Source organism: Terrapene carolina, unplaced genomic scaffold (assembly GCF_002925995.2).
Source record: "Terrapene carolina triunguis isolate 2854851 unplaced genomic scaffold, T_m_triunguis-2.0 Scaffold69, whole genome shotgun sequence".
Lineage (NCBI taxonomy): Eukaryota > Metazoa > Chordata > Testudines > Emydidae > Terrapene > Terrapene triunguis.
Genome location: NW_020664420.1, coordinates 3,219,239 through 3,291,327, shown reverse-complemented (window position 1 = coordinate 3,291,327; position 72,089 = coordinate 3,219,239). Strand labels below are relative to the sequence as shown.

Sequence of the window (72,089 nt, the reverse complement as noted above, 5' to 3'; positions counted from 1 at the left end):
CAGCTACATGCTGGAGCCCAGTGCAAATCACTTAAAAACACAGGCAGGCTGTCTACTCAGTCTGACCCTTCCAAGGGTTGAGAACAATAGGGCAATGGCACACTGCTTATCTTGAAGAAGAGCCAGGCTTGCTGTGAAGGAAATTAAAGAAAAACACAGCAAGGGATGGAGAAAAGAAGCGGGATACCGTATGAGAGTCGAAATCATATTGTACATGTATACGCCTCTCCAGTCCTGAAGAACTTCATAAACTTCACAACCCATCTATGCTAGAAGTTGATGTAAATCATACCATTTGGATATAGGATATTCCCTAGAATTCAAGCGTTTTTGGTTCTAGTGTTTGGACCCTTGTCTAATGTGTACAGGAAAAACTCCTCCCTCCATTGAAATGCAGCCTCCTCTGGGTTGGAACGCAGCAGCTGTTTTATGGCACACAGCAGCATCATACAACAGTTTAGGAGAGCAAATGGAAATAATAGGGTAGATTCTCAGCTATAGTAAATCAGCATAGTCAATAGAGCTATGTGCATTTATAACAGCTGAGAAACTGGCCTAACGTCTCCAGTGAAACAGCCCTAAGATGCTGTGCTAATTTTCAGCCTACTCATAATTAAACAAAGTCACGCCAGTAGGACTGGAGCACATAACACTGTCGGATCATTTCCTCTCATCATTTACACTGGTGCAAACACACATTGGGCCAAAGTGTACCTCCAGTTATCCCTCTGTAATTCCATTCACTTGAAGGCACTGTAACTGAATCATAGAATCATAGAATATCAGGGTTGGAAGGGACCTCAGGAGGTCATCTAGACCAACCCCCTGCTCAAAGCAGGACCTAATCCCCAACTAAATCAACTGATGACCCTTAGGCTGCACTGACTGGGAAATACTAAATGCCACTGGGAAGGATATCAGTTCTGTTGTTCCCAAACTAGTCTTTTTTTTCCTTACTCCATAGACTATGTTTTACTATGTGAGGTGGTGGACTTAGATATAGTTGGGAAGCACTAAAAAAGGGCGTTATACACCAGCTAGGATGCCAGGGGCATATGTGGCATTGTTAGGGCAGAGTAAGGAGGTGTAATTAGAAGAAATTAAATGCAACACTGTTGCCTAAGGCAGTGTTTCTCAACCTTTTCCGGTATGAGACCCCTTATTTGAAGCCAAAATTTTTCACGACCCCCTGGCATTTACTATAAATATAAGAGTACGAAATCTGTCAGTTTGACCTCACATGCTTTGAAGGGTTTGGCAGCCCCAAGTGTTTCAGAAATGTTATTTTCTTTGCTTTAGAATTGTAATAAAATTGTCAACACCCAGTGACCTCCCCCCACCTCCTGATTCCTTCCACAACGTGGTACGGGGTTTGCAAAGTGAGGGAAGTATTGGACCCTAATTTTTTATTTCTTAATTTTGAAAAAAAAAATCATGTTGAGGTCTTTTTTAATTGAATCCCTTACTCCCCTCACCCCCACTCCTCATTCCTCCCTAATATGGATCTTTTAAATTCCTCCCTGCTTTTTGTAAAGAGTCTGACACATCAGTTTTGGGCTACAGCAGGCAGTTCACATGGTTTGCTGAGGAATGAGTGAAAAATTAAAATGTAAAAAAAAAAATATGGAAGTTTCACAAACTCTTCAGCAGAGTATTGGGTGCCCTAATATCCAGAGGCAAAGTTATTGGGGGACGTTTTAGAATTACTTTTGTAACGTGGACTTTTAGTCACATCGGTAGCCATTGAACTAGGTTCAGCAAATTTCTAATCAGCCTACCATTAGCCAATGATGTAGTGCCAGCACAGCCAGAAAATGAATATATACATTTTTCTTTGTTTTCTTTTCTTTTCCTGTTGAAAAAAGAAAAGACAAGATTTTATAAACCAGCTGGGCTAGCTGTTGTGGTGAGAATTAGCCAAAGGAAGAAACCATTTGAAGGTTTTAGAATGGGGTGGAGGAGGCTAACATTTCATATTATGAAAGCTTTTCATGTGATCCTGCCTATTGCTGTTACACCTCCTTTTATTGTGGGATGAATTCATTAAAGCATCCTCACTTTTCTTTTTAATGGGTGGTCTTTACAGGGCCGCCCAGAGGGGGGGGGAAAGTGGGGCAATTTGCCCCAGGCCCCCACGAGAGTTTTTTGGGGCCCCTGGAGTGGGGTCCTTCACTCGCTCCGGGGGCCTCGGAAAACTCTCATGGGGCCCGGGCCCCCGGAACTTTTTCCGCTCCGGGTCTTCGGCGGCAATTCGGCGGCGGGGGGTCCTTCCGCTCCGGGACCCGCCACCGAAGTGCCCTGAAGACCCGCGGGGGGAGGTCCTTCCGCCCCGGGACCCGCCACCGAAGTGCCGGGTCTTCGGCAGCAATTTGGCGGCGGGGGCCTCCCGCCGCCGAAGACCCCAGGCCCCCTGAATCCTCTGGGCAGCCCTCGGTCTTTAAATAATGGGCTGGGTCCTCATGTGGTGCAAACTGGTGTAGCTCATTGACATCAATAAAGCTATGATGAATTATACCAGCGGAGGGTCTGGCTCAATATTTTTCTGACAGGGCCTGAAACGGAAAGATTCTGAAAAAAAGGTGGCCTGCTCCCAGGAAGCACTGAGAATCCACATCTCTGAGTGGCATCAAAAGGACCTGCAGCTGCTCAGCATCTCCTAGAAGCAGGCCCCATCTTCTGAGGATCTTGCAAATGTTTCAAATTCTGATCTGTTCTGCATGCAGCACAATAAGGGCATGCACAGGTCTGCACCTGAGTTACAAAAGACAATCGGGGATGTCCGTTTTGTAGAACAAATAATTTTCACTGTGATTCATCCGTAACTGGTACCTTGCAAATGTGCCATTGGATCATATGTTTTTTGTTAGTGGGATGAAGTTGGAGGCTCTTCCAAACATCTCATTCTCTACAGACTCCCAAATTATGGACACACCCATCCTCAACATCTCTGGGCCTCCATTCATTTCAGGACTTAGTTTAAACTTGCCCTCCTGACTCTTATAACCTTCCATTGACTTGCTCCCTAGCTTGTGGAACCTATCGCTTGCTCTCTGCCTCTCTCTAATCCCTTCTCCCCCATGTCCTATCACACTGACCCCTTCTTTGCCCTTTCATACAATCTCCCCAATTTTGTTTCAACAGCTTTTTTTCTTTGCAGCTTTCCTTTCCCAGCATCGAGATATTTTGGCAAGGAATTCATGAGAGACCCCCTCCCACAAGGTGCTGACCAGGGCCGGCTCTACTGTTTTTGCTGCCCCAAGCAGCGCGTCGAATTGCCACCGCGGACGGCGGGGACAGACCCTGTGCCTTTAGGGTGGCACGCACGTTTCCGCGGCGGCGGCAATTCGGCGGCAGCTTCTGTCTTCAGCCGGAAGACAGAAGCCGCCGAATTGTCGCCACGGGCAGCTGAACATAGAAGCTGCCGCCGAATTGCCGCCACCGCGAAAACGCGCGTGCCACCCTAACGGCACACGGACTGCCCCCGCCGTCCGCGGCGGCAATTCAGTGCGCTGCTTGGGGGGGCAAAAACACACGGACTGCCGCCCCTTGCAGATTGCCACCCCAAGCACCTGCTTGGAATGCTGGTGCCCGGAGCCGGCCCTGGTGCTGACCATTCTGGCCCCAACCCAACAAAGCATTGAAGCATGTGCTTAACTAACCATGAGCTTAAAGTCAAGCATATGCTTACGTGCTTTGCTGGATAAGTGCCTAGATGCCATTGACAGACAGATGGACATGTTTTCAAGCCTGAATTAGCCTTCCCATACCTTTCCATGTCATGAATCCCTTCATCTTTTCAAATCGCAGCTGGAAACTCACGTATATTTTTTCCCCTTGCCTCATCGTCTTCATTCCTTGTTCTCCCTCTGCTATTATTCATTATTTAACTTCCGTAGCTGGGTCATACACAATACGTTATCCAAAGTGAAGTTATATTGTGCTGGAATGCTCCTTCACATTCCGGGCCTGCTGTCAACGGTGGAATCTACTGCTATCGCCTGTAACTGGGCAAGTAATATTAGCAAATAAATATCTCCAGATTACTGAGATTCCTCCTCTCGCTTATATCAATTTTGCTGCAGGATAACTCCACTGACTTCAGCAAAGTTACTTCTGATTTTTATCAGTGTATGTGCGAGGCAGCTTATGCCCAGTATGCACTGTAATCATAACCCCAAATTAGCTTGTGCACCCTAGAAAAGATTAATAGACACTATCTTTGTAACAGCATGATGTACATACACTTAACTATGTGCCCACAGTTCAGTCAAACTTTATATGTTCATATGCTCCATTATGAAAAGTGTAAACAACATACTGTATATAGTCTATCTTTTTGACTTAGATATTGTGGTTTATGCAAGTCAATATCACTATTAGTATCTTTACTACTTTATATCTTATGATAATTATGGCTGGCGAATCAACAATTTTTGATTTGATCGTCTTTGAAAAGAATGTTATTTAATATCATAACACTTTTGTAGTCAAACGTTAGTTTTTTCCAGTAATTGTACAGTACTCCGTGCCACAAAATATATTTTCGTTAGATGGTTTCCCACAAGCACGCCATTTTTAATCAGCGATCTATGCACCTGGCTCACATATGCCAGCAAAATTCCCACAAATGTTCTATTTCAATAGATACAGCAAACGGCAAGAGGTTAAGACACAGAGAAAAAGAATCAGCTATGGTGTACATATCTGATTTCAAACTATTGTATAAATTATAAATAAGTCCAGGCAGTTTGTTTATTTCCATGTAGATCCTATTTTTTCCCCTTTTATTCATAATCTCTAGGCATACTTATGAAAGAGAAAAATATTTGCGTTGATATAATGGCCCAGGCTCTGCTCTCATTACGCTGGTGTAAATCTGGAGTAATGCCAAAGGCTTTGAGGGAGTTACCCCAGATTGACACAGATGTAATTATGAGCGTTGGTTGCTCCTTCGAAAGTCCTAAAGGAATGGGTTCAAGGAAAACACGATCAAGTTTCTAACTTTTGCCTTGAGAAGGCATACAGATTAAGCAAGTGGGCTTTGTGAGGCTCATTAGACCCAATCCAATGCCCAGTGAAGATTAGAAGTCAGGACTAAACTTCCTTCACTCCCATCTCTGTGACCATAAGCACTTTAGTTAAATTCTTTGTGTCTCAGATTAGTCATCTGCAAAAGAGACCTAGTACAATTTACCTATCTCACAGTTATGTTGCAAGGCTTACTTGGTTAGTAGAGATGAGCAAGAAAAACAACCAATCATTTATTTGATTTATGCCGTCTCTACTTCTGTTTGTGAAATATCAGCAGAACAAGTCAAACTGGATTATTTCTGATCTATTCATTATACAAATGTATTCATCACATTTTGTTTCACTTTGTGGACTGATTGTGAATTGCGCTCTGAAAGTATTTAATGCCTGACATTCAAAATTTGAGCTGTGCTTTCCTATTTTGATCAGTCCATTATGCCACATTTTATTGCTTCTGCTCCCTGATTGGATGAGAATGGATAGCACTTCCTGTGCTAGTACTTTTTACTTGCAATGGGAATTTGGCCAGAAAGACTCACAAGGAGAAAAAGAAAAGAGACCACGGAAGGAGCTATAGTAACACACTGGGCTGAAGGCAGTGCAACCTAGCGGTTGGTACAGAAGTCTGGTCTAGTGGTTGGAGAAGAATCAGAAGGCAGAACCCAAGGTGGTCCGGAGACAAACCAATGATCAGAGCCAAGAGTCAGGAACCAGGAGTTCATAGGCAGGTGAGGCAAGGACTAGGGCTGGAGCAGGAGCAGACCTCGGTTGGAGCAAGAACAGGTACAGAAAGCAAGTCTCGTGCAGCTGCAGGCATTCAGCCACTGTGCTGCTGTTGATACTAGGCTTAAATGGAGATCTGTCCCTTCTGTCCAATCAGGGAGCACAGTCAGTTGGTGAGGGTCTATTGGGCCCAGCTGAGCTCATTGGGTTACTAGTCAACCATGTCTGGAGTCAGCTGAGATCCTGACAGTACTCCCCCTGCCCCCAAAGGGCTCCTCCTAGGCGCTCTTGACACTGGCATGTCAGGGTACCTTTGGTGAAAATCACAAATGAGATCAGGAGTGTGAACATTTTCCTCTGGTTCCCAGTATTGTTCTTCTGGCCTGTACCCCTTCCCAGGCTATCAGATACTGGAACTTCCCCCACACCCCTCAGGAGTTGAAGACTTGATAGACTTTGTATTCCTCCTGCCCATAGACAATTCCTGGGGGTGGCAGAGGGTTTACCATGTTGTTGATGAACAGCTTGAAGAGAGAAACCAGGGTAGAGGTTGTTGATGAACAGTTTGAGGCGAGAAGCATGGAAGATGGGGTGAATCTGGAGGGATTCTAGGAGCTGAAGCTTGAAGGTCACTGGGAGTACGTCCACATAGAGATAAAAATCCCTCAGCTGGCTCAGGTCAGCTAACTTGGGCTCATGGGGCTCTAAGGCTGAAAAATCACTTTGTAGACATTCAGGCTTGGGCTGTAGGGTCCCAGAGCTCGGACTCCGTCCCGAGGCCAAATGTCTACACAGAGATATTTACCCCGGCAGCCCAAGCCTTGCAAGCCCAAGTCAGCTGACCTAGGGCATCCACAACCATGCTGCAGGTCTTTTATTCCTGTGTCAATGTACCCTGGGGTTGTTTGCTCGATGATCTGAAAAGGAGCTAGGTATTGGTGGTCAAGTTTAGCTGAAGTATAGTCTGTTCTCAGGTCCTGAGTTGAAACCCAAACCTTATCTCTTACTGCCAGGTTAGGGGTGGCTGTCACTTTTAGTCCACATAATGCTTATACGTTTCTTTGACAGCAAGGAAGTGTTCCTTGAGTTCCTGGTGTGTTTTCTGGAGGTGGAGGCCCACATCTATGGTTGCTGGGATGGCAGAGCCTTCAGACAGGTCTGGATGGAATCGGGGATGAAAACTAAATCTGAAAAGAATGGGGTCTATTGGGTTGAAGCCTGTTGTTGTACACGAACTCAGCCAAGCACAGCAGTGGGAGCCAATCATCCCAATTGAAATTCAGAAAATGCCAGAGATACTGCTCTAGCATTTGATTGACTCTTTCAGTTTGGCCATCAGTCTGGGGAATATAGCCTGTCGAGGTGAGGGGCTTGGTGCCAGGAAGGCAACTAAATTCCTTCTAGAATAAAGCAACAAATTGAAGACCTCAATCCAAAATGATGCATGTTGGCATGCTGTGGTATCCAAAGTCATTCTGCAGGAAAGCTTGCCCAGTTTCATGGGCAGATGACATGGTATGGCAGGGAATAATATGGGCCATCTTGGTCAAGATGCACTACAGTCAGGATAACAGAGTGCCCTTGGGAACATGGTAACTCCAATATAAATTCCATTGAGAGGGTGGACCAATGACCCAGATGTGTGTGGACGTGTGTTGGGGGCGGGGAGGGACTAAAGTCAGCCAGTGTTTCTAAGTGGGATGTTAAGGATGGCAGAATGCCGGAGTTGAAGAGGGAGGGATTAATGCTCTTGTTAGAGGTTCCAAGATTCTGGTGGAGAGGCAGCAGCACAATTCGTTGTAGTGCTAGATTGAGTCTTTTATATCTGTAGATGACTTGATTGAAGTTCAAACTAGGAAAGAACATTTGTCACAGCAAGTGAAGGGGAGGGAGGGTAATAACATGCCAACATTTTCAAGCCTGGGCGCTTAGTGTCAGATTCCTAAATCCATATCAAGCTCTCAGTCCTGCAAAAATGTACTCATATGCTTAGCCTTCTGCACTGATTTACAGGGACGGATAGCTGGAGAGGCTGTGTCTGATTATTAAAGATCAAATAAAAGACACCTTACACCAAATCTTATTCCACCACGGTGCATGTATGTTCACTTTTTAAGGTACATATGGAGCATGTATGCCATGCATTCCCGTGAAAGAAAAACTCCCATTGATTTCACTGGAAGCAGTCTCGGGACTAAAAACGTGTTGCTGAAAGTTAAAACCTGGACTTGTTGAGCTGAGAATGCAGAAGACATCATTCAATTCTTTATGAATGCCATTGCAAGTTCAGGGCTGCCCAGAGGATTCAGGGGACCTGGGGCAAAGCGGGGGAGCTGTGGCACTTGTACTCACCCGGCGGCAGTCCGGGTCTTCGGTGGCATTTCGGCGGCGGGGGGAGTCCTTCAGTCACTCCGGGTCTTCGGCGGCATTTCGGTGGCGGGGGGGCCCTTCAGTCGCTCCGCGTCTTCGGCAGCACTGAAGGGCCTGCCGCCGCCGAGATGCCGAAGACCTGGACCGCCGCCGGGCCAGGGCTTGCGGGGCCCCTGTGGGGCCCGGGGCCCAGTGCAAATTGCCCCACTTGCCCCCCTCCCTCCCTCCCGGGGCGGCCCTGTGCAAGTAATTAATAATACAGCTATATTCATAGTATTCCATACACTACATATTCACAGAAAAATGCTACCTACTTGGGAAGGTTTTAATGGTGACCGTACTATAGCTACTAACACAACTTCAGACCCACCCCTGAACCTTAGGGACTGCACTTGAAGTAAGGAATTTTGAGGTTCTGAAACATTTGGATAACTTTTTTTTTCTATTTTCTCCTGAATCGGTGCTTCTGGGATACAACCAGACATGGGAACCCAATTGTTCTCATTGTATTTCCAGCACGGGCTAGGATCTCATCCAGTGCCCACAGGAGAGTCAGTGTAAGTCATTCAGTTGGCTTCAGCGGGCATTGGATTGGGCTCTAGGGCCCCAGTTCAGCAATGTACTTAAGTCTGCACCTAACTTTGAGCACATGAGAAGCTCCATTGACTTCAGTGGGAATACTTACGTGCTTACAGTTAGGGACATGCTTAAATAACATTGTGAACCAGGGATTCAGAGCAGAAGTGCTGGCAATAATCTATTTTCAAGAGCTCCCCAAGCCCAATTTGACAAGCTCCAGTAGTTCTGCTAGTTCAGGGATTGGCTAGCCTTTAGGTGCCTAATTCTCACCTCGCAATGTAGTAGTACTTCCCATGGAACTCGGTGGAAATTACTCCAGCTTACTGGAGAGTCAGGCCCTAGGGTGCTAATTCAAAACCCAATCTCTGAGCTCTTCAAGTTTCCCTAATATTTCTCATTTGGGCTTTCTTTTGAATCAGTTTGCCATCTTTCCCTCCAAGGGACAGTCACACAGAACACTGTGGAAGAGCTGCATAGGTTGGGAATTGATATTGACAATCTGCCTGGATAATTACTGTAGATCCAAAAGAGCAACTAGTGTTCAGTTTCTCAACCCTGCCAAATATATCGTGGATTTGCCTTAAAAAAAAAATCTTAATTGCTCATCAGCCAGGCACAGTGCTACGTTCCTGCTGTTTTTGTGAGCTACCAGCCCCCGGAGGAGGTAAAAACATCCCTCTGATGAAAGCTCACCTTTCATTAGTTAAATTCTACTGGCTTGTTTAAAAATAGTGTAATGCCTGGGGCAGAAACACAATGGGATGGGACTGAGCAGCAAAGATCAATACAGGTCCCAAGGTTTGAGGGGGTGTTATATAAAACAGAGATGAAAGAAGAAATGCTGCAAACTACCCTTGACAGAGGAAGGCTGGTCTATATCTATGGAGAGGGCACCAGCCCGAGTGTTCAGTTTCCTGCTCCGCCACAGCCTTTTTGTGTGACTTTGGGTATGTCACTCAGCCTCCCTGAGTCTCAGCTCCCCCTCTGTAAAATAAGGATAACAGCACTGCCCAACCTCATGGTTGTGTTGTGAGGATAAATACAGTAAAGATTCTGAGATGCTCAGGTAGTATGACAATGGGGGTCATATAAGTACCTTAGATCAACAGATAGCGAGAAGCTGCAACTGATATGCATGTTAAAAGAACAAGTTAAAAATCACTTTAAAAAGTTAGATGCCTGCAAGTCACCAGGGCCTGATGAAATGCATCCTAGAATACTCAAGGAGCTAATAGAGGAGGTATCTGTGCCTCTAGCTATTATCTTTGGAAAATCATGGGAGACGGGAGAGATTCCAGAAGACTGGAAAAGGGCAAATATAGTGCCCATCTATAAAAAGGGAAATAAAAACAACCCAGGAAACTACAGACCAGTTAGTTTAACTTCTGTGCCAGGGAAGATAATGGAGCAAGTAATTAAGGAAATCATCTGCAAACACTTGGAAGGTGGTAAGGTGATAGGGAACAGCCAGCATGGATTTGTAAAGAACAAATCATGTCAAACCAATCTGATAGCTTTCTTTGATAGGATAACGAGCCTTGTGGATAAGGGTGAAGCTGTGGATGTGGTATACCTGGACTTTAGTAAGGCATTTGATACGGTCTCGCATGATATTCTTATCGATAAACTAGGCAAATACAATTTAGATGGGGCTACTATAAGGTGGGTGCATAACTGGCTGGATAACCGTACTCAGAGAGTTGTTATTAATGGTTCCCAATCCTGCTGGAAAGGCATAACGAGTGGGGTACCGCAGGGGTCTGTTTTGGGACCGGCTCTGTTCAATATCTTCATCAACGACTTAGATATTGGCATAGAAAGTACGCTTATTAAGTTTGCGGATGATACCAAACTGGGAGGGATTGCAACTGCTTTGGAGGACAGGGTCATAATTCAAAATGATTTGAACAAATTGGAGAAATGGTCTGAGTTAAACAGGATGACGTTTAACAAAGACAAATGCAAAGTGCTCCACTTAGGAAGAAAAAATCAGTTTCACACATACAGAATGGGAAGAGACTGTCTAGGAAGGAGTACGGCAGAAAGGGATCTAGGGGTTATAGTGGACCACAAGCTAAATATGAGTCAACAGTGTGATGCTGTTGCAAAAAAAGCAAACATGATTCTGGGATGTATTAACAGGTGTGTTGTGAGCAAGACACGAGAAGTCATTCTTCCGCTCTACTCTGCTCTGGTTAGGCCTCAGCTAGAGTATTGTGTCCAGTTCTGGGCACCGCATTTCAAAAAAGATGTGGAGAAATTGGAAAGGGTCCAGAGAAGAGCAACAAGAATGATTAAAGGTCTTGAGAACATGACCTATGAAGGAAGGCTGAAAGAATTGGGTTTGTTTAGTTTGAAAAAGAGAAGACTGAGAGGGGACATGATAGCAGTTTTTAGGTATTTAAAAGGGTGTCATAAGGAGGAGGGAGAAAACTTGTTCACCTTAGCCTCTAAGGATAGAACAAGAAGCAATGGGTTTAAACTGCAGCAAGGGAGGTCTAGGTTGGACATTAGGAAAAAGTTCCTAACTGTCAGGGTGGTTAAACACTGGAATAGATTGCCTAGGGAGGTTGTGGAATCTCCATCTCTGGAGATATTTAAGAGTAGGTTAGATAAGTGTCTATCAGGGATGGTCTAGACAGTATTTGGTCCTGCCATGCGGGCAGGGGACTGGACTCGATGACCTCTCGAGGTCCCTTCCAGTCCTAGAATCTATGAATCTATGTATTAAATAAATAAAGATATCCTATCTCCTAGAGCTGGAAGGGACCTTGAAAGGTCATCAAGTCCAGCCCCCTGCCTTCACTAGCAGGACCAAGCACTGATTTTACCCCAGATCCCTAAGTGGCCCCCTCAAGGATTGAACTCACAACCCTGGGTTTAGCAGGTCAATGCTCAAACCACTGAGCTAGCCCTCCCCCCCACAGGGGTATTCATAGGGCTCAGTGGCAGATTTGCCACAAGCCTTAGGGACAGAAAGTAGTTGCATTGTCCCAGGATCATAGAAGGGACCTTATTTCAAGTATCTGAGTCACAAGCTGGTTTTTGGTTCCCTCCTCTTTGAACTGGCTCTGTATCCAGTGCAGATTATTTTCCAGGGTGTTCTGGCTCAGCTGTTCTAATCGGCATGGTTGGAGGTAGAACCCAGCTCTGCCCACTCCCCTTCCCCATATGCAACAGGAGTAGAGTTCCTACAGACACTGCTGTTTTCCCTGCACTGCTATCTGTGATGCTGATAGCCAGTCCAAGGCAGGGCTTCATGCCTCCCTATTCCTCTAAATGGGAGCCCTTTGTTATTAAACTATAACAATTTATCTTTCAATAATGCTTTCCATCCATTGATTATCATAACTCCCCTCTATTAGCAGGCAAATATTATTATCCCTATTTTTACAGGTGAGAAAACTGAAACATTGACAGGGTAAATGGGTTGTCCAAGATCACACACAGAGTCAGAATCAGTGCTGGGAACATCATCCAAGATTCCTGAGTCCCAGTTCCCCAGGCTAGCCACTTAGACACCTGACCTTCATAAAAAGAGTATGAAAATAATTGTGTCCATACAACATTACATCTGTGACTGTCAATGGGCAAAGATCAAAAATTTGAAAGGCTTCCTGCAACAGCCAGTCTGTAACTTGATTCTTTGTGTGTCTGGAGCCTTCTACATTAGTGTATATTGCATCAACACTTAGGCTTTAATGAATACATGACATGGGGCCAAATTAATGTTTCTGTGGGATTCATAACTTTGAGTTTCCTGACTTTGGTATATTTAAATCTCAGCCATAATGTTTTATGAACATGGTGCTTTGCATTTATTCTTTTGGTCTCTTTAAATAAGAAGGAGAAAGTGCTTGCTTGATTGAATGGCTGAGGTAAGATTCAAATCCATAGAAATAAGCCAAAATATCTACATGTTTTCACATGAACATGGGGTGAAAGATGGGCAGAAAATGCTTTCCCTGTTCCATAAAAATTTTCAAGATTTCAAAAAAATTTCCCACCCAAACTGGGATGAAAACTCAAAGTGTCACATTTTTCCATCAACTGCCACTCCAAAATATGTTTTTGCATACGGTCAATTGAAACATTTTATTTAGATTTCAACCTTTTTCATTCATTGATTTTTAGTAGAAATTAACTAACATTTGAAATAAAAAGTTGTTTTGAACAGAAAAATGAAACATTTTGTCATTCAAAAATTGAAACAGGACATTTGGATTTTTTTTTGTTTTAATTTCCCCCCCCCAGTTGGGAGATTTGTTGAGGAAGATCTTTCCCGGTGGAGGGTTTGACAAATTGGTGTGTTCCGATAAGAAAACATTCCATCAGAAAATTCCCGACCAGCTCTCTATGGGGTCACACATTCAGCTTATCTAATGGAATGGGTAAAAAGTGAGGGCCCATTTCTACAATCCCGATGTGGCCAAACCCCTTTACCCCATCTTTCAGCGTGCAGACTTCCAGGCTCACATGCAAACTCTTGTGAGTGCATGTTGTACTCTGCACCTGGTAACTCTGTGAAATGGGCAGAGATTTTCATAAACAAGACTTTGATATTTCTAAGCAACATTTCTTCCTACCACCAAAAGGATTTCTTTTCAATAAAGACTAAGGGCATGATGTAAAGCTCATTGAAGTTAATGAGAGTCTTTGCCAAGGTGCTACTCAGCACAAGGTAAGGGATCAGAATCTGGTCCTTATCTTGTAAGCTCTTTATTATGTATTTAGTTGTATTGCCATCTCACCTAAAGGTCAAAGTCATAGAGCAGGACTCAATTGTACTAGGTACTGTACAAATGCAGAACAAAAAGATGGTCCCTGCCCCAAGGAGCTTGCAATGTGTTCCAGGCAGGGAATCTATCTTTATTTTTGTGTACAGCACTATGCTTATTTATGGAGGAGATAGATAAATAACAAACTGTTGTAATGTTCAGAAGCACCTTTCATTTGTGGATCTCAAAGCAGGTCACAAACTTTAATTTAATTGAATTTAATATCACCCCTCTGAAGCAAGGGAGCAGTGTTCTCAATGATGCCCAGTGGCTAGGTCCTTGGATTATGTGTGAAACCTGGTTTCTATTCCTGGCTTTGCTGGTAGCTTGTCGTGTGATGTTGGGCAAATCCTTTCACCGTCCTGTGACTCAGTTTACCCATTGGTATAAATATAGATTACTGGGTGTGCAAAATATAGAAATGCATGTGGAAAACTGATATATGTGTATGCCAATAAGTATGTCCTTATGCAAGTATGTTCAAGCCAGCATGGTCTAGGTTCAGATTAGGGAAGCAAGAACTGTGAGATCCATTCTTAGGCCTTGTCTACACTGCCACTTTACAGCACTGAAACTTTCTCACTCAGGGGCGTGAAAAAACATCTCTATGAGCAATGCAAGTGTCCGCGCTGTAAAGTGGCAGCTCTCTCCCAGTGCTGGTGCTGCAACTACACAGCCACGTTAAAGTGCTGTTGCGGCAGGGTTTTAACGTTGGTAGTGAAGACATACCCTCAGTTCTACCACTTTCTCAGTGACTCTGACACGATGTGGCTGCACTCTCTGGTGATAGGCTAGCTTGTCGGAAGTAACTCACAGTTGAATCATGCAGGTTAACTCAATAATGTGGACACAGCCATTGTGCGGTATTGGGAAATTTCCAATCTCTCTGCTTCCGATTTCTGATCTGTAAAAATGGGCATAGTAATTAATTATTATTATTATTTGTATTGTCATAGCACCTAGGATCCTCAGTCCTGGATCAGAAACCCATTGCGCTAGGTGTTGTACTAACACAGAACAAAAAGACGGTCCCTGCCTGAAAGAGCGTACAGTACTTACTTGCTTACTTCACAGGGGTTTTGTAAAGATTGAGGATTCATTAACGTCAAATGCTGCAAAATATGTTCATGGAACTAGGTAGTTTTGCATGTAACATATGTTCAAAATGTGCCCTTGCATATCCAAATCTGTGTTGTATCATAATATTTAGCATTTCTTTAGTGACTTACATTTCCAGAGTCACAATAGATACCGTATATACTCGATCATAAGCCGGTTCGTTTATAAGCCGACCCCCCCCAAGATGGATAAGTAAAAATGGAAAGTGTTTATGACCCGTTCATAAACCAACCCTATAATTCAGGGGTCAGCAAACTTTGGCTCCCGGGCCATCAGGATAAGCTGCTGGTGGGCCGAGATGGTTTGTTTACCTCGAGCGTCCACAGGCACGGAGGTAAACCTAAGTAAACAAAGTGTCCCGGCGCACCAGCTGCTTACCCTGACAGTAACTTGTGGGGGAATTTTTTTGGGGGGGGAGAAGCTGGAAGTGAGGGGAGTAACCCCTGTGACCACCCCCCACATGACCCCAGCCCTAGCCCGGGACCCCTCACACTCTCTCCATCCCATCCCTTCCCACCTTATCTGGGGAGGATGTCTCTGGTCTGGCTGGAGCTGCTCTGGCAGGCTGGGTGGCGTGGCCGCATCCTGCTCCAGCAAGCCAGACCGGGCGGCACGGCCGCAGCATGGGGGGCGCGGCCGAGCAGCAGGGCTGCAGCCTGCTAGCCCCGGGAGCTGCAGCTGCTTCAGAGGCTGGGGGAAGAGCAGCGTGGCCAGAAGCGGAGAGACTTTGGCCCCGCCTCTTCCCTTCTGGCTTTGCTGCCTCTCCTTGCTCCCTCCGTTGGAGGGAGGGGCTGTGTCTCACCTCTCCCTCTCTAGACCCGTTCAGAAGCCGACCCCGTTCTCTGGTGCTTCCCTTTTTTACTAAAAAAATTCAGCTTATGAACGAGTATAAACGGCATATGGAGTGAGGACTAAAACTCATCTTCCTCAGACAGTTAGTCCCAGTAACTTCAATAAAACTAGAGGCAAAAGTGATACTAATAAGCTTTAACCTTTAGGGTGAAGTTCACCCCTGTGCACAATGCCTATGAGCCACTTAAATCCCTCTTAAATTCTATTTTGTGAGCTTAAGTGGGATTTAAAGGATTTATGGTGCTCCCCTCTAAGGCAGTGAATTTTACCCTTACTTTATATCTACATCTTTAAAAATCCAAAGTGCTATGGAGTTGCTAAATCTTAATGTTCACATATGCAAATTCATATTTTGCACACTCAAATGCATAGTCCACTTTCAAAATTACCTGAGTGAATTCTCATATTTTCCAGGTGTCCAATTTTGAATATTTACCCCATAACTCTTTTTTTAAATTTTCTTCTTTTTTTAAAAAATAAAAAGGAACCTACGTTTTACTTCAATTTACATATTTAAATATGCAGCATTTCTGCCTGATCTCCAAAAAGAAAAAGTCACTAAATTCCTGGCAGGATTATTTCCTTTTTTTTTTTTTTTTTGGCTCGGGACTGTGATTTGAATAACAACTGGGGAGAGAAAGCAGAAGTTCTGTAGTGCTTTTCATAAACGAAATTAGCAAGTTTCTACAATTTAAAGGTTCTATTTGTAATTCTAAAAACCTTTTTACATTCCCCTTGCTTAGCTTGGGGCATGAATATAAGGGCTAGATGTTTGCTTTGCTTCTTGCTAATGGATAAAAGATAACTAAATGCTGAATTTACAAAATACTTGCCTGTTGTGAGTTTCATGCACAAGCACCGTATTAATAACATCTCTGGATCTTAACTGAATAATATCTGTGAAGCCACTTTGCCCTATATAGGAAAAATCTATATTGTTTAATTCTACAACCTCTCAAATTATATCCACAAGTATTCAGCATTAAAACCTGCTTGAAATTTGAATTGCAAATGCGGAATTTTCCATCCAGTGTTCTAGTCTGTCACACAGTCAAAAACAGACAAACAAAGAGAAGTCACAAGTATAAATAGACAGAAACCTTTTGCAGTGGCCCTTGGTGATGCCAAATCTATGGGTCCTGAGCTACAGGCCTCGTGAGGAAAGGAGTATTGTCTAGCGGCTAGAGCTGGGAATGTAAGTCAGGACTCCTGGATTGTTTTCTGAGTTGCACCGCTAATGTGCTGTGTGAACTTACGTGGTTCAATCTCTCTGGGCCTCTGCTTCGCTATCTTTAAAATGGGAGCAATATTAGTTATGGTGTCTATCACTCAGGAATGTGTAGACCATAATTAATGTTTGTAGGGATTTTTGCTTTGAGATTTTGGGGCCATCACATAGTCAGCAAGAGATTTGGAATTCCTCCTCCCCATACGTTCACACTCTCCAGCCACTTGCAAACAAGAGCAGGTATTATGAAGTGCAAAATATTATTATAAGGTCGGTACTGGAATAGTGTGCAGGATGGATGACTGGAAACAAAAGAGCATCTGAATTTCTAGTGCCATGGACATAATTGCAGTTTTACAAGAAGAAAAACAGAAAGAAGCAGCAAACAGTTGTTACCGGAGCACCTGCTGCCTTCTTGTACTTCTGGTTGACATTGCCTTGGGGTGGGGTTGGCATAATATAGAATGTTAGTAGATGCAGGATACAGAACCTCCGGGGTTAACATTGTATACCCCATTAATCATCCAAAAGGCTAGCATCTCATACAATACATCTCCACTTTAGAAAATCTAGTGGAATTACCATGGCATCAACCCATGAGATTATACTGACATTTGCATTTCAACAAATAATAAAATCTATAATCTTTATGCAGCCAGTGCCGCTCTCCATATGTTACCTATTCTTTTATTAGTTCTTTGTCTTTTTTTTTTAATTTGACACACAGAAAATAAGAAATCTAATTCCCATTGCAAATCAATCTAACAAACAACAACAGTAATGATAAAAGGACTTCAGGTTTGATCAAGGATCACAATCCAGTTATTTTACTCTCCCCTGTTTCTAACACTCTTGTGTTTCTACTTTCTATGCTGTATCTGCCTTTGAATCTACTGAGGTTGACTGAACCCTTTGTTTCATTCCAAGCTTCTTGCTCTTGGTGGGAGTGGACACAGCTCAGAAGGGTTTTATGGCCAAAGAACCCAGAGCTCCTGTTAACTTCAAGAGTTTCAACATCTTTGAAAAACCACCCCTTTAGCTTTAGAGCAGAGATGAGCTTTAAACCACAAAATTTGGAGCTGAATGCAGATTTCAACCACTTCAAATATCATGTTCTTTTAAAGATCTGGGTTTTAAGTTCAGCTCTATATGGTCCCAATTTGTCACCTTTATTCCCAATGAATAATACCTTAACTGTCAATTATCACATTGATCTTACCCTTACTTGCAGGATAAAATACTACTTATTGGGAGCAGAATTGGGCCCATCTAAAACAAGTTACAACTGGAGCGATTTAATCCAGGGATCTGGTCCGGTTCCACCTCTCTTTTAGGGTAGTAATAAGTGGAAACCGGACTCTAGCCACGCAGAGCAGGAAGCAGAAGGGGGGGGTGAGGGTGGAGGGGGGGCAGGGCCACGCCTGGTCGGCACAGCCTCCCCCAGCATATGATACCCGCTGCCCATGGAGATTGGCTTATGCCCTGAAGCATGTGGTTTAATATCCCTTCCACAAAATTTTTGTTGTCATTAGGGCTGTCGATTAATCGCAGTTAACTCAGGTGATTAACTCAAAAAACATGAATCATGATTAATTGCACTGTTAAACAATAGAATACCAATTGAAATGTATTAAATATTTTGGATGTTTTTTCTACATTTTCAAATATATCGATTTCTATTACAACACAGAATACAAAGTGTACAGTGCTTACTTTAAATTAATTTTGATTTCAAATATTTGCATTGTAAAAACGATAAACAAAAGAAATGGTATTTCTCAATTCACCTCATACAAGTTCTGTAGTGCAATCTCTTTATCGTGAAAGTGTAACTTACAGATGAAGATTTTTTGTTGTTACATAACTGCACTCAAAAACAAAACAATGTAAAACTTCAGAGTCTACAAGTCCACTCAGTCCTACTTTTTGTTCAGCAAATCGCTAATACAAAAACATTTGTTTACATTTACGGGAGATACTGCTGCCTGCTTCTTATTTACAATGTCACCTGAAAGTGAGAACAGGTGTCCGCATGGCATTTTTGTAGCTGGCATTGCAAGTTATTTACGAGCCAGAAATGTTAAACATTCGTATGCACCTTCATGCTTCGGCCACCATTCCAGAGGACATGCTTCCATGCTGATGATGCTTGTTAAAAAAATAATGTGTTAATTAAATTTGTGACTGAACTCCCTGGGGAAGAATTGTATGTCTCCTGTTCTGTTTTACCCACATTCTGCCATATATTTCATGTTATAGCAGTCTCGTGTGATGACCCAGCACAATTTCATTTTAAGAACACTTTCAGAGCAGATGTGACAAAACGCAAAGAAGGTACCAATGTGAGATTTCTAAAAATAGCTACAGCACTCGACCCAAGGTTTAAGAATCTGAAGTGCCTTCCAAAATCTGAGAGGGATGAGTTGTGGAGTATGCTTTCAGAAATCTTAAAAGAGCAACACTCGGATGCGGAAACTACAGAACCCAAACCATCAAAAAAGAAAATCAACCTTCTGCTGGTGGCATCTGACTCAAGTGATGAAAATGAATATGCAACGGTCTGCTCTGCTTTGGATCGTTATCAAGCAGAATCCGTCATGGTTGAAGCATGAAGGGGTATATGAATTTTTAGCACATCTGGCATGTAAATATCTTGCGGCGCTGGCTACAACCGTGCCATGCGAACGCCTGTTCTCACTTTCAGGTGACATTGTAAACAAGACGCGGGCAGAATTATCTCCTGCAAATTGCAGCTAAACTTGTCTGAGTAATTGGCTGACATAGGACTGAGTGGACTTGTAGGCGCTAAAGCAGGGGTGGGCAAACTTTTTGGCCAGAGGGTCGCATCAGGTTTTGGAAATTGTATGGAGGCCTGGTTAGGGGAGGGGGTCGTGGTCCTGCCCCCACCCCCTATCCGCCCCCAAACCCAGGACTCCTTTCCTATCCAATCCCCCCTGTTCCCTGATGCTCCCCCCGGGATCCCTGCACCATCCAACCCCCCCCCGCTCCCTGTCCCCTGACCGACCCCGGAACCCCTGCCCCTGACTGCCCCCCACCTCTCCAACCCCTCCTCTCATTCCTGACTGCTCCCCTGGGACCCCTGCCCCATCCAACCATCCCTTGGATGGATAGCTCAGTGGTTTGAGCATTGGCCTATTCAACCCAGGGTTGTGAGTTCAATCCTTGAGGGGGCCATTTAGGGATCTGGGGCAAAAGTCTGTCTGGGGATTGGTCCTGCTTTGAGCAGGGGGTTGGACTAGATACCTCCTGAGGTTCCTTCCAATCCTGATATTCTATGATTCTCCCTGTCCCCTGACTGCCCCGGGAATCCCTGCTCCTGACTGCCCCCTGCTGCCCCATCCAATCCCTCCTCTCATTCCTGACTGCCCCCCCTGGGATCCCTGCCCCCATTCAACTCCCCTGTTCCCCGCCCTCTGACCGCCCCAACCCCTGACCACACCCCCAAACTCCCCTGCCCTCTATTCAACCCTCCTTGCCCCCTTACCTCGCTGCCTGGAGCACCGGTGGCTGGCGGCGCTGCAGCTGCACTGCCCGGCTGGAGCCAGCCACGCTGTCGCCACTGCGCAGCACAGAGCACCTGGTCAGGCCGGACTCTGCAGCTGCGCTGCCCCAGAAGCTCGTAGCCCCACCGCCCAGAGCATTGCGCTGGCGGCAGAGCGAGCTGAGGCTGCGGGGGAGGAGGGACAGCAGGGGAGGGGCCGGGGGCTAGCCTCCCCAGCCGGGAGGTCAGGGGCTGGGCAGGAGGGTCCCGTGGGCCGGATGTGGTCCGTGGGCCGTAGTTTGCCCACCTCTGCTCTAAAGATTTACATTGTTTTATTTTTGAATGCAGGGTTTTTTTGTAGATAATTCTACATTTGTAAATTCAACTTTCATGATAAAGAGATCGCACTACAGGACTTGTATTACGTGAATTGAAAAATACTATTTCTTTTGTTTTTTACAGTGCAAATATTTAAAATCAAAAATAAATATAAAGTGAGCACTGTACACGTTTTCTGTGTTGTAATTGAAATCAATATATTTGAAAATGTAAAAAAATCCCAAAAAAATTAAATAAATGGTATTCTATTACTATTTAACAGCGCAATTCATTGCGTGATTAATTGTGATTAATTTTTTTAATCGCGCGATTAATGGCAATTAATTTTTTTAATCGCTTCACAGTCCTAGTTATCATTAATTATAACTCTGGATATCCTTGATATCTATATAAATATCACATCCCCCTTTGATGCTCTAAGTTAACCAGAAGTTATTGGATTGATGCAGGAATCAATGAGTGAAATTCTAAGGCCACTGTTATTCAGGAGGTCAGACTAGATGATCATAATGGTCCCTTCTGGATTTATAATATCTATGAAAACCTCAGGAAGAGATGACAGAGTCAGAGATGGAAAAGTGACTTGTAACAAATAAATAATCCCACCAGAGGAGAGTGATGAAATGAAGGGGGGTGGGGGAGTAAAAAGAAATCACAAAAAATACTCAGTTGCCTTCTGAAGGAAAATCAGAATTCCAGACACACTCTCTTCCTGATCTCATCAAGAAGAACAGCTGGAAGTGGGATGCAGCGACCCGGCAGATGCTGATGCTGGGAAACTTTGCTTATGCAACTTGGCTAAACTGTTGAACAGCTGAGAGCTCAATGGTGATTTAATGCAGTAATGATTTTCATCTAGGCCAGACACCACAGTAGAATGATTCCACTCTCAGTTCCACAAATTGGGAATAAGTCCATTGAAGTTTATAAAGTGACACCACAGTACAAACGGGGTAAGACAGAATCAGCACCAATGTTTTCTATATACTGTGGACTTTATGTCCACTTCTGGATACAAAGGACCAAATGTATCCTCGCGTTCTTCTCCACTCCACTGATCTGATACCAGGGGAAGAATCTGAACCCAAATCTGTGAAAATACCCCACTCCATCTATCTTTATCATCACAATTCAACTTATTAAGGTATGGTTAAGAGCACTTCTGTGCAATTGATAGGAAGAGGTTCCCTATTTATTCTCTCAGTCACAGGGATTACATTTACTTGGTTTACAAATCAAATGATGAGGAGAGATGAAAAAGACTGGGACTTTTCAGTTTGGAAAAGAGACAACTAAGATATGATAGAGGTCTATAAAATCATGACTGGTGTGGAGAAAGTAAATAAGGAAGTGTTGTTTACTCCTTCTCATAACACAAGAACTAGGGGTCAGCAAATGAAATTAATTAACAGCAGGTTTAAAACCAACAAAAAGAAGTATTTCTTCACACAATGCACAGTCAACCTGTGGAACTCCTTGCCAGAGGATGTTGTGAAGGCCAAGACTATAACAGGGTTCCAAAAAGGGCTAGATAAGTTCATGGAGGATAGGTCCATCAATGGCTATTAGCCAGGATAGGCAGGGATGGTGTCCCTAGCCTCGGTTGGGATCACTTGATGCTTACCTCTTCTGTTCATTCCCTCTGAAGCACCTGGCACTGGCCGCTGTCAGAAGACAGGATACTGGGCTAGATGGTCCTTTGGTCTGACCCAGTATGGCTGTTCTTATGTTCTAACTGCCTACTCTTCTGTCTCAACACAACATCTGAATAAAGATTTCCTCATCAGACCTGACAGGTTTGTTCATACACCAGGTGGAATAGGAACACAGGAACTGCCATACCAGATCAGAGTTGGGTCCCATCTAAACTTGTATCCTGTCTCTGACAATAGCCAGTATCACATGCTTCAGATGAAGGTGCAATAACTCCTCTGTAGACAGAGATGGCATATGCTGCCCTTCATGAAGGTCTCGTCCTAATCCTTAATAGAGATTGGTTTAAACCTTGATGCATGAGGCATCTACACTGAAGCATGAGAAATGTATTTTGCACTCCCAAAGCTGTACTGATTACACTGCTAATTGTAGTAAAAATAGCAACTTCCACTTCTTCTGGACTTTTCACACCAATGCACCTGAACAGCTTACGCAGAAGAATCAGTCCCCAAAACATAGAGGATGGCTCCTTTGCTGCAGGATGCTTTGTACCAGATACACGGGTACATCCAGCTTGATATGTGCCACCGTGTTGAAGAAAAACAGTCATAAATCAAGTGGTTAAACTGGATTTATGTGTCCTTGGTGTGATCAACACAAAGCAGCAGGAGCATATTATCGTAATTTATTTGTATAATGCTAGGACTTAGGGCCCCAGTCATAGAGCAGAACGCTACTGTGGTAAGCACCATACACACAGAGAACAAAAAGATACTCGTGCTCTAGGCATCTGGATGACTATCTTCTATCTTAACCCCAGAGCACTCCACAACCCGGGGAAAGATAGGCACTCCTCCACCTAGCCTGTGTGCTCAGAGATTGCCTAGCTCCCCACAGACCAGCCTGGGGGTGGGGAGGAGGCTTTCCCTTATTACCTTTAGCCCAGTGATTCAGCTATTTAACTGGGATGTGGGAGAGCCCCCAGTTCAAGTCTAGTCTCTGCCTATTAGAAAGAAGAGATTTGAACAGGGATCTGGCAAATATCCTACGACTGGGCTATGGGCTATTCTAATGTGGGGCTCCCTCAGTCACTCCTATTGAAGTTGGTCCACTTTAGTTAAATAAAATATTAATTGAGCCAGAGAAAGAGTGAGAATGACTCTATAACCGAGTGGTTAGAACCCATCTGACAGATCCCTCTTCTACTTCCTTCTCCTCATGGAGCAGAGGGAGGACTTTGCATTGCTAGCAGAGGGTATGTCTACACTACAGGATTAATCCGAATTTAGATAATTCGAATTTGGGAAACAGGTTGTATAAATTCGATTGTGCGCGGCCACACTAAGCACCTTAATTCGGTTTTTAACCACATTAATTCGGTGGTGTGAGGCCACACTACCCCATTAACTTAAACACAGTAATTTGGTGGTGTGCGGCCACACTAACCTTAATTCGAATTAACAAAATCGATTTAGGCGCTACTCCGCTCGTCGAGGTGGAGTACAGAAATCGATTTTAAGTGCCCTTTAATTCGAATTAACTGGCTCTGTAGTGTGGACGGGTGAAGGGTTAATTCGGATTAACGCAGCTAAATCCGAATTAAAGTCCTAGTGTAGACCAGGCCAGAGATGGATGCTTCCCTGCAGCCCAGACATAAGCTCCTAACTCTGTGAAGGGGAGCAAAGCTTAAGATACACCCTCTTTCATCAGCATCTCCTATTGACTTGTGTAGGCAGCTCCCTGCCTAGGGGAAGATAGGTGCCTCACTCAAGCTTTGTGGCTCACAGTGTTGTTCCTGTGATGGTCTAGGTGCCATAAGGCTCAGTGTCACAACACCTAAGTGCCTATGTGGAAGTGGGGCCTAAGTGACTAACTCAAAGTCACACAGAAAGTCAGTGGTAAAGCATAGATGTGAAGCAGGTCTTCCAGAGCTGCAGGTGAGCCCTCTAATCAGTGAGCTACCCTGAAGGATGATGCCACTTATTCTTTTATTACAAATCTCATGAGATTTCATGTTTTCCTGACAGCCCCAGCTCTTGGAGTGATGTGAATAAGGGCTTGACCCTGCACCCATAGAGGTCAGTGGCAAAGCTTCCATTGACTTCAGTGACACAGGAGCTAAGTGAGAATAGCTTTCATTGAACATAAATAAATCAGTAACACTAAAAAAGGAAGTTTCTAGCCTTTATGGGTACAGAGAAAAGCTGCAAAATGCCAGTCCTAAGGGCTCAAACCCCAGACGGCAAATACAAGAAGTTTTGTTTAAAGTTTCATGATTTTTGAGGGTTTGTCTCGTGATTTTTTACGCTTCGCACTGTTAATGCTGCATTCTTCCTCTTGGGCTCTGGAATTGGAAAACTATAGAAAAAAGGATTTTACATACTGAAAGCAGGAGGAGATGTTTCTGTACCTGTGGCAGGAGCAGGAAGAAGAAATACATTAATAATAATAATAATAATTAGTAAAGAGTATGTCACGTATGCCAGTGCACTCAGGGTGCTGTACAACAGAATGAAAATAAATACACATATCCAAGCTAATCTGGAATGTGACTCTGTCTTTAATTTACTCAGTTAAATTACCTCAGCAAAAACAACCTAAAATGTTGCTTCTCCTAGCACTGAAGCTTTTACAGACCATGAGAATGTTTTCAGAACTTTTTATATTTGGAACCATTTATTCTCATTTGTTCAAGCCTGGAGGGCAGAGGTGGACTTCTGCTGGTGTGGCTCATTCACTGCAGCCCCTGCACCAGCACGTGGGGGCCTCATGAACCAGGGGAACTTCCGCCGGCCAGCTGCCGCAAAGACTCTGCCTGATGTTTCCTGGCCCCCTTTGAGGAGGGGTTCAGAGCCATCAGGGAGGTTCTGATTAAACAGGAATAGTGGCATATCAGGCATCACAAGGATTCTGAAGACTCTCCGTTAGTGAGTGGTATTGAGACCTCCTGAGGAGCACTGTGAAGGATCTGATTGCTTGGGCTCTGAATATTTTTCCATTTGAAAAGGGTTAGCTGCTGTTAAGTGGAGATGTAGCTTTATTTCAGCCCTTTGAAACCTTTATTTCCTGTCCTTGTTGTTCCCTGGATTTGTGTCAAGGGCAAATTTATACTCGCTCTCAAGAGGCTTGAAGAAATACCAAGTAGGTACCATTGCATTGCCTAGCATAATGGGTCTCCAATTCCTAGCTAGGGACTCTAGGTGCTACCACAATACAAACAATAAATAGCAGAGTGGACTATTTTATTGATTAGCACATAGACATTCGGCCCCACTGGATATGTGTATTTATTTTCACCAGTGCTTTAATAGATGTCTCCTTTTTTCTTTTAAATTCCAAGCTATCATTAACATTTAATGATTCCATTAGAAAGTCACAGGCAATAAGAGCCCATCTGTGCCATGTGAGTGTTTAAGGAGGAAATAAAAGAATAAAGTGGACAGGCGGAGTAGGAAGCAGGAAGCAGCACCAGATACTCAGTGGGCAGGGAGTTCAACAGAGGGCAACTCCACGCACTGAACAGATAAATGGAAGGACAGCTGAAATTCAGTGTCAGTCAGTGAAGTGGGAAGCAAAAGTAGGTTGGTATCCCACCTTTAAGAAAGAGGCCTTCTTTCATAGAGAATAAGTTTTAATGAGCTACGTTCTGGCCTATTTTGAGGGTTAAACCCATTGGGTCTTCCACATTCTGGTACCGCAGACCAGACTTTCTCTCACACACATACTCTGCTCTGATCTGTAGCAACCTGCATGGAATTGGAGGGAGGAGCACTGTTTGTAGGAGGGAAGATTGTGGAGGATGACCTCCAGGAAGTTAGTCTGTGTGCATAGTAAAGATGGCCGACACAGTACTACTGTGGGGGAGATCCAGAGGTACACTGTTCTCCTTTGAAATGGGAGGTGCTTGAATTTAGAGCCCCTGGTACAAGCTGTATGTGCTTTCTGTTTTACGTGAAATGTCTTCAGCAGCTATGGAGTGAGAGCCTTTTCATGGAAAAAGCTTAGGCTGGCTAAATACAGGTGTTTGGTGGCTGCAGTCCCTCACTTGTGCAGTATTAGAACTGGATAATGACTTGAGCCCTGGCTTTACTTTCCAGGCCATTCCTAACATCTGGGGAATGGCAGGCATGATGTCTCATGCGTGGCAACACTGTACATATGTTCCGTGTTTACAGACACGCACCAAATTTGCTACCATTTGATTGCACTTTTCATTCTTGGAAATTGGCAGAAACTTAAGTATAAGACACTGCCGATTTATCCCCTTTTTACTTTCAGTAGGGGTGACACTGTCACCTTGCCACTTGGCTGTCCTGCTGCTCTGGCGTGAATGTTTCTAATGTAGTGTGATGGTTGCGGGGTCTAGAATTCTGCGAGCAGCTGCTGAGCACTGGCTGGAGACCAAGGCAGAATACCAAGAAGAGCCGGAGGTTGGGATGCATTAAAGTAACAGATGATTCCAAGGGAGATAGTTCAGTTACACATTGGGTTGAACTTTGGAGCCTCTGCTGATGAGCCCTAGAATGGGAATCCGAATGGGAAGTAGGCTGGGTGAATAATTCACAACTGAGAACTTCTTAGATGGATTCAGCCTCTTTTTCTGATGCTAGCATATTGATAATTACCTATATCTGTTCACTACTCAGATCTTTGTCAATATTTTAATCAATGATTGATCACAAATATTCAAAATTGAGTGTTGCTGAATTTTATTGTGAAATTTGTGATAACTGGTGTTTTTCCCGAAGCCCCATTTTTTGGAGTCATGTGATACTATGAGAATCTTAGCTTACACGGGCGGGTGGGGGGAGTGTAAATTTGCCTCTCATGATTGTGGAGAAAAGTTTTAATATGTGACCCTAAATTTATGGAAACTAGGAGGTGAATAAAATGAATCCAACATTTATTATAAAAAAAAATCTCATAATTTCTAAGCCGATCTCATTATTTTTGAGGCTTGACTCATGATTTTCAAATGCTGCAGGTTAGCAAATTGAAAATTTGAGTTATATGTTATAGTTTATGTTTTGTGATTGGATGCACTCCCATCACTTCCAGCATGAATTGAAGCAACAAACCTTTGTTTGCATATAGTGCTTTATCTGTTCAAAGCACTATACGCTAGAGCTGGGCATGGGAAATTCTGATATTTAAACATTTGTTTTCACCCTGAATCAGGATAAAAAAGTCAAATGTTCATTTTTTTCATGAAACAGGAAGTTATGAAAAATTTCAGTCCTGAAATGTATAAACATTTTGTTTGGACATTTTCAGTCAAAATGTAACACTTCAACATTCCTGAACTGAAATGTCTAGTTTTGGTTTCCCTGTATATAATATATTTATTTGTATTTTTCTATGGCTCGGAGAAAGAAAAATGTCTGTAACGTGGCTGTTGTTGTCCTGTAAAAACGTCTGTAACGTGGCTGTTGTTGTCCTGTGCTTAGATTCTTCTCTAGCACTCTAGAATACCTCCTTAAGGAATGTGTACTGGGAATTAATAGCATTACTATTTAGTTGGCTTGCTGTTGTTTTCCTACCTTTACATTTTGGGCTATTTCTAGACTATCCTGCAGCATTCTAACCCTGATTCTAGTGACATTGATTTGTCTTTGAGGAAACGCAGCCCCTATGATAATCCAGTCTCTGTGAGTGGGAAAGAAGGCGATAAAACGTGCAAAAGGGTACATATGCAATCTACAACTGGCTTAATCCAGTGTCTTGTTGCTCCCTGAGGGTCTCACTGCAGGTGCTATTGTGAAGGGAAATGATAGAGGGAGGAGGAAAGAAAGGGTGTGAGAGTGGCTTTCAGCTAATTAATTCAGGACCGGATTGGCAAAAAAGTTTTTACTCTGCTGAAAATAAATTAAAAAAAGAAAAGCAAAGGAAGTCTCAGCAGCAGCTATGCCAGAGAGTTTCCACTTTGAAGCAAAAATCATTTAACCCTACACCAGTTAGGATGACGGAATGCATCTCCTCCTGTGTCCATCCCATAGAAACTGTAGTTTGAAATTAGGCAGGCAGAATGCAATTACCAGAGATGGAAATTTAGCCAAAATACAATATTAATACCCCTGCTCTCCAAAGAAAGGGGAAGAGGGGCTTTTAAACTACAACAAATAGTGATGTTATTATCACCAAGATGCCTCAAGTATGACTAGGCCCCCATTGTGAAAGGCAGTGTATATAGGCAGCAAGAGACAGCCCCCGCCCAGAGAGATTATTGCCTAAATAGACGAGACAAAGGAACATATTATTATTCTCATTTTCTTGATGGGGAACCAAGGGGTTGAAAGATTAAATGACTTTCCCAAGGTAATACAGGGAGTCTGTGGCAGAAACAGGAATTGAGTCCAGGTCTCCTGAGTTCCATTCCAGGGTCTGAATCACAAGCTTAATGTGATTTGATTTGTTTCCCTTCTAAAACCAAGTATAAAATACTTTAAAATATCGTTCCATCACTGTACAATCTATCTGTTATTGTTACAGCACGGAACTGCAATTAGAGATTAATTTTAGCTCCATATTTAAGAGACTCTTGTTTGACTTTCAAGTTCGTATTCTACTCAACAAGTTCCACACCTAAATTATTTCTGCATTTGGCTGTTTGGAGGGAAAAAAAAGGCCTTAGGCTATTCCAGCTCAGAGCTCATTTCCCTGTTCTACCCTACAGATGATTTTTTTCTTGTTCCTTTTCTTTTCTGCACAGGGGTCTTCTGCTAGGTTGGGTTTATGGCCTGAAGAAATGTCAAAGTGTGTGCATATGGAAATATGGATGCTGAGCTAGAAGATAGTAAAAAATAGAAATAAAACCCTCATTCTATTCCTCATAACGTTTTGCTAAATTCAGATAAGAATTGAGTAGCTGAATAAGAACTTGACACCTCATGGGACTTCTTTCATGTTTTTTCCTTGCCTTATATATTCCTCCCATTATCAAGTACAGACTTTGGGAATCCTGGGTTCTTTTTTCAATTTTTCTACTCACTGGCTGTGTGAACTTGGGCAAGTCACTCTTTGAACCTCAGTTTACTCATCTGTAAACAAGGGTTTACTTTTATTTCATAATTCATGTTCAGATGGTCATTTCAGAGCTTTAGTGTCAAAGTTCATAGACAGGTAAGTACTGATAACTGAAATCTGAATACATTCAAAAGCTAAAACTAATTGTAATGCTTTGATATCACATCACAGCAAAACATATGTAACAAAAGCAACAATTTAACAGACTAGCTAGTGTCATTAGTGAGAAATGCTCTTTCCTTATCCCTAATTTTAAGGTGGGTACAAGCAGAAGTATTTACAGTGTGTGATGTAAAGCGAACTCATGGAGTGTCATTGCTTTGGCTGAAGGAGAAGGGCTACAGTGCACTTCGTGTCAGAGGACATAGATTGCTAGATGATGTCTGTGATATTGTTCATACTATAATGACCTGGATGCCCTCACAGTACATCTGGTTTTAATCAAGGCAATATGGTCTGTGTTTCAGAACTGAATGACTATCATCATCAGGCGCCAATTTGTCTTTGGGTCTTGACAGTAAGAGCTTTAAAAAAAAAGCAAGCTTTTTTTTTGTTTTAAACAGGAGAGACTCTGAAAAGACATTTGTTCATTTAGCATCATGGTGGCATGTAGAGGTGCCCCAGGTGATGGCCATACAAAAACTAAGAGGCAGTCCCTGTCCCAAAGAGTTTGCGATCTAAACACACACAATGGAAGAATTATTTTGCCCATTTTATAGATGATGAATTGCGGTAAAGAGAGATGAAAAGGGTCAGATTTTCAAAAGTGTTCAGTACCTACCTTGCGAGCGGATTTTCAGAAGAGCTCAGCTCCCATTTAGGAACCAGAATATGCTGCCAGATTTTCAAAAGAGCTCCGTATACTGAGCACTTCTGAGAAGCTAGCCCTTCTGTCGCTTCTTAGACCGGAGCTAAGCTCTTTTGAAAACCTGACCTATTGACCGCTGAGAAATTTTGAAAATCTGGCCCTACGTGACTTGCCCCAAGTCACTCAGGAAGCCAGTGGTAGAGCCAGAAATTGAACCGGGATCTCCTGAGTTCTTGTTCAGTGCTGATATCCCAAAAATAATCCTCCTTTTAAACCTGAAACCCAAGAGAGTGTTTCCCCCGGTACCCATGTTTTTTCCATCATGTTTATTTAGGGCCAGATCCCAAGACGTACTGAACATCTTCATATGCCATTGTCTTCAGTGCTCATACCGACCTATGATTTATTTATTTATTTGAAATCTCAAGTGCTATCTTAAATGGTGTCATCTGCATTTGATTAATATATTGCCTTGCAATAAATGTACATGATTCTTTAAATTCCGTAATACGCAACATGCAAATCACTGGTTTTTCCTTACACAGTCCTTCACTGAATTGAATTATAAAACACCGTTGACGTTCCTTATAGAGGTTTGCTTTACTTCTCGCTACATATTTTCTCATTACATTTCCCTATGATTTATTTATGACAGTGCTATGCATATAAAATCTGTGCTCTGACGTTCACATTGCAATGACAGAGCTAGTAGTCCTGGAAAAGTTTATAGGGATGATGATTCACAAGTGATTCACTCCTGGCGGTGCCCTTCTCGCCCATGAAGGAAGTCCTTGATACCCTGCACGTGCTCAGGGTGGAACTGGCCTCTTAAATCTCTTCATTGTGATTTCGTTCTGGCTGTTTGACCACAGGATCTGTGTGAATGGCTGTGCAAATGAATGCAAATCCTCATTGGTGAAATACACTCCCTCCACTAATAATTTACTGTTATTATTGATAAATGCATTCAACCGAACACCTCAACACCTGTTGGAAGTTCGCTTGCCCTCTGCTCTAACTAAACACAGGGAGGCAGGGTACAGATGGAGTATAACTCGTGAGATCAGATGCTGTTTAGGATCAAAGCATGCCAATAGTACACTAAATACATTGTTGCTGCCTAGTGGTTAGAACTGGGAAGCCAATGCCAGCACTCCTGTTCCTGGCTCTGAAGCTACATGACTCTATTTTTTGGCAGTTTACTTACCCTCTCTATAGTTAACCTCTCTATGTCTTAGTTTATGTTCCTGTAAAGCAGGTATAACACTGACCTGCATCACAGGGATGTTGAAGAGCATGAGAATTTCCTGTTGGTGATGGATTAGAACAAGTTTCCATGGTGATTCTTCTGGGTCCATGAGCTGCCTTCAATACTGCCTGAGGTGTTGCAGACCTTTGCAAGGTCTTCTTTAATGGCTCTGTTCTTTTTTCACTCACTGAACTATTGCAAGGCTCTTCCTTGTCAAACCTCCTGTTTATCACGTATGAAATGTTGTTGGGGGAGCTACCAAGGTTGAGCTGGCTGTGATGTCTCCAATGTGAGTCAGCTTTTCCTTGCTATTTCATAGGACTTAGCCAATGCAGTCAGTTGGCTTGTCCAGCTGAATACTGTCTTGCTTGGCCTTGGAGGAAGGCACTAAGAATAATAAATCTATCCTATATGCCCCACTGACTGTCGCATCTGAACCCATCACAATGTTTATTGTAATCACCCTCACAATATCTCTCCTAGGAAGAGAAATACTATTTTCCCCATTTTACAGATGGGGAGCGGAGAGGCTAAGAGACTTTCTCAAGGTCACACAGATAGTCTGTAGCAAAGCAAAGCCTTGAACCTATGTCTCGTAAGCCTTAGCAAGGGCCCTAACCCATCCTCCCTTTCAGCTTTAGTAGAGATGTTGTAGTCAGTACCTGCTTCCTCAGTTGTGGGACTATGCTCAGCCTTTGTGACTCAGTTGTGTAACCTGGGAGATCCTATTGGATTCCCGGCTGCTTGTGGAGAGCAGTAGTGGCCAAGATTGCTGTTGATCATTTACAGATCAGGAGATTGTGACATCCCCTTTCAGGTGTGGGAGCTTGCCACAGTTATCCAGGCCTTTGTCACCTCATTATTTGATCACCGCAAAATGTGCTCTGTGTTGAGCTACACCATTAGCCCATTACCATGTAAGATGCTGCAGAATGTGGCTGTCTGGTTTTAAGACAAATTTGACAGAGTGAATATATTATGCCTATGCTACATCATCTGCCCTGGCTTCTTATTTATTTCCAGTTGCCATGTAAGGTTTAACCTCAAATGCCTTATGGGTTTGGATTCTGGTTAACTTAGAAACTGCCTCTCTCCCTGCATGGTACCACAGTATTTGAGATTATCCAAAGTGCATATTTGAATTGTACCTCATTCTTTCTAGAACTAGAAGCAGGCTATCCCAACACCTTCAGCATGATCCTTCCTGAACTTTAGAGCGGGGCTCAAAAACTGAACACAGGCCCAGCTCCAAATTTCACACGTGGCTCTAGGAAAGGCTGCACTATCCTATCTCCTCTCCCTGATCAGAACACCCCTAACTTCTGGGGTCTTCCAAATTCAAATCTTGAGATGGATCTAAGTTCTGCAGTTCATCTCCCATCTCTGCTCAGAACAGAAACGGGTGAAAGGTTCTTCTGGGAAATGTCACATGAAGAGGCTCTTTGCTGTTTTATCTTAATCAATGTTGTCTCCCTTTTCCATCTCACGTCCCTGTTCTGGGCAATGCAATGGCAATTTTCACACTGGAAACGTGCAAAATTTCAAATTCCAATTTTCAAACTGTCACCCTCACCTTTTGAGCTCATATTTTTGCTCAGGTGTCTATCTTTGCTCAGCAATAGATTATTTTATTATTATTGGTGCACCTAGGAGCCCCGGTCAATGGACCAGGACCCCCCTATGCTATGTGCTGTACTAACATTGAATGAAAAAGATGCTTCCTGCCCCACAGAGCTTACACTCTAAAGCAATGTCTATACTAGCGAGCTTGCAGAGGCACAGCTGTACTGGTGCAGCTGTGCCACTGTAAGATCTCCTGTGTAGCTGCTCTGGGCCGGCGGGAGAGAGCTCTCCTGTCGGTATCATTAAACCACCCCCAACGAGCGATGGTAAGTATGTCGGTGGGAGAGTGTCTCCTGCGTTGTCCACACCGGCGCTTCTGTCTGTGTCACTTATGTCGCTCAAAGGGGTGTATTTTTCACACCCCTGAGTGGCCTATGTCATACCTACAAAAGTGCTAGTGTAGAAAGAGCCTAAATATAAGACAAGAGACAACAGACGGATGAAGACTGACAGGGGCAGGGTGGCCACTCGCACATTCCTGGAATATCAAACAGTTCGGTACTTCCGGGAACGGTGCAACTCCACCCCTGCTGGCGTGACCCTGGCCCCGCACACACGGTGTGCGCAAGGTCATGCTGCACATGTAGCACCATTTTGAAGAGCATTCCACCCCGCCCTTACCAGCATGACCTCACACATATGGCACATGCCAGGCCACGCTGGCAGGGGTGGAGCGGTGTGCTCTCCATTGTTTTGTCCCCCCCGTCTGATACTCTGGACAAACCCACGTCTGGTTTTCTCTCAGTACTGGATGGGGGACAAAAACAAGACTCTCTGGTTTAAAACCGGACAAGTAGCCTGCCTAGATGGCAGAGACAATGAGACAATATTGGTCAGCATGACAGGCAGTAGTGTCTGCACACCAGCAGCCTGACTGTTTGATTGCATTGGGTGAAAGGGCTTATTTCCAAAGAAAACATTCACAGATTTGTCTGGTGAAATAGGTCCATTTTCAAATTGCAGTGAAATGAGTGAGAAAAAGCTTATTGTCACCTGGCATTACAAATATACACATGCTTCTGCTCGGAACACTTTCACAATCATTAATGGTTCTGCTCAGAACACTTTCCCAATTTACTAATAGATATAGTAATCTGCCCTATAATAAATGCACTGGATCCAGATAATCCCTGATGGAACTTTCTTGACTTTGCTGGAAGTTACAACAGAGGTGATCTTGTCTGGCTGATTATAATGCAAACATAGCCTTGAAAAACCAAGTTTATAATACAAACACTCTTGGGAGCTTGGTTTGGTACACATCCACTTATAATATTTGATTAGGCTTTACTTCAAAAGTGGATTTACTACGATGTCATCTTCGCAATCTAGAACTGTTTCAAGGTCCAGCAGTTTTGCTTCATCATGTAGAGATGCAGTCACCAGGAGGTGAATAAATTCAAATAGGGAAAGCAATGATGAACCATGCTTGTAATGTAAGAGATTGGACAAAGTGCCAAGGAGGATGGGTGGGTTTGTGGGAGAGAGATATTTGTTCAGCTTTTTTTAAAAAAGCATAATAACCATAGAAAGAAAATACCTAGAAGGCCATTGCATCCATCTCTGTCTGACCAACACATGATTGCTCCCTGGACTATAATCTCAAGGGCCTTGACCTACCCTATTTTAAATAGGTCAAACAATGGTCCTTCCACTACTTTTCTTGGGACATGTGTACCAGAGTCTGATAGAGTTCCTTGCTGAGACTTCCCCCCCTGACATTTAGCCTAAATTTCTCTCATAACTCCTAGTTACCCCAAATTAATTCCTTTCTTTCCTTCAAATACCCATAAAAGGTTGTTCTATCCTGTGATAGGACTCATAGAATAAATACTTAAATACCATGATGATGAGTTCTGTGATATCTACATAGACAGACAGGTGAAATCAGATGTTTTCTTTGTATTCTTTAAATCAATATTTAAAATTTTCTAACGTCTTTTGGGGCCATTAGTTAAACGAAAGAAGAAGTTACCATGGCATAAGGGTGCAAGGTATTTACACCTTATTTTCTGTCTGAATTTGTCCAGATTCAATTACCAGTCATTGGATGATGTTATACCTTTCTCTGCTAGATTGAAGAGCCTATTATTAAATATTTGTTCACCACGACCATACTTAAAGATTGGAATCAAGTCACCCATTAACCTTCTCTTTGTTAAGTTACATAGATTGAGATTTTTGTGTCTTTCACTAGAAGGCATGTTTTCTAATCTTCTAATCATTCTTGTGGCTCTTCTCTGAACCCTTTCCAATTTATCAACATCCTTCTTGAATTCTGGGCACCAGAACTGGACATAATATTCCAATAGCGGTCAGACCAGTGTCAAATAGAGAGGTAAAATAACCTTTCTACTCCTACTCAAGATAGATTCCCCTGTTTATGCATCCCAGGGTGGCATTAGCTCTTTTGGCCACTATGTCGCACTGGGAGCTCATGTTCAGATGATTATCCCCCAAGATCCCAGAGTCTATTACAAAGGCAGCCCAAACTCAATTGAGGGTAACAGCAGGAAATATTAAATGGGAAGCTGGATTGGGAGACAGCATGGAAGCTAGAATACAACTAATAAAAGCCTGTGGTATCAGTATTTGCACGTGTACCAGTGCTAGCAGTTACCATAGCTTGGGTTAATCTGCTCTCTTTTTGGTTCTTGCATCTTTTTTTATCTGAAGCATAAAGCTGCAGCCTGTTTCCGGGTATCTTCTACAGTGGCTGGCTCCAAGATTTTAAACTGACCAGTAATGTGTATTTTCACTGGCTCCCCATTATGCTGTGATTCATCCCAAGGGTAGGGATGAGCCGGACGGTAGTGTGGAGTGGGCTGGCGGAGAGGCTGGAGAGAAGATGAGCTGGCCAAAGCATTTAAATATTGAAAAAGTCAAATTAATGCCATTACAGCCACTTTCGGAGGAGGCCATAAAATCCTGCCACCTCGTTCTTATGACAAAAATAGTAACGAGGAAAGAAAATGTCCGATTAATCTAGTCCCATGACAAAGATTGTCACAAATAGGGGAAATGGACAGGCAGGGAAATTAACCCATAGTCTCATTATACTCTTCAGTGGTCCTTCTCAGATGATACCCGTGTCTATCTGTAGATTATTTTGTACATTTCCAAGTTCTAATCTACAGCTATATTCATTATGAAATTTCTAGCATCGTCTTTGCAAGTTGAATTTTGAATGACCCTTCTATCGGATTAAGTGTGTGTATTCAGCATCAAGGTGTTTTATCTATATATTCTAATGACTAGAACATTCTCGCACACACACACACACACACACACCATAGAAGAATTTTATAAAGCAAGGCTATAGAACCGGGTAGCATATTGAAAGAGGAATGATATGGTAGATAGTCCTTATTCAATGAGGAGTGAATCTAGGTCTAGCTACCAGATGGCATAGCTGAACACAGAAAATCCATATGTGTGAAGGCAGCTAGGGACTACCGTTGACATACTTGCTTTTCCAGCCAACTGCCTCAGCAGATGCAGAGTTTTACACGTTAACATTACAATATGGCACTAAAACCCAGGAGAAGAGTTATATGCAGGAACCAAAGGCGATTTAAAGTGACAGTACCAAATCCTAGTCTCATCCGGTCAGGTTTGTCGTGCTAAAGGAATGAAAGAGAAGGCTCATTTCTTTCACTCAGGAGTGGTCATTAATTTCTAACCCTCTTCTCAGGAGAGCAAGTTGGTCAAAAATTATACTTTTCGTTTTATAGCGATGATGTAAAATCTTCACCCGTGATTTAGGAGCAGGGCCAGCTCCAGGGTTTTGGCCGCCCCAAGCAGCCAAAAAAAAAAAAAAAAAAACACGACCCCCAACCGTGATCTGCGGCGGCAATTCGGTCCTTCGCTCCAAGCGGGAGTGAGGGACCATCCGCCGAATTGCCGCTGAATAGCTGGACCTGCCGCCCCTCTCCGGAGTGGCCACCCCAAGCACCTGCTTGCCAAGCTGGTGCCTAGAGCCGGCCCTGTTTAGGAGCCTCAGCCCCAATTGCAAAAAAAGACTTAAGCGCTTAAGTGCCTAAATCTCATCAACAGCCAATGAAATTTAGACTCTTATGGCTTAATCCTCAAAGATATTTCAGTGCCTAATTGCCATTGAAATCAATAGGAGTTAGGTGCATAAATACCTTTAAGGACCTAAGCCCAATTGTCTAAGTTACTTCTGAAAATGAGACTTAGGTGTTGTGATGCTGAATGGAGCAATGGCCTAAATAGATTTAAAAATCTGGGTTTAAGTCCCTTTGGAAAATGTGACAGGCTCCTAAGTCACTTAGGCAGTAATGAGAGTGTTACCTGACTTTTTAGGATATATTAATTTTAAAAAGTGGCACCCAGTGAGCTAAGCTCAGAAGTCTAAAAGGTCTACTTACCTCCCTCTGTACTTACATAATTGCGAGGAAGGACAGTCTTGTTTTTAAATTCCACAGTGAACTTTGAGCTACTCCCGCTTTGGAATGGGAGTGGATTAAAGTGCACTTGGGAACTTTTAGTATGTGGCAGCAGGGTCCTCACGGACACTTAGTGCACGGAAGGCTAATGTGGGATAGATTTATACCCCAGCTTCCGGCCAATTCACAGATTCATGAATTCCAAGGCCAGAAGGGACCATTGTGATCATCTAGTCTCCCCTCCTGTATAACACAGGACATAGCACTTCCCAAAAATAGTTCAGAAAAAAACATCCAATCTTGATTTAAAAATGGTCAGTGATGGAGAATCCACTGTGACCCTTGGCAAGTTGTTCAAATTGTTAATTCCTCTCAGTGTTAAAAATGCACACCTTATTCCAATCTGAATTTGTCTACCTTAAATTCCAGTCTTGGATCAAGTTGTACATTTCTCTGCTAGATTGAAGAGCCAATTATTAGGTATTTGTTCCCCACGTACATATGTATAGGTTGTAATCAAGTCACCCATTAACCTTCTCTTTGTTAAATAGATTGAACTCTTTGAGTCTATCAATATAAGGCATGTGTTTTAATTCTTTAATCATTCTCATGGCTCTTGTCTGGACTCTCTCCAATTTATCAACCTCTTTCAGGCACCAGAACTGGATACAGTATTCTAGCAACAGTCACACCACTGCCAAATATAGATGTAAAATAACTTTTCTTCTCCTTCTTGAGATTCCCCTGTATATGCATCCAAGGATTGCATTAGCTCTTTTGGACACAACATTACGTTGGGAGCTCACGATCAGCTGATTATCCACCACAATCCACAAATCTTTCTGAGTCACAGCTTCCCAGGGAACAGCCCCTCATCCTGTAAATGTGGTCTACGTTCTTTTTTCCGTAGATATATACATTTACATTTCGACCCATTTAAACACATATTGTTTGCTTGCACCCAGTTTAGCAAGCCATCCAGATTGCTCTGAATCAGCGACTTGTCCTTTTCATTATTTACCACTTCCCCAACTGTTTGTCTTGGCAACCTCTACATGTTCAGAACCTAGAACAATGGAACTAAAATGTTTGTTGGAGCATCTAGGTTCTAGTTCAAGCCCAATCATAATAAGTAACAATAATGTAACAAAGGAAAAGGCATTTATTAGTGTGAATAAATTCTGACATCCTCTTGAGAATTAAAAATGGCGCCTGCTTCAGGGTGTCTTCATCTTGGTTAAAACGTCCATGCAAGTCATCAGCTGTCGAGAAAATTGGCAGAAGCGACTGTAAAGCAGTTTACACCCTGCTTCATTTTTCACCCTTTTTAAAAATCGTCTCACTGTATTTTCTCTCTCCCCCTTCTTTGCCCCGTTTTAACTTCTTCCCCAAGAACATTTGAGGTCGAGTCATAGTTTTGACCCCACAGCATTAGAGTGGGTGTGAAATTAGAAAAAACAACCTCATCCATTCATACTTAGGAACCTTTGAGCTGCCGGGCAAAGCAGAAGGGATATGACTTTAGCTTAAGCAGCAAAAGAACTTGCTGTTGACAGCCATTCTGTAGACATGTTGGTTTTAATATAGTGGGATGAGAAAAAAATGCAAACAAACCTAGGGGCCTTTCTAAAAAAGAAGAAAAACGCAGAACCCCAGAGCCATGTGTTTAGTGATGGAAACAAATGCAACAGACCACTGTGAGGGATGGAGTATCACTTTCCTCCCAATATACTGTAAAACAGTGGTTCTCAAACTAGGGCCTCCGCTTGTTCAGGGAAAGCCCCTGGCGGGCCGAGCCGGTTTGTTTACCTGCCATGTCCACAGGCTCGCATGGCATTGGGGAGCACAGGCCACTGTCTGCACAGAGGTGGAAGATCACTCTGCAGCTCCCCATGCCCCCCAGACACGAACTCAGCGGTGAGGCTGTACCCAACCCTGACAGCGCAAGGACTGGGCCTACCCCAGAAACAGCCCAGTCAGAACTAGCAGCTGAGCTTGGCGCAGGGCAGGAACCACCAGCAGGGTATTTCCCAGTCCCGCCACTCTACCCCACAGTGATTTACTTCTCTACCAGCTGCTCTGGCCACCTGAAACATACTGCTTGGAGGGTCACATGACTGCTAGTCTGTCTTCCCTTTGCTTCCCCATCAGAAAGTCCTTTTTCTGCAGGGAAGCAAAGAAATCTGCTGAGGACATAAATTCTGCACATGCACAGCGGCTCAGAATTGCCCCCAGAAGTAAAATCAGCACCTTCTGCGGCAAGATGTACTCTTCCAGGAGTGATGGTGGTTTGCTTGATGTTGGGTTTTTGGTTTGGTAAAGCAGGGATCGTGAGTTCAAATGTCGCTGGAGCCTTACCAAAAGGGTAGGTTTCCAGACTCATTCACCTTGTCTGGCAGTGGGAGGGAGCTTCCCTTCTAGCGGCTGTGCCGTGGCAAAGGAATAAAAGCCAGCTGCCAAGAGCTACCAGATAGGAGAGCAGTATCTTACCAGAAGTGGGGATCAAACTCACAGACATATGTCTATTGGAACTGAAATCTAATGCCTTAACAACTCGGCCATTCTGGTAAGTGCCCCGAGCTTGGCCCAGTAGAAGAAAAACTTCTTGGGACATCGTCAACCAGCCCACTGCTTTAAGTGCAGGATGATGGCAGGCGTAGCATCCCTTACATAGGCTTGGGCAGAGCACCTAAGCTGCCTGGCTCCATAGCTCAGGGGTTAGAGCGCTGGTCTTGTAAACCAAGGTTCGTGAGTTCAAATCTCACTGAGGCCTTGGTGGCCCTATTGTCCCCCCAGTAGTGAGGTGATCACCTTTTTGAAGCTATTTATTAATTTTGGGCTTGGGCGCAGCAGAGCAGGACAGCAGAAGGTTTTGATAAAGAGAAGCAGCAGCCTTATTTTTCAAACCAGTTGGTCAATAGGTAGCAGCAGCCTACCAGAAGTGGGATTCAAACCCACATAAGCTCACACCTATTGGAGCATGAGTCTAATATCTTAACCACTCAGTCATCCTCATGAATAGACGAAAGGAGTGCAACTGCTACACCCAAAAAGTCTTGGTCATGCTATGGTGGAATTTGGGAAAAATCTCCAAATCCAAAGCAAAAGACGTAGAGTGCCGCTGGTCCCGGGGGGCAGTGCTCCTGCTCCTGCTGCTCAGAACAGCATTCCAGACTTGGGGGACGGCCTATACCCCAGTGGTTGGGAGGATGGGGTCCCAGGACCCCTAGGCGCAAGGGCCACAAATTAGCTTCCAGAGGCTCACTACGGAGCCTCCCTTAGTCTCCTACAGCTTGAATATTAAGCCTTCTGCCACGGCTTCTGTTGGCAGGGGGCAGCATCCCCACTGGCATCTGCTTTGGGGGACAGCCTGTCTGGAATTGATTGCAGTCACCAGGTCAGCCCACTGTGGGGTGGTACCATAGGTGGTAGCGAGGCGGCTGCTCTGCACAAAACCCTGATCCAGAACCAGGTCGCCTACAAAGGCTTTAGAGCCAACTTCCACAGGGACAGGAGGTGCACTCCCGGTGCGTAGTGGCTCCCTCACGACCATGCTCTGCTCCCAACATGAAGGGCTCTCCACACACGCTTGGCCCTGTGTGTGGCGGTGCAGCACGCTGCCTTGCTCCATGGCAGTGGTCTTGGAAGGTGGGGGCCCCGAGACAGGGGGCTGAGGCAAATCATAATTCTGATTGTCTTCTGTGCCTAAAAATTCTGCACACAATATTTTAAAATTCTGCAAAATTCTGCAAATGTTATATACCAAATAAATGTGGAGGCTTCAGCATGGCATTGAGGAGCACAGCTTTCCGCTTGCACGGAGGTGGGAAATCACTTTGCAGCTCCCCCCCCCCACCCCCGGACACATACTCAGCAGTGAGGCTGCACCCAAAACTTATAGAGCAAGGACTGGGCCTGCCCCAGAAAAACCCCAGGGCCCTGCCTATCCATGCCAGGTGCATCAGGTGTGGGGACACAGGCTCAGCAAGTCAGTATCCAAATGTGCAGCGAACCAGGTGTGGGTGGAGAGGGTTCTGTGTGGGGCAATCTGGGTGCGGGCGGCTCAGTGGGGGACCCGTGTGCGAGCAGTGGGAGGGGGAGCTGGATGCCCAGAGGCTTGCTGGGGGGTTCTGGGTGCAGGCAATGGGCAAGGGAGAACCAAGTGAAGGTGCTTGGGGCTTATAGGGAGGGGGGGTCTGGATGTGAGGGAGGATAGATCTTGGCAAGGGGGTCTGGGTGTGGGGGACTTTGTGGGGGGGTCCAGATGCTGGGGGAGTGGGGCTTAGTTTGTCGGGATCCAGGTGCTCCTGGTGGTAACACAAACACCTGAGTCATTTTCCTGTTGGTTTATAGTAAGGCATTCTTTTTTTATCTTGACATTGCTGGGTTATTTTTTGATATTAAACTTATAACAACTTAAGACTGGGGGAGAGAGCTCTCTACATGATTTGGGTTCTGGCTACTTCAGTAACTCTTTGCATGCTGGATGGAATGTAGCTCAGCTTCCAACGTCTGTATTGACTCCACCTGGCAACTTTCTGGCTGTTGAAACCTGATCAAGAGGGAGTTGGAAGGCCATAGGTGGAAAAAGCCAGCCAAAGCAAGAGTGGACAGGAGTTGCGTAGGGTGTGGAAACACGTTGGATCACAGTGAAGGAAGACAATACAGCCCCAGTCTATGGTCTCTTTCTGTATCCCCTTTGTAATGGGAATCCCCTTGTTATTATTCAAGGAGGTGAATCAATATTCAGGAATGCTGCAATCTCTACCTATATTCCCGATATTGAAGATGGCATTGAATGGGATATGAGTAGATGGACTTGGGAAGGAAAGGACTAGATTGTGCTGGTGTAAAAGGAGATTCTCTTTGTGGATATTGCTCCAATTTATTTTTACATGTTTTTATGTAGGCTGTAAGATGCTCTGAATAGTAGAGTAGCAGGGGAATGAGGTGCAGTGAAAGAGGGTCAGCAGTTTACTGCCCTAAGCTGGGACTTGCAAGGCCCAGGTTCAAACTCCTGCTCTGCTGAAGACTTTGGTGGGCAAGTCACTCAGGTGCTCTGTTCTTCATCTGTGAAATGGGGATAACTACCCTTCCTTGCTCCAGGGGAGTTGGGAGGCTAAATCTGTTAAAGAGTCTGAGGTACTCAGATACTACAATGATGGAAGTCACATAAGTGTCTAAGATGGATAGTGATACATTGCATTGGTAATGAATCATTGACTTCTTCATGTGCATTCTGCCCATAAATCCCCTGCCAGCACTGCTTCCAACTGCATGAAATTCTGAGCAGCTTCAACACAGGTATATCCTTTTAAAACAACTTGGTTTTGAGTGATTAATCTTGTTCCTTTCTTTCCACCCAAATAGAGAGTTTCTGCTCTCAGTTACAATGGCCCAGGGATCCGAATTTCAATAGAAATCTTTACTCCATGTTGCTAGCGCCAGTACAAAATGGTAGCATGAGAAAGGATGGGGGTTCAGCTCGCTGACTTTTGCACCTGTCCTTGGCCACACTGAATTCTCTTTTCCAGTATTCATTTGGTTTAGGGAGGCATCTTTAGAAAAATGGAAAATAAAATGCTCAAACTACAAAATGAAAATTCAGTTATTTGTGCATTCAGTCATTCTTTCAAGTAAGAGGAAAATGGATCGATATGGTGTGCTGCACTATGCCCTATTAAGCACTTTTCCTCCATACTGTGTCTCATAATGATTTCTGTTTCCCAAAGAGATGCCAGAGAGTTCCGTACTTACTGTTGAGAAAACATAGGAAGCAAGAACATGCACAACGGGTCAGATTTGGCAAATCTTTATTGACATGAATAGCTCTTATCCCATGACTAGCTTTTTTTAACCTAATGGGATTACTCAAGAGAGTAAGGTCTACACTGTATACAGGATCAGCCGCTACTGTGTTTTCATAGATTCATTCATCTTTGTGGATATGAAGGCCAAAAGGGACCATTAAAACATCTTGTCTGACCACCTGCGGAACACGGGACATAAAATGTCACCCAGTGATTCCTGCACCGGTGCTAGACTCAAAGTTGGTAAGCTTATGTTCAAGTCTGTGCACTTCCAAACTGACCACAGGCAAGTCATTTGGCCTCAGTTCCCCATCTATAAAATGGGGATAGAATCACTGCCCTACCTCAGAGGGGTATTGTGGGTTAAATAAATGAAAGATTGTGAGGGGCTCAGATACTCTGCTGGAGGGGCAAATGAGCACCTTAGATAGCATGGGGTGGAACTACAGCATATCTTTTTGAAAGCCATCCCATCTTGATGTAAAAATTTCATGGGATAGAGAATCCATCAATGCCTTGGTAAACTGTTTTGGTGGTTAATTACTTGTAATGGTTAATGTTACATCCTCCTCACATGGCTTTAACTGACATACTTGCATTCTTTCATTTATTCTTCTCCAAAGCTGAGTCTGTTTTATTTGTGTGCTTTGCCCTGGCTAAATTCACTTCTCTGCCTAACCTGTGAACTGGATTTCATTCTCTATGCACAAAATGATGTTATCAATACTGTATCAAGTGACCTGCCCCAAGGTGGAATTCATTGTTGCTGTGTTCTTCACATTGTTGATGTGTTCACTAAATTTGTATTTAAAAAAAAAATGAACAGTTGCTTGCTTTTTTAACAATAGAATGTTTTTTCATTAGAAAATACAGTCCCCCAAATCTATGCGCATGAGTCTGTAGACATATGCAAACTGACAGCTCTCATACATATTAGCTACTACAGCTGGTCAAATACTATTCGGTGAATATGTCATTCAGTTAATTTCATAATGTCTCTTTGAAAAATTGTCTGGATATGGAGGCTGATCACCTGTCTCACTCCAATCCTTTTGTGGTGTCTCTCTCTATCACTAATGAACTGTTGCTGTGGTATCTACCTGCCCTTTACATAAATTATTACATACAATTTCCGTCTTTAGGGAACCAAGTTTCTGGTTCTATCACTTTCAACTTAATTTTCTTTGTTTGTTTTCAGTTCCCATTCTGGAATATACATACCAGTGAAGGAAGAAATGTTTTTCTGTCATGTAGACACAGAAAAAAAGGGATCAGTAAGTGCATAATTGCAAACCACATTTAAGTGGGGAAAGTGTAGGAAGTTACCCATTTTTCACTCAAAAGTTATTTGCACAATTTCTGGTGGAGAAAGTACACTTTGTTCTACACAGTCACATCAAAACTACTCGCATTCCAAAATGCGCTAAGGCTGTTGAAAAGGACCTTGACTGGCATCTGGAATGAACTATTACCCTGGCAATGATTTGGCATATCCCAGGATGGCACAAATTAACATATCCCTGGATAGCAGAAGTTATCATATGCCTTGATAGCACAACTTGCAGATTTTGGATTGCATTCATGGGAACAGATTTTTCCAACAAGTAACTTGCCAAAGGCTTGATATAAAAAGTACTTATGCCTAATGTCTGTCATTCCTTCTATGCCAGTTCATGCTTCCTGGGCTGGACTGGATCCACCCTGGCACTCGAAATGTAGCAAATAATGCTGCTAGCTGAAGACATTGCTGTGACCTGCATTATTTTGCTGGCTCTTTGTTGTAAAGATGGTGGTTACATATACCATGTCACTCTGGGCCAGTAAGGTATTTTTACAGTGCTAATCATCCCAAAAGATCCCAAAGTGATTTACAAGCTGTAAGTAGAGAGCAAATGCCACCTCTGCCATGGCACATGGCAGCTGGTAACAGCCCAGATTCAGCAAAGCACTCAAACATGTGCTTAAGTCCCGTTCACTTCAGTGGGACTTAAGCATGTATCTAAGGGCTTGTCTACACTTACCGGAGGATCGATGCTGTGGCAATCAATGGATCAGCAGTCGATTTAGTGAGTAGAGAAGACCCACTAAATCGTCCGCTGATCACTCTCCCATCGACTCCTTTACCCTACCGGATGGAGAAGAGTAAGGGGAGTCGACGGGAGAGCCTCTCCAGTTGACATCGTGTAGTGTGGACCCCATGGTAAGTAAATCTAAGTACGTCGACTTGAGTTATGCTATTAATGTAACTCAGATTGCGTATCTTAGATCGATTTTCATGCATAGTGTAGACAAGGCCTAAAGCTAAGCACAGGTTTATATCCTTCATAGAATCAGAAGCCCAAGAAAGAAGCACTTCACAACAGTTTAAGACAAGAAGTGGGAAAGAATATCCTATCCCAAGAGTTCTCCAAATATCTCATTCTTTGGCCCACTTCATAAGGAAAAAGGCTTCTCATGAACCAGCATCTCCTTCCCATCACCTTGATCAGGGTCCCAGTGTGCTAAGTGCTGCACAGACATATGGTAAAATGATTGTCTTAGCCCCAAAGATCTAACATTCGGGGTTATCCAAGGATGCAACAGGTACAGGAGATATTCAAATGAGCAGGAGGGAGAACAAGGTAATGAAAAATGGACAAGCTATTGCTCAGCTCTCTACCTGCCTACTCCTTGCCAACTGGCAGTGCTTATTTTTAGAGGACTTTGATTCTTGGGCTGTTAATTTGGCATCTCCCAGTGGGATTTTTTTTAGTAATGTAAATAAAAATATGAAGGGTGACAGGGAAGAAAAGTTATGCTCTCTCCCCCCAAAATCTTACCTGGGCATAATGAAATTTGACGCAAAAGTATGCTGCTTTATGTGAAAAGATGAGTTGGATGATGCCGGCTGTGACTGTGTAATCAACTGGTTAGTGTGTCCCCCACGCCACCCAAAAAGCCAGGTGACTGATCCACAGAGGATGTGAGTGTGTTACAGCTCCTATTAGGAAAAGCTGTCTCTTTAGCTCACGCTGGTAAAGGCCCATGCTTTTAGCTCAGGAGGTCCTTGATAGCAGTCATCATAATTGCAAGATGTCATAAAGATCCATATCAATACCATATTCTATAATAATAGCATCACACACTTTTGTTAGAGATTTCCCTCTGGGAATCCTAAAGTTCTTTACACATGTCTGTGGGTCAGATTGTCTGCTGCTGTAGTTCCATTAAACTCAGTAGAGCTACACTAATGGACACCAAGTGAGGATGTACCTCATCAGCTTCATAATACCACTGGGAAGCTGGGTCTGTATTGTTATGCTCATGTGGCAGATGGGTCACTGAGAGGTTCAGTGAATAGCTCAAGGCCACCTGGCTAGGACCTAAATTGCCTGATTCTAGCCCTGTGCTTTAACCACCACACCAGGCTTTGTTACTCTGCATGTGGTTTATTATCTGACCACCTGTCAGCCTGGAGGGATTTGACTCGCTAAGTGATTATGGCTTCATTGTGTACTGTGGTTATTAGTATTGGTCAGCATGGTAGACCGGTGACAAGCAAGCAGAGTGTAGCTATATTTCAAGGATAATCTGCTCACCCTTGCTGGTCCTCTCCAGATCTGCTTGGAATTACAGCTCGTGCCCTGGAGAATGGCATTAGCAGATGCTTGGCTCAACAGCTTTCCCCACTGCTTACAAAATCTCTGCTAAAGAGGGGTTTATTTCCCTGCTGTCAAGTGCACAATGTGTTTTTTTTATCGACGTTGTCTCCCTTTCCCTCTCTTGTTGACTTCTTCTGAGAGTGTTCCACTGAAGACACAGCATGTAGGCAACTGAAATGAGCGATTACTATGCTCTTCCTGTGAATATCGTGTCACTCTAAATACAGGCTATCAAAACCATATATGGATGATCGAGCTTCTTATACAGAGCGATATCCTGCCCTTTTGTTCAAAAAGATCCACCGCTCTGTATTAATATTATTCTCCAATCATTATATCTGGAAGGAGATATTTGGGCTGATTTTAGTTTTTAGTTTTCCGTTTCACTTTTAAAGAAACCTGGAAAATCCCTGGGATCTTCTATGAGTACTACCCGGAGCCCCAGGCCCTTTAAATCGCCACCAGATCCCCGCTGCCGGAGCCCCCGGGTAGCAGCGGCAGCCGGGAGCCCCCAGGGCTCTGTCTGCGATTTAAAAGGCGCAGGGCTCTGCTGCGGTAGCAGTGGCTGGGAATTTAAAGGCCCCTCCCCTTCCGGTTGAGGCCCCGCCCCCTGCCCAGGACTCTGGCGTACAGGTAAGTCCTTCAAGTTACTTTCACCCCTGCCTGTTCGGCAGAGTGGGCAATGTGTATCTTTGTGTGTGTGTCTTTCAGGAACTCAATGTTCTTTCATGGAATTCATCCCTCAGAGCAGGAGATCCCTTAAAGGACAGGCAGGATTCCAAGGCTCCAGGGCCATAGTACAGGCAAAGCTTGTAGCACCACCACTAGTTAAAATGGAAAGTGTCAGGCAACCTTAAGACCTTTTTTTTTTTCCGGTTGCTTATAACTGGGCCCATTTTTGCACTATTTGGGCTGAAAGTTTCCAGGCTGTCTGCCTCAGACTGATTCATTTAAAGTTGCACAGAAAGCCTTCTAGCATTTCCTAACTCTTGAGTGCTTGACTGTGCAGAAAAAAATATATATTCTACCTGTGTCCAGCAGGATAATTGTTAAGGCTTGTTACACCACCACTTTAGTTTTACACTGATGTAATGCCATTGAAATCAACAGAGTTATACTGGAGTAACCCAGAAATGATTTAGGCACATAATGTCTAAATCAGAGGTTGCCAAACTGTGGGATATGTACCACTGGTGGTACATGAACTTGATGTTCACTACCTTTTTTAAAAAGCTGGTATATGACCCAATACATTTTGCGAACAGCTGATCTAAAGTGCTTTTCTATAGTGCTTTTTGTGCATAATGCTTTACAAAGTAGGTCAGTATCCCTATCCCCATTTTACAGATTGGGATACTGAGACAGAGAGAGGAGAAATGACTTGCCCAGGGTCACTCAGCATGGCAGTGGCAGAGCCAGGAATAAAATCAGGTCTTTTGAGTCCCAGTTCCGTACTGTATCCATCTATCCACTAGGCTACAGTGTCTGAAATGCTGTTGTCTCTGAACATCTCTGCGCTCTCCTTGAAAATGCTTGACTCATCTAGGGCTAGTGCTCATTAAGCAGTTTACAAAAGAAAGAACTTTTTATTAGGTGGTTTGATAAAAAATCACACTCAAAATAAATTATATAAGCTTTCTGTTCAACAATAATTCCTGGTACTAAGTAAGTCCAGTGGGACTGGATCTTTCTGATACTGCAGCCTGATAAATAAATGCATTTATTATTTGGAGAAGCTTCATAGGTTCATACACTTTAAGGCCAGAACGGACCATCATGATCATCTAGTCTGATCTCTTACACATTGCAGGCATTTTATATAAAAAATGTTAAAAATAGTTATATAGAAGAAAATATTTGTCACTTTGCTACAAAAAGTGGCCAAGAAACTTGATATGGCCACAGATCATTAGCAGGATTTGAATCCAGTACCTTCAGCACTAGAGCATAGACCTCTATGAACTGAGCTAAAAGAGCAGCTCCATTAGCCAGTGCCAAGAGTAGGCTGTTATTTTTGTTCTAAACCAGCTTGTGACAACAGCATCATAAAAAAGCCTCATGGTTTCAGTGTTTTCAGGTTATATCATCCACATCCAGGCCATGTCAGAGCCCTTGATTGAAAGAGTGCACCAGCCATTTGTTTCTTGGGTTGGAAGATCATAGATGTCTAGGAAGTAGCTGTTGGCAAGACCACGGTCTATTATCTATACTTGGTGAGATGGTTATGGCCTTATCTCTTGGATCTTGACCTTGGTACCTTCATCATAGAATCAGAATCTTAGGACTGGAAGGGACTTTGAGAGGTCATCTAATTCAGTCCCCTGCACTCATGGCAGGACTAAGTATTATCTAGACCATCCCTGACAGGGGTTTGTCTAACCTGCTCTTAAAAATCTCCAATGATGCAGATTCCACTACCTCCCTAGGCACTTCATCTATACCTTTTTCACCTCAAGAGGAGACTATTTCAATGAACTCTAATGCTGCAGCTTAAAGTCACCTAAGAAAACTGAAAAACCTGGCTGCATGCTTACCGACGGTGCCTCACACAGACGATACTGGCCCTCCAAGATCTACACTGGCAGTTAGTTGTTTTCCTGGGTGGAATTTAAGATCTTAATTGTTTGGTTTCTGACAAAAAAAACCCTCTCTCCTAGTGTAGCTCCCCTAATTGGTTGTACTTACTGGTTCTCATCCTTCTTTATATGAAAGGGAGCTGGTCCTCAGATATGGAATTAGTTTCCCTCCTTTGTCTGACAGGGCCTAGACTTACTGACTTTCAGTTTGGCTGGTGGTCTGGAGAATGCACCAACATTTTAAGGTTATATCTCTCTTCTACAGTGAGGGTATGTCTGCTCTAGAAATGCTATAGTCGCAGCACTGCCGCTGCACCACTGTAGTGAAGGAGTGTAGACACTTACTACAGGGGTTCTTCCATCACTTTCATAAATCCACCTCTTTGAGAGGGGGTAGCTAAGGTTGATGGAAGAATTTTTCCATTGACCTAGCAGTGCGTCCACCAGAGCTTAGGTCCTCTTAATTACATCACATAGGGCATGACATTTTTCACAACTGAGCAATGTAGTTAAGCCGACCAAATGTTGTAGTGTAGACCAGCCCTCAGTCTGCAGTGAAATGCTTTGTCTGCTTGCCTGTCTATCATTCACTGGGTGTTTTACAGCTCTGGATTTAATTTGTCCAGCATGAAGTCTCACAGAAAATGTAAAGAATCCTTTTGGTTTCCAGCTATCAAAGGGAGTCACAAACTTTCAGCAAACTTACGAGAAGTTTATTTTTATTTTTAAAAAGCCTTGTTTGACCTTAGCTATATAATTCTGGGTTTATTCTTAATCCCCTCAACAATTCAGTCAAACTGCATCCAACCAACAAAATGAAGCTGAATCCCAGTCAAAGAATGTACAACAAGGATTTGACTTCTGACAAAGGCAGCTATGAGGGATTATTTTACTTTAGAACATTTTTAGAGCAGTCCCACCTATACATTTCCCCCACAATTCAAAATTAACTCTTTGGTAAATACAGGAAGACAGGTATGTGTGGTGTCATGGGGCCGTGGAAGTGAACTGACAGTCCCTTTATGCTCTAACGCAATGCTTCGACTTTCAATTAAAAAATAAAAAGCGTGTTGAAACTGGGGAGAAGATATTTCAACCAGGTTGCTCACTTGAAGTCAGTTTCTAAGCAGAGTCTCAGTTGCCATGAAGCCTCCAGGCGACTTTCTTTGAGGATCATTGGCTGGTTTCCACAAAACAGTTCACTGCTATAAATAAAAAAGACACACAGCATGTTGATTTACACTGAGCTGTTGTTTATGGGAATCAGAGAGTTTTCTCAGGTCAGAAATCATCTCTGAAGAGTGAATCCCTGTAAATTCTGGTTTATATCTCTGCATGAGAGTTAAGGGAGACTGGCAAATGTAGGCTTTAAAAAAAATGTAGAAAAAAAATCTTTTCTCTTTTTTTTTTTACAGTGAAAGAGATATTGACAAGTAGGTTGGATCCATAATTCCGGTTTTATTAAAATAAAGCTTGAAAAATAATATGTAGAAAATACTTTTAATTTATTATGATTATGATTATGATTATGATTATTATTATGATCCAGTAAAAATGTACAAATATTCCCCTGTGGTGTGGAAAAGCAGACTGCTAGAGGAATTTGGTAGTGCATAAGAGCAGAAAGTGAAAGTAAGTAACCATAAACAATAGCAAAACTGACCAGTCCTACATATTTCCCGAAGTGTGAGGCTATTGGGATTTGATGTTTGGCTTCGGCCAATTATAGTTTGGTTAGAGAAGGGAACTAAAATCTGGTCCCAGATACAGGGTTTTGGATCATCATGTCTAATTGAACTGCAGTTTCACCTTGCTTTGAGTTCATTCAACTCTATGAAACTTGTAAAGGTATGATTTTGATGCAAAACCCTAAATTATCCCATTTTCATATGTAACCAGGACTTGGGTTTGTCAAAAGGGTTCATACATTTCATACATTTCATTTGATAGTGCAACATTCTGATTTGTAACAAAATCTAAGATCTGTATATTGTTTGGAGTTTGCTTCTGAACATTTTGCACAGCTCTGCTACAATAACTTTGAAATTACAAGTTTGGTGTTAAAATGAGCTTTATAAAGCATGGAAATGAAGTAGATATACAAACTGTGGCTGCTTCTTTGGTGGCACTACATGCAGAACTGTTTGCCACAAAAAAATGTCTTTGAGGACAAGAGCTTAATGGATCGGAAAAGGACTTCGATATTTTATGGATAATGGGAATATCCAGAGTTATAATAGCAAATATTAAACAGGCAAATAAAAAAGATTTTTGGAAGGGAAATAAACCCTCATGTGTTGTGTTATAAAACAACAGTGATACTAACAGCTCCTTTATGCCAACTGGCAAAGGGCATACCCAGCACACTTTTATCAGAATATTTTGCCAGTGTCTTGTAAGAAATCGTATAAAAACGGGTGGGACTCTGATCATTACTTTTTTTGTATGAGGTGTGTAAAGAATTATGTATGTGTGCTGGAAATATGTTGCTAAAATATGTTCAGTCCAAGCAATCTGATTAGAATTGTCAACAAGTTTGTCGATGACAGTGGAATGTTGTCTCACCTGTTTGCCTGTGATTCCGATGTAAATTGAGAAAGATCAGGCCAGAGACAATTAAAGTACATTTATATCTAAGGTAAACAAAGTGATGAAGCCAATCAAAAAAGTAAATTAACCAAAAGATGAGGAAGACAGCATGGTGTCTACACCCCAGCAAGGCAGAGGAGCTTTGTTTTGGTTCACTTTTCAAGGGAGACATTTCAAAGGTTTACGGGAGTGTAAAAAGATGGGGAGAGAACACCTTAGTTATTCATCACTTAGGGGACAGAGAGGACAACACCCTCTGATTCTGTGATCATTGAATCCTCTTGCTAGAAAGGCTGGAGATGCTGGTGGCTTGATGTAAGTAGGAAAGCTGTTCGGGAGGAGTTTATAGCTTGCTAAAATTATGTCATAGACACTGTATTTATTTATTTATTTATTTATTATTGCAGTCGCACCTACATGGACCAGGACTCCATTGTACTAGTCATGACATACAAAAAAAAGCATATTTTATTTTGTTTTGTTTGCAACCATTTTCTATTTGTATTATCTCTGCTTAGGCCTGGTCTACACTGGGGGGTGGAGGGGATCGATCTAAGATACGCAACTTCAGCTACGAGAATAGCATAAATAAAGCAAGGTTAAGACTGGCAGACTCTTCAGGAGTTTGTTGCTGAAAGCAGACCAATTGGTGTGGCAGGGAGCTAACACAGAGTGTAATCTCCAGCAAAGCTCACTCTTGTTAAGGCAGAGGGATAACACATTGGCTGATGGTTCTGGGGTGCCCTGAGGAGAGTATCACAACAATCGCTAACTACTGGGGGAAACTTTCCCTGCGGGCAGATGATTTCATAACCTGTGCTAAAATCCCAGGGATTTTTACTTCTTCCTCTGAAGCATCTGTTACTGATACCTAGATGGACCAACAGGTCTGATCTGTTATGAAAATTCCTATGTTCCAAAATACTGGAGGATCTCATCTAAGGTTGCTACATTGGATCTGTATTCAGAAAGGAACACAAAGGGTTGAAAAGACATGAGGCACTTTAGATAGGCTTGGAAGGATGGGACTTTTATCAATACATGTTAGTAAGTATCAGTTTCACCATAGGTGCACAAACAGATGACAAAATATCTCCATCGATAATGACTGTAATTTACAGATGGGCAATGTAAGAAAAAACGTTGCTTGAGAACTTAGAGTTTGATGTAAGGACATTTACTTTGTATATTTTGACATGTACAGTTGACAATTTGTGTTTTTAACTCTCATAAAGCTGTAACGTTTTGAATCTCAACATTTACTGTCATGAAATAATTATTGTCTGGGCCACTATTATTTCCCGCAACAGTGAAATTTTAACTTGATAAATATAGAACAAAGGCTTCAAAATAAACGTTGATATTATCTGCTAAAATTGTAATAAAATAAAAATGGAATTTTCCCAAGCATAACTTTAGATAAGGATGTCTAAGACCCACAAAGCAGGTCTTAGCAAACCCTCATTCTTGGTATTCTGCTACTGCGCTGCTCCATTGTGGCTTGCAATGCATGATGCCCAGTTCACCAGCACTTCCCAACCTTTATGTGCCCTGAAAGAAAAGATCTTCCATTGGTGTAAATCACCATTGGGCTGCCATGGAGTTATGCTGATTTATATCACCAGATGAGGACCTGGCCCAGATAAAGAGCACTGTGCTATGAACTCCCACTCCCTAGGGTGTATTCAGAAAAGGCCCCAGGACAGTGTAACTTTAAGATGTCAGACACAATTTAAAAGTACGGTGCTCTCCACATGTACTTCAGCAAACCCACCCTCGGCCAGGCCAGGCCAGCATGTAAAGGAATGTCAAGGCAGCAATGGAGGCTGCAATGGCCCAATGAATTTACTTTCTGATTCGACAGTCAGTTTATTACAAGGACAGGATGTGATGCACAGGGCCGGCTCCAGGCACCAGGCACCCAAGCTGGTGCTTGGGGCGGCACCTGGAGGGGGGCGGCGGGGCGCTCCGGCCGCGGGGGAGAGCGGGGCCACAGCAGGGCTCGCCGCCCTCCCCCGGACGGGGGCTCTGGCCGCCCTCCCCCCCGCCGCCGGGGGGAGAGCGGCGAGCCCCTACCAGGGCTCGCCGCCCTGCGCTCTGGCCGCCGGCGGGGAGAGCCGAGCCCCAGCCGGGGCTCGCCGCCCTCCCCCCGGCGCTCTGGCCGCCGGGGGGGGGAGCCGAGTCCCAGTCCCCGCCGGGGCTCGCCGCCGGGCGGAGAGCCGAGCCCCCGCCGGGGCTCGCTGCCCTCCCCCCGGGGCTCCGGCCGCCCTCCCCCCTCCTGCGGCAAAAAAGCCAGAGCCGGCCCTGGTGATGCAGCATCCACCAGCACCAGCAGGCTGGATACTAGCAGGAACAGGGACTGCCTCCTCACCAATCCACCCCATGCCACCGATGAACCAGTGACAGCACTGAGGTCAGTGCTGTTGGCAAGCAGGTATCTCGGCATGGTACCCAGTTGGAGCAGAGAGGTGGCATTTTCAAAAGCACTTAGCACTGACCTGCTCCCATTGAAGTCAGTGGCATCCCTTTACATATGAAAAGCATTCCCTGCTTTGCGGCAGGTTTCCTTTTTGACCTCGGGAAAGTCACTTAGCCTCTTTGAGCCTCAGTTCCTTCTCTGTACAATGGGGATCCCTACCTCACCATTAAAGACTGGGCTCATACTGCAGTGCTGGGGGCCAAATAAGTAGTGGTGCCCCTTTTCAACCTGAGCGGCTAGTCAAATGTCAGGGCCCTGAGTAAGTTCCAGTTAGGAGTAGAAATTGATGGTATCTGATATTTTCTTTGATGTAGTTTTGTTTATTTACAAAGAATGTACAGAGTCCTCTGAGTCTGAATGGAGAGGGAATCAAATGGCGGGAAACAGCTTCTTTTCCTTACAACACCAAGAGCATTCTTTTCAGCCTGCATCCCTCACCCAGAAACCTGGCCCCAGGTTTCTTCCAGTGTCAGCCACCCTCTCTTTAGCCGCTCCTTCGGGCTCGCTCGCTCTCTTTCGCTCTCTCCTTCTCCTTTCTGTGTGCTTTTTCCCCCCACAGCACCTCCCCTCACAGCACCCTCCCCTACCTCGTCACAATACCCAGTTGAACCCTCTGTTCACCTGGTACTAGTTTCTGGGCAGACTATTAGTTCTGTTTAAGTTGTGGGCCCTTAACTGTCTTAAATGGGGGAGGCAAGAAGCGGGAGGTAATATCTTTTTTTGTACCAGTGAAAGAGACGAGCTTTCAAGGGTACACGGAGCTCTTCATCGGGGGACTCATTCACACATGCCTTTGAATGAGGTTTTAATTTAACTCATAACAAGGTTTCACCCAGCTCATAATGGTACTATAGATAAATAGGTAAGTTTGCCAGTAGCACACAGCAATCATAGCGTGCTGTACAGGGGTCATTCTGCTTAGCACAGGTTGTTCTGGGTTGTCTTGCTCATTTAGTTCAAGGTCCCTTATTGAATGTCCTTTATTATCCTCTTGTATTTATCTCTGAGTCCCTATAAACTCCCCATAATGGGTTCTGTGCCAACTAATTCTAATTTAATAGTAAGTGTTTCTTCAACCATACTTGCTGCTGTTTTAGTGATAGTTAAAACTAATTCAGTATGGACATTTTATGCAACATGGCTTTCCTTGCTTCACGCTGAACTGGAGAAAGGCCTTCAGGAGTGGAGACGGTATGTAGTTTTTTCCTCCCTCTATATATGCTTATATTTGTGTGCCTGTTTTCCCTGTATTCTGTTTCTGCACAAAAGGACATGATAGGGCCCCAGGGCTCTTAGTTGTTCTCATCTCTTGCTATGTCTGGGAAAGGAGTAGATGTACAAGGTGTAATCCTGAGAGCAGCTGAGAATCGCTCACAAAGGTTTTGGAAGACCTCCGCTCCCAGTGGCTTGTGCACCTATTGGGGGGGACTCAGCCACTTGCAGATTGAGTCTGGACAGCTCACAGTTGAACCGGAGCAGCGAGGCATTCTAAATAGGTCACCTGGTTAGGGCCCAGGATTACAGCCAGCCAGTGGGTCTCTTGCTTTGCTGAGAAAGGGAACCAGCTTATAGTTAAAAGGAGAGCAAGAAAATAGAGAGAAAAAGAGTTTTGTGAAACTTGAAATGCAGAAGCTCCCATTAGAATTCAGAGGCTTCCAGGAAAAGCTGCTGAGATTTGAGCGCTTACTTCAGCCCGGGAGAGAGCTGAGCCCATAACTTCTCAAGCAAACCTTTCCCTTAATGCTCAAGAGCCCCCAATCCATCCAATCAAAGACGGACCTATCCATACCCTCTGTGATAAATGAAGGGGGGAATAGCTCCCTTTTATGGACATTGGTGAGGCCTCATATGGAGTGCTGTGTCCAGTTTTGGGCCCCACACTATAAGAAGAATGTGGAAAAATTGGAAAGAGTCCAGCGGAGGGCAACAAAAATGATCAGTGGGCTGGAACACATGACTTATGAGAAGAGACTGAAGGAACTGGGATTGTTTAGTCTGCAGAAGAGAAGAATGAGGGGGGATTTAATAGCTGCTTTCAACTACCTGAAAGGGGGTTCCAAAGAGGATGGATCTAAACTGTTCTCAGTGGTACCAGATGATAGAACAAGGAGTAATGGTCTCAAGTTGCAGTGGGGGAGGTTTAGGTTGGATATTAGGAAAAACTTTTTCACTAGGAGGGTGGCGAAGCACTGGAATGGGTTATCTAGGGAGGTGGTGGAATCTCCTTCCTTAGAGGTTTTTAAGGTCAGGCTTGACAAAGCCCTGGCTGGGATGATTTAGTTGGGAATTGGTCCTGCTTTGAGCAGGGGCTTGGACTAGATGACCTCCTGAGGTCCCTTCCAACCCTGATATTCTATGATTCTATAATTCTAACTTCCAGATGTATTTTCTTCCTTTTTGTTTTTAATAAAATTTACCTTTTTAAAGAATAGGATTGGATTTTTGGTGTCCTAAGAGGTTTGTGCATATGTTGTTTGATTAGCTGGTGGCAACAGCTAATTTCCTTTGTTTTCTTTTTCAGCTCTTCCCTGGAGGGGGGATGAAAGGGCTTGAGGGTACCCGACAGGGAGGAATTCCCAAGTGCTCCTTCCTGGGTTCAAGGGATTTTTTTTTGCATTTGGGTGGTGGCAGCGTTTACGAAGCCAAGGTCAGAGGAAAGCTGTAACCTTGGGAGTGTAATACAAGCCTGGAGTGGCCAGTATTAATTTTTAAAATCCTTGCAGGCCTCCACCTTCTGCACTTGAAGTGCCAGAGTGGGGATTCAGCCTTGACACCCTCAAATCAGATGGGCCTTTGTTTTTACAGTTTCATTTTGTTTGTTAAGATGAATGGGATTCTCTTGGAACACTGAATTGTTGTGAGATGGAAGATTTGCCAAAATGCAGCTCGTTGGCACTGAGCCCATCAAAATAGGTCATTTATAATAATAATAATTATTATTATTATTATTATTTAACATTAATATTACAGTAGTTCTTAAAAGACTCAGTTGGGTTAAGGCCCTCTTGTGCTAAGCAGTGTACAAACAGATAGTAAAGGATGGTCAGTGCCCTAAAGAAGTTACAACCTAAAAGACTGTAAGATGGGTGAGGTGGGATAAGAAAGAGAAGATTACTTAATTGTGTAATTCTGGCTGGAATGACTCACAGGGTGAACTCATGGCCCCTTTGAAGTCAACGGCAAAATTCCCATTGACGTTAATGGGACCAGGAGTTCACCCATAGATTTTAAGGCTAGAAAGTACCTCTGTGGTTATATAGTCTGACCTCATGCAAAACAAGCTATCAAATCCCACCCAGTACTTATTGTTATTATTAGTCATTGATAATGTGATTTCACAGAGCACGTCTGCAGGCACTGCACGCACACACAGCTTATTCTGTAATTGCACAGTGACTAGTACAATGAGGGGCCTGGTCCATACAGGTGATACTGTAATAATACATAAATGAATACATCAGTAAAGCCTGCCGAGGAGGGAATAATTGTTTCCTTCTACGTAAAACCATTATCAGGTTATTCTTGGAAGAAAGGGACCTGAGATAACCGAGGCTGTGTTTTAGGACATGCAGTTTAAAATTGTGGATGAAATCTCCTACTTGATTCAGCTGACATTCAGCCAAAATCCATGAGTTCACATTCTCTCATAATAGCTATATTTACCACGACCAGAATGAAATGAAAATCATTCAGTGCACAGCCCTAATAATAAACCTATATGAGTAGGGGCTGCTTCTTCAACATTATTTCCACCTAATTTATAATCAAGATGTTCAATTAATAATTTCAGCACTTTACACACTGTTAAGTCAGCTGAAAAGCATGTGATTTTTTTCCACTTTTCATTTTTCACAATGCTGAGGAATGCATAATAAACCAGCAGAACAGTGATGCCAGGAAAGCAACAATTATTAGCAGACTAATGGGAAAAAGAAAAGGTTCAAATAGAAAAGCTGGAGAGTTGATTGAGTTTCACAGAAAATGTAACTTCACTAAGTGGTTCCAAAATACAAGCGAGCAAAGTGTAGAGTGCATTTCTATGGATATTAGAGTCTTCTTGAGAATGACATATTCAGTGAGAATTTTCTTGGCTATCTACTTCTGTCCCGCCTCTCTCACACACACAAGGCCCTGATTCTCACTCACATACATCTCCTTTACACTGGTATAACTCCATTGACTTCAGTATAGTTACAGTATACTTACTTCATGTAAGGGAAAGGAGAATCAGGCCCAAAGATACTTTTCCAAGCTGTCCCTACTTCACTCCTTTCAAGCTATTCTAGGAACAACTTCACCCCTGCACAGCTAGGGACTCGCATTACTAGACAGAAATCCTAAGGTATCACTAATTCAAATACTGCTCAGGTAGGTAGTGAATGACTGTCTTTCCAATCTGATGGCTCTTGGGTAACCTATGTGATGTTAAATAGCCCATATGATGACCTATGTGAATTAGCCCATCAGCACTAGATACAAGAATTGCATCTTGAAATCTATGGCCTGTGTTATACAGGAGGTCAGACTAGATCAGGGGTAGGCAACCTATGGCACGTGTGCCGAAGGCGGCACGCGAGCTTATTTTCAGTGGCACTCACACTGCCTGGGTCCTGGACACCAGTCCAGGGAGCTCTGCATCTTAATTTAATTTTAAATGAAGCTTCTTAAACATTTTGAAACCTTATTTACTTTACATACAACAAAGTCTAGACAGTCTAGACTGGTCTAGACAGTATTTGGTCCTGCCATGCAGGCAGGGGACTGGACTCGATGACCTCTCGAGGTCCCTTCCAGTCCTAGAATCTATGAATCTATAAATAGTTTAGTTATATATTATAGACTTATAGAAAGAGACCTTCTAAAAACGTTAAACTGTATTACTGGCACACGAAATCTTAAATTAGAGTGAATAAATGAAGACTCGGCACACCACTTCTGAAAGGTTGCTGACCCCTGGACTAGATGATCACAATGGTTCCTTGTGGCCTTGAAATCTATGACTCTATTAAACGAGCAGGTGGCCTCACTCCTGTTCCTAGTAGCAACCCCACCCCATAATATTAGGCACTAACTGTTTAAGCAGAAAAGCCAAGGACTCATTCTTATCCCTATTAGAGGCCCCTCCAAAACAGAAATAGGACACATTAGCATGAGGCATATTTATGAGATAGTCTAATATTGCTGCCGTATGCGCTGTGGTTAGGAGACTTCACTGGAACCTTTCATCATCACTAAATTCACTTAATAAATAACGAACTGGTTCCACCGAGATATGTTTAATCCATACATTTGAAGCTGGATCAAATGTCTTAAAACAAGTTCTTGCCCTCGCCAGGCTGAACACCATGTTCAATTTGCAGCGGGGCTATGAAAAAAAAATATAAGAGGAAACTGCTCAGAATTTGAAAATCCAACTCAATATATTCGTCTGCGTGGCTTAGATTGCTTTATCGCTGGAAGTTTCATTTAGAAAACATTCCATTTGTGTTTAAGAATTTGTGGTTGAGGCTTTGATAGGTTCTTTAATTGAGCAGAATTTCACAATTTAATATCGCCAAAAGGCGATTACTGTGTTTTTAATACACTTTTCGTACATTGACAATAATGTCACACTAAGCTGCATCTGTAGCAACTGGATTTTCTGCCTAGTGCAATGAGCGTGCCAAAGCTACAAAAATTTACATGGAATCTCATTCTATTGCTTTCTGTGGAGTCGTGGGCTTCCGAAGCCTTCCTTACTTTGCACGAATATAGTCTGGTCTTGAGAACAGCAGACATCATATCAATAATCCTGAGTTATCTCCTTGGTTCTGCCACTGACTCACTATGTGATCTTGGCAAGTTAATTAATCTCTTTCTGCCTAGTGTGCATATCTCAAAATGGGTACAGTGATACTTATCTACCTCTCAAAGGGGGTTCAAGGGTTACTAAATTATGGCTCAATTCTGATCTCACCTACAGAGTTATAAATCCCATAGGGAGTGATTCTCCATTGCTTTATACCTTATGTTGTAATGTATAAAGCAATACATGGCCTGCATTATACAGAAGGTCAAACTAGATGATCAGGATGGTCCCTTCTGGCCCTGGAATCTATGAATTAAGACTTTTGCTAACTAATGCTCTGGATTTGAACCGGTAGCCTAGAGGTGAAAAACTATATAGCCCATGACCAGTTTCCTGACCCAACTAGTTTTCCAAAACTAAATATTCTTTTGTATATATATAAAACATGCAGTAGTTCTGTGATGTATTTTATCCACAGTGTTGTGGATGCAATGTAGGAGGCCAAATCTAGTGGTCAGAGTGGTGGTATTTAGGCCTACTGGTCAGCGCAGGACTCAGGAGCCAGAGCTAGTGTCAGGAGTGAGGAATAGAAGTAAGGAACTGGAACAAGGGTGGAAGGCAAGAACCAGAAACAAGGCACAGATCTGGAACAAAGCAGGGATATCGGGCAGGGAGGCAGGATCCAATGTAGCAACCCAGCAAGGATCCACCTAGTTGCTTAGACAACTTCCTGTGCCTCCTTCTGACTGCAATAGTGACTCTGAGCCAATCAGAAAGGCTCAATGCTTGAGTCATTTGGAAAACAGCACAGTGCAGTATAAGACCCGTTTGCATGACCAGGCTTTTGGTTAATTTTATAATAGGGGAATTGGGAGGAGGAGGAGGACAGGGTTGTTTAGAAGCAGGAGGGTTCTGTCCTATTTTGTGGACTGATAATTCATTTACCTTACTCACAAAATTTGCCCAGGGGCATTGAAGATGGAAGCCAATATGAATTTCTACACCAATAAATAATATATACTCTTTGCTCAACATATTGTAATTTACTAGACTAGACTAGACTGTTACAAAAATGAGGTACTGCTCAGATGAGATGATCACTTTAAGTCTTTTGTTTTGTCACAGGGATTCCGGACTACATTCCCAAAGATTTTACCGACCTGCTGCCAAGCACTTTTATTAATTATAACCCAAATTCCCACTGTCTTCCCCTGTTAGCTTTTGTAGGGCTGCTGCAGGGGCTGAGGTTCTGTCTGGATTTTTTCATGTCGATAGTGTCTGATTTGCTCTGACTGATAGCTTCTGGCCACTCTAGGAACTCGACTGAAATGAAGCTGAAGTAGGCCTCTCATTAGGGAGCAAAAGTCCTAGTTAGATTTTGCTCAAGCAGACGTATCTGAGAATTACAATGATTATCCTGATCTGTAGATCACAACGAATCTCTGAATATGTTTGGAGGTTCACCTCTCATTAGCTATGCCACATACTTGTTTGGCTTCAGCCAGTGGTATTTACTCCGTGAACTCAATAACAGAATATTTCCCCTGAAAAATGAGAGACTTGGGATCTAGTTTTTCCTGTGGTATTTCACACACACACACACACACACTGGTATAGAATATGTATTATTAATTATTATTTATTATTATTTACAGTATCCCTTAGAGACTCTAACCAAAATTAGGGCCATATTGTGCTAGGCACTATAAAAATACAGAATAAGAGATAGAACCTGTCCTGATGACTTTATGATGTAAATAGACAAGACAGACAAAGGGCAGGGAGGAAAGGCTATAACATAGGGTATGTCTATACTTACCTCCGGGTCCGGCGGTAAGCAATCGATCTTCTGGGATCGATTTATCGCGTCTTGTCTAGATGCGATAAATCGATCCCGGATCAATCCCAGAAGTGTTCGCCATTGACAGCAGTACTCCTGCTCTGCAAGAGGAGTATGCGCAGTCAACGGGGGAGCCTGCCTGCCGCGTCTGGACCCGTGGTAAGTTCGAACTAAGGTACTTCGACTTCAGCTACGTTATTCACTTAGCTGAAGTTGCGTATCTTAGTTCGAAGTGGGGGGTTAGTGTGGACCAGCCCATAGACAGAATGATGGTTTGCAAACATTATATTAGTGCCACAAATGTGCTGTTGTCTTATTTTGTGGTTTTCTTGTGAGGGGATTAACTTAATATGCAGATAAATGTAGGGAGAGGGGACATTGAACAGAGTGGTCCTGAGAGGAGCTTGGAGGGGAGGTAGAGGTATTCGTGGCAAGGATTAATGTCACGTCACTTTCAAAATCTGATAGCTTCACTGAGGGCTAGATTTTCAATTGTTTAATTTGGGATCAGGTTTTGCAAAAAGCTCAGATCCCATTTAGGTACCTAAATAAGGGTTAGATTCTCAAGAGTGCTCAGCTGAGTTCTTCTGAAAATCTGGCCCTAAGAACCTATTCTCACTCCCACTACAGTCAAGGGCAAAACTTCCTTTTATTTTAATAGTGCAGGTGTGTTATGTGTTTCCCTCTGTGTCCACACCACAGAGCATGCGAACCTTTTGTATCTCTCAGTCTGAGAGCTTGGCTGTTTAGCTCAAGTTTTAGCAGCTTGTGCTAAGCTCTGGAGGTTACTGGCTCAGTTCTTGACTTTTCAGTCAAGATGGTGGCTGTCGTACAATCTCAGGCTCTAACTCCTCAAAATAAAAACAGGTATGCCTATTGCACATATTAAACTTGCATTGTTGTTCTCCCTATTCCCACTGATTTAGTAAGGTGAAGTACAGCTGTAGCCTGACGCTTTCAATTCTTGCCATCTTTGTCATCTGCTCTATATTAAGTTGCAGGACAAGGTCAACAATCAGGATATTTGAAGCCAAACTCGGAAACCATCTCCATCAGCACTGGTTCAGTTTTGTCAGCTTACTTGGTGTGAACATATTATGAGGATGGAAGGCCAATGAATTCTGAAGCCTTTATCAAGGAATGCTGCTACACAGTTGGTGATCACATGGTTGCCAAAAGCACTGGTGGCGATAAGATTGCCAATGATGGACATAGACTGGACATCCAGCTAGACCACCATAAGTTCTTAGCTAGAAATTGATCAGGCTGTGCTCCAACACATGGCTGATGAGACGATGGCATCTGGGAGCCTAAGGGAATAGGCCAGAAGAGGAAGGCAGGGAGGTAGGGTGTTTTTTTTTGTTTACCTCCTTCATTTGCAGGTACTCTACAAGGAAGAACCCTCAATGGGATAAAAATAGCCAACACCAGTGCTAGCTTTTCTTTTGCCTGCACTTATGGGGCCCCATACCAGACGGCATCCTGAGCCTAGGGGCTTCAACCCCAGCCCTGGTCTTGATTTGCTGGGAATGCAGCCTGCATGTCCCCGCTGAAAAAAGCCAGCAGAGGGAACCACCTGTTGTGAGAGGTGTCTGTTGGTGGAGTCCTTGTGAAGCAGATAAGAGAGCTGAAGAAGGAGATGGCTCACCTGTGTTAGCATCTGGGCGCATGAGGACTTCATCAAAAGGATGCACATGGAGATGTCTAGGATGGAGGCTACTAGCCAACAAGAGAAGACTACAGCAGCACCAAGGAGTAAGAACCACTTGCTTTGTGGGGAGGAGACTAGCTTAGGTTAGGACTGAAATTAGATGAAGTTTCTACACATCAGGGGAGTGAAATTCTGGAACAGCCTTCCAATGGGAGCAGTGGCGGCAAAAAACCTAACTTGTTTCAAGACTGAGCTTGATAAGTTTATAGAGGGGATGGTATGATGAAGTTGTCTACAATGAGATATAGCTCATCCAAGTCTACTATTAGCAAATATATCCATGGTCTGGAGATGGGACACTAAATATGGATGGCTCTAAGTTTCTATAGAAAATTCTCTCCTAAGTATCTGGCTGGTGGGCTCACCCACGTGCTCAGGGTCTGATTGTCATATTTGGGGTTGGGAAGGCATTTTCTACCAGATCAGATTGGCAGAGACCCTGTTTTGTTTTGTTTGCCTTCCTCTGCAAACATGGGTAACTTGCAGGTTTGAACTAGAGTAAATGGTGGATGCTCTGTAATTTGAAGTCTTTAAATCATGATTTGAGGACTTCAGTAACTCAGTCAAAGGTTATGGGTAGGGCCCTACCAAATTCACGGCCAGTAAAAACGCATCACGGACCGTGAAATCTGGTCTACCACTGTGAAATCTGGTCTTTTGTGTGCTTTTACCCTATATGATACAGATTTCATGAGGGAGACTAGCGTTTCTCAAATTGGAAGTCCTGACCCAAAAGGGAGTTTCAGGGGGGATCACAAGGCTATTGTAGTGGGGTCATGATATTGCCACCATTTCTTCTGCGCTGCCTTTAGAGCTGGGTGGCCAGAGAGTGGTGGCTGTTAGCTGGGCACCCATCTCTGAAGGGAGCGCCTTGCCTGCTACAGCGCAGAAGTAAGGGTGGCAATACCATGCCATCCTTACTTCTGTACTGCTGCTGGCGGCAGCTCTGCCTTCAGAGCTGGGTTCCCAGGAAGCAGCTGCTGCTCTCCAGCTGCCCAGCTCCCAAGGCAGTGCCACTGCCACAGCAGCGCAGAAGTAAGGGTAGAAGTACCGCAACTCCCTTTACAATAACCTTGTGACCTCCTCTCCCACACACAATTCCTTTTTGGTTAAGGACTCCTATGATTACAACACCATGACATTTTAGATTTAAATAGTTGAATTAATTTAACAATCTTTAAAATCCTATGTCTGTGAAATTGATCAAAATGGACCGTGAATTCGGTAGGGCCCTAGTTATGGGTCTATCATAGGAGTGGGTGGGGGAGGTTCTGCAGCCTGCAATGGGCAAGAGGTCAGACTAGATGATCATGATCATGAAGGTCCCAACTGGCCTTAAAGTCTATGAGTCTATGTCTTCATGATGGAATATTGGTATAAAGGGTTATAGCTTGTTCAGGAATGCGAGGCAGGAAAAAGGGAGGTGGTGTTGCATTATACATGAAGAATATATACACTTGTCAGAGGTACAGAAGGAGCTGAGAGACAAACCAGCTGAAAATTTCTGTGTGAAGATAAAAGGAATAAAGAATAGGTAGGATGTCCTGGTAGGGGTCTTCTATACCCTACCAAATCAGGAAGAGGAGGTAGATGAGCCAATTCCAAACAAATAACAAATATCCAAAACACAAGAGCTAGAAGTAATGGGAGACTTTAACTATCCAGACATCTGTTGGCAAAGTAATATAGCAAAACACAAAATGTCCAATACATTCTTGGAATATATTGGGGCAACTTTTTGTTTCAGGTGGTGGAGGAATTAAGCAGGAGACAGCCATTGTAGACTTGATTCTGACAAAGAGGGAGGAATTGTTTGCATACTTGAAGACTGAAAGCAATTTGGGGGAAAAAAGAGAACCTGGGGAATTCTAGACCAGTCAGCCTAACTTTGATACCTGGAAATATATTGGAACAAATTATTGAATAATCAACATGTAAGTAACTAGAGGATAATAGTTACAAAGAATAGCCAACATCGATTTGTCAAGAACAAAGCTTATCAAACTATGGTGGGGTGCAGACAACAAGGGGCTAAGGAGCAGTTCTGGGCCCTGCCACACCTGCAGAGCCTTCTCCAGCTGGAGGAGAAGCTTAAAAGAGAGCCAGACAGCTCAGAAGAGGGGCAGACAGGAGAGGAGGAGAAACCTATCTTGGGAGCTGCAGCTGGAGTCCTGGCTACAGGAGAGAGGTCCGCAAGTTGCAGCTACCCCAGGCCTTAGAGGAAGGAGCAGCCTTTCCCTAGGAATAAGGAACCCTTCACTCCATCTTCTTGTAGATTATTTGCATGGCTTTTGACTACGCCCTGGAGTGGGAGAATAAGTGGTAGGAAGTAGCCCAGGTAGGCAGCCTTGAAGCTCTCTGGTGTGATTGGTAACTTGGAGGGCCCTGGACAGGATCCTGGTGGAGAAGGAGGGTCTGGGCTCCCCTACCACCACCCCCCTCCTGCAAAGGGACACAAACCCCTTCCTCCATGAAACATGATAAGCTCTGAGGCAAGGGTGCATGGCCCACGAAGCCTGGACATGGGCTGAAAACTCTTGTGTGGAGGACATTGAACATATACATACTTTTCTGGACTCTATTCCCCTGCCTGCTCCTGGAAGGGGTGGCTAGCAGGCTGAGTCACTATCTACCAGAAAGTGAGACCACCACTGCGCCAGAGCAACCACTGGCAGGGGACTCTAGAGATGGGGGAGAATTGTGACCCAGGATTCTAACCACTATGTGGTACCACCAGTAAGTGCTGCCCGTCGCACAAACCAATCTAAGCTCCTTCTTTGACAGGATTACTGGCCTTATGTATAGGGAGGAAGTTGTAAGTCATGATAGATCTTGATTTTAGTAAGGCTTTTGACACAGTCCCACACAGCATTCTTATAAGCAAACTAGGGAACTGTGGGGAAAGTCATATTCAAAGAGTAGTTTTCAGTGGTCCTGTGGGGTCCGACAGAGTCTGTTCTGGGTCCAATACTAATCAATATTTTCATTAAGGACTTGGATAATGGAGTGGAGAATGTGCTTATAAACTTTGCAGATGGCACCAAGCAGGGAGGGTTTGCAAGCACTTTGAAGCACAGGATTAGAATTCAAAACTACCTTTACAAATTGGAGAATTGGTCTGAAATCAACAAGATGAAACTCAATAACGATGGAAAAAATCAAATGCATGTCTACAAAATGGGGAATTACTGGCTAGGTGGGGGTACTGATGAAAAGGATCTAGGGATTATAGTGGATCACAAAGGGAATATGAGCCAAAATGTGATGCAGTTGCAAAAAGAGCTAATATAATTCTGGGATGTATTAACAGGAGTATTATATGTAAGATACAGGAAGGTACTGTCCTGCACCTCTTGGCACTGGTGAGGCCTCAGCTGGAGCACTGTGTCCATATCTGGGCACCACACTTTAGGAAAGAGGTGGACAGATAGAGCGAGTCCAGAGGAGAGCAATACAAATGATAAAAGGTTTAGAAAACCTGACATCTGAGGAAAGCTTAAAAAACCTGGGCATGTTTAGTCTTGAGAAAAGAAGATTGAGGAGGGATTTGATAACAGTCTTCAACTATGTTAAGAGCTGTAATAAAGGGGACAGTGATCAATTGTTCTCCATGTCCACTGAAGGCAGGACAAGAAGTAATGGGTTTAATCTGCAGCAAAGGAGATTTAGGTTAGATATTAGGGAAAGCTGTCTAACTATAAGAATAGTTAAACACTGGAATAGGCTTCCAAAGGAGATTATGGCATCCCTGTCATTTTAAATTTTAAGAAGAGGTTAGACAAATACCTGTCAGGGATATTCAAGGTTTTCTTGGTCCTGCCTCAGCACAGGGGGCCGGACTAGAGGACTTCTTGAGGTCCCTTCACACTCTACATTTTTATGATTCTATTGTCTGCAAGGAGGGTATGTCCCTTTGAGATTTGCCTTGATGATCATGAGTATAGTTACAAAGCTGGCCTAATAAAACTCCACCCCTCTGGCAGGAAGGGAATATCATTTTGCCCAGTAACTCAATGCTTTTCAATGGAATTCATCTTGCTTGTAGGGCAATCCTCGCAACAAAGGAGGAATTTTAATGTGTAAGGTCTGTGGATAGGTTTGAATAGAAAATATCTCCAGTTGCTTGTTTCCTGCAGATTGGTTTAGAAGTTTGATGGAGCTTTTCATCCTTCAAACATCCTAAAGCTGCCCTTGATTTCTTATTTAATGCGATGAATTAGAAAATGTCCAACCACCCTTGGAACATTATACGGAAAGTGCTGGGTTAGGGGGGAGGGAAATACAGAGGGTTATTTTTCAGACACTGTAGTGAGTGGCATTCAACATCAAAAGTGCTTTAAATTAACTTGTCCCCACAGAAGAAATATTTAACAATTGTTGATGTGATGTGTACCTTGACATTTTGAAGGATTATGCAAAGTCTTTTTGTGTTTAGTATAATGACTTTCAAAGCACTTACCATCCTTTGCCAGTCAAATGCAACATTTTTGTTTCATCACCATGGAGGTATTAATAATTACATATCTTAAGGTAATAGTAAGGTTGTGTAGCAAGCTGAGAACAGCCAGAGCTGAGGACTCACTACATCCTAAATTCACCTTGATGTGCCTGGATTTTATTCCATTGCAAACAAGATCATATATTTTTTCCCTGTCTATATCTTTAGCAGTGCACCTGCCTACTACGATGTTATCAGCCTAAGGATGGCCCACAGGTTTAACCTCAGAGCTTCATTTCATCTAAGCATTCAGCAGATCAGATGTGTGCTCTCCCAGATGAAGAACAGAAGGGAAAACTCTTGTCCAAGCCAAACTTTTAATACTCACTTAGTGCTGGCTCCTTCAACCTCTTACTGTTGAGAATAATGCTTTCTGCTGTTAGTCATCCTGTTGACTGCCTATTTGAGAGACTACTTTTGTTATTATTTATATTATGTTGCCATTGAGAAGTTCCAACCAATATCAGAGACTCATTGTGCTAGGTGCTGGACATACGCATAGTAAGAGACGGGCCCCACCCCACAGAGTTTACAGTCTGAATGCACAAAGGCCGACAAAAGGTGGAAGAAAGGAAACACTGTTATTCCTAATCTGCACAATGGTAATTGAGACATAGACATTTAAATTATTTGCTTCAGGTCACACAGGAAGAATATGTCACAGATAAAAACAGAACTGACATTTTCTAAGTTTCCGGGATGTGTTTTTGACAAGACCAATTATCCCTTTACGATGCCACCACAATTGTGATTGGTGCAGGCTGTTGAGAGGGAGATCCCCAATATGATCTTTCACTCACCTTTGGTCTGAAATAGCCCAGCGTGGTTGCTTTTCACAGCTACTTGCAAAGCATATTCATTTACCCAGGATTTTGGGGATGGCAGCAGTTCAGTGAGGGTTGATAATTGAGTAGGGCGAGGGAATTGTTTGGTCTTGATTTTAAGAACATAAGAATGGCCATACTGGGTCAGACCAAAGGTCCATCCAGCCCAGTATCCTGTCTACCGACAGTGACTAATGCCAGGTGTGCCAGAGGGAGTGATCCTAACAGGCAATGATCAAGTGATCTCTCTCCTGCCATCCATCTCTACCCTCTGACAGACAGACAGAGTCTAGGGACACCATTCCTTACCCATCCTGGCTAATAGCCATTAATGGACTTAACCTCCATGAATTTATCTAGTTCTCTTTTCCAGTGGATGGTTATTTTCTGGCTCAGGGGTGAGGAGCAGGTGCTAATTTTAGTTTTTATTTGATTGTTTTCTGAATTCATGGTAAAGCCACCTAGATCCCAGAATATAGGGGGGAGTGGGGGGTTGTTGGTTTGTTTTTGTTTTTGTGGTTATTTTTATATCAGTGGAAGTGCAGCTAAAAAGACTCTTCTCAGAATACTGCCAACCAGGCCAAAAGCCAGAAGTACCAGACATCTCTGACATTCATCTGGCACTAAAGAAAAGATTTATATTGGTTTATATACGAACAGGTACAAGAGACAGATTAGGCTGGTGCTTTAAACCATTATGTTTTCAAAGTCCAAATAAGCTTCCAAAGAGTAAAAAAACAAACCCTTGTTCCTATTTGATACTTAACAAGTGCTGTACAACTGTGTATATCTCAAACTGTGCTTTTGTGTATGAAAGAGCCAGTCTACAAATTAGCACTGACTCCCTTTTGTTAGGCCCCAGGGTATTTAGTACAAGCTTGAATGTTCAGTCTTTCACATGCGTGATCACCTTAAGAAGCAACACCAAGTAAATTTACAAAGGAGCTTCAAAGCCCAACTAACAAAGAAAACAAAAAAAACCATTTGATTTCTGCCACTTCTCTATCTTAAGTATCCTGCTTTTGATCCATAGTACATAGATTAACTGAGATGCACTTCTTTGGGAGAATCTCTCCTTTGTTTGCAAACTGCTCTACCTGGTATCTGGACCGAAATAAATAAATAAATACAAATCAGCCAGGTTAGTTGAGCTGAGGCAGAACTTTATAAAAACTCTTGAGTCTTTCCCTGCTTTTCTAAGCTTGTTCTTTGAGATAAATCATAGATCACTCTTAGTCATAGAATCATAGGGTTGGAAGGGACCTCAGGAGGTCATCTAGTCCAACCCCCTACTCAAAGCAGGACCAATCCCCAGACAGATTTTTACCCCAGTTCCCTAAATGGCCCCCTCAAGGATTGAACTCACAACCCTGGGTTTAGAAGGCCAATGCTCAAACCACTGAGCTATCCCTCCCCCCCATGTCTCCCCTTTACCCATTTCTGTATCTGATAAGTAAAGGCAGAATGAACAGTCAGGAACGCTTCATTCTTGAGCTCTCATCAGCTACCAGTTCCATGGTGAATACTTCTGGGTGGACGTGGCTAAGTTTCTAGAGATTGGCCAGAGCTGTAAAGATTAGATCTAGAGCTGAGCTCCCCCCAAAGGTCTAAATGTGGAGTGTTGGCTTTGGGCTATCACAACTGATTTGAACATTATCTCACCTTGAAAGCCCGACATCACACCAGTACAGTCCAATCCTAATTGGAATACACTTCTCTTGCAAGTGGTAGTACTGGAACGCCATTAAAAAGTGATGGAACAATGTACAGGGGTGTTCTAGCATAACTTGATCCCTGCTTCACTCTGCCTTGAGTGCATAGCCAACCTAGCTTGCTTATGTTGCCCCCTCTATTCTTGCAATGATGCCAGCCAGGGTTTGTCTGTCTAGCAGACGCCTACTCAATTTTGGTGTGCCAGCCACAGGCCTCATCCTTCATTTTCCTTTTTAAGACCCAACATTTTATGGCACACAGTCTGAGGTGAGTCTCTTGTGCTCTAGTGGATGAGAACCGGGCTGAAGAATTAGGAAGCCTGTGTTCTATTCTTGGGCAAGTCCCTTCTCTTTTCATTTTTTATGTCTGATTTGCTTATTTAGATTGTAAACACCTTGGGGGTAAGAAAAGACTGTCTCTTGCTCTGTGGTTGTACAGTGCCTGGCATGATGGGGTAGCTCTAAGGCCAGGTCTACACTACCGCGGTAGTTCGACGGCTGGCAATCGAACTTCCGGGTTCGATTTATCGCGTCCGGTCTGGACGCGATAAATCGATCCCGGAAGTGCTCGCCGTCTACTGCGGTACTCCAGCTCGGCGAGAGGAGTACCGCGGAGTCGACGGGGGAGCCTGCCTGCCGCGTGTGGACCGCGTCTGAACCGCGGTAAGTTCGAACTAAGGTATGTCGACTTCAGCTACATTATTCACGTAGCTGAAGTTGCGTACCTTAGATCGAATTGGGGTGTTAGTGTAGACCAGGCCTATGTGTCGCTACAATAATTCGCTTTAAAAAAAAATCCTTGTAGCTAAACCAAGAAGATTTGCAGATGCCTACACTGAATAACTGTGTGATCTTATTGCTGTAATTCTCGCTCCATCCACTCCCGATTGTTTGTTTCTCCTCTGACATGCCGCATCCACTCAGATCCTCCCTTGGTGTAAACTGGCCCAGAACCACTGAAGTCCTGGGAGCACCAGCTCTGGATCTGTCCCATCATTTCTAAAACTGTGTTGTAAACTCTTCAGCGCTGGGATACTGTCTTTCTACTAGTTCTCAAGTGGTGCTAGTACACTAGGGAATGGCGTTCCGGCACCTGTTTTATGAGAGTCGGAATAGTGTTTCGGTACTTGTGACATGGGCTCAATGAAGGGGGGGAATGGGTGCGGGGGGCCCAGGCCCCTGCTTAGTCAGCTCTGAGCAGAAACACAGCAGCGGCCACCTTTCCCCTCAGCCATGCCCAAGATAGCAGCACCGGGTGGCCCCGCAACCAGGGACTCACCACCTACACAGGAGGTAATGATCCAGGGTGCCTGAAGCCTTGCCCAATAGGGG

The 72,089-nt window shown here is 43.5% G+C and overlaps 1 non-coding gene across 1 annotated transcript; it reads left to right on the top strand.

Moving 5' to 3' along the window:
• The first annotated feature begins 39,989 nt into the window (after window positions 1-39,989).
• On the top strand, window positions 39,990-40,062 carry TRNAT-UGU. Its single transcript has one exon. It is a non-coding gene; the product is annotated as a tRNA-Thr (tRNA).
• Window positions 40,063-72,089: the final 32,027 nt, after the last annotated feature.